This window comes from Ranitomeya variabilis, chromosome 5 (assembly GCF_051348905.1).
Source record: "Ranitomeya variabilis isolate aRanVar5 chromosome 5, aRanVar5.hap1, whole genome shotgun sequence".
Classification (NCBI taxonomy): domain Eukaryota; kingdom Metazoa; phylum Chordata; class Amphibia; order Anura; family Dendrobatidae; genus Ranitomeya; species Ranitomeya variabilis.
Window position 1 is genome coordinate 180,957,970 of NC_135236.1, and position 72,089 is coordinate 181,030,058.

Here is a 72,089-nt window from a genome sequence, read left to right on the forward strand (position 1 = left end):
TACGTCTCGAGAAAGATGAAGGGTTTTTATAGTATCCACCTTTCTTCTTTTGATCCGACGTCTCCCAGTCACGATTATATCTCTGCTGGTCTGACTGGAATTTTCTGAAGGGCATGCGTCTCCGGAAGGCATTCCTAAAAGTGGGATTAAATATTGTAGGAAATCCCTTCTTTCTGTCTTCTGCCTTTGCAAGGATGTCATCCAGCACTGGGCCGAACAGGTACTCACCCCTACACGGAATGGAGCATAATTTGGCTTTTGCCTGAGCATCACCCTTCCAGGTCTTTAGCCAAAGCGCCCGTCGGGCTGCATTTGAGAGACCCGCCGATCTTGCAGCCAATTTCAGGGAATCAATCGACGCATCCGCTAGATAAGCTGCTCCTTCTCTTACCTGAGACAGGGAGTTTAACAATTTATCTCTGGGTACTTTAGCCTTAAGCTGTTCTTCCAGCTGAGTTACCCAGACCATGACCGATCTCGCCATACAGGTGCCTGCTATTGCAGGTTTAAGGGCTCCAGATGACGCTTCCCATACTTTTTTAAGAAGCATGTCAGCCTTCCTGTCTGAAGGATCCTTAAGCAGTCCCACATTTTCCAATGGTAGCGAGGCTGTTTTCGAGGTAGAGGCCACTGCCGCATCTACCTTTGGGATTTTCATCCACTGGGATAAGGTGTCATCCTCAAAGGGGTACCTTCTTTTTGCGGCCGAAGGTAAAAACCCTTTATCCAGCTTGTCCCACTCCCGTCTGACCAGATCCTTAACAGTATCTACCACTGGGAAAGCTTTGCGACTTCTCTGGCTCAGCCCTGCGAACATGATTTCCTGGGTTGTTTTCGGCTCTTTACTTTCTGCCATACCCATCGTTGTACGGACAGCCTTAATTAAAGTCTCCATATTTTCGGTGGAAAAGCAAGGCCTTCCCTCCTCATCTGAGGAGGATGGTGATGGGCTCTCCGAGCACTCGCCCTCTTGCAACGAAGGGCTGGAATCAGATACTATCTCCACACTATCTTTCTCATGCCGTCTAGATTTAAAGGATGATTTAATTTCTTCCCTAATTACTTCCCTCAAATCCGATACGCGGAGGGGGGCCTCTTCCTCTAGCGTCTGGCATATACACGTCTGACATAACTTCTTTACATAGGTGTCAGGTAGTGGCTCCGTGCATAACGCACACTGCTTATGCTTTGTTTTTGAGACCTTCTTTCCCTACAACAAAACATAGTATAGAAGACAGTAGTATCAGCCAATGGCTTCAGAGATTAACTCACCACCGCTGATGAACTTTAGAGTACCGGTTTCTGAGGGGGTGAGGTGTGACGTGACGTGCCAGGGTCCTGCTGCCCGCGTGTCACTTCTCCACCACGAGATCTGCTGCTGCTCCTTTCTCCCGTCTGTCGGTGTTCGGCGTCTCCTGTGGAAGACATGTTGCCGCACCACTCACCAAGCGCTGTCTGCTTTTTAAAAGTCCCGCGCTCCTCCTCCCGGCCTCCTCAAACCACTTCCGGGTTATAAGCGCCGACCTGCTCCTGCAGCGTCGCGCGCGCATGGACGACCCGGGGCGGCATGCCTTCCTCCAGGAACGCCACCTCGACCATCCGGTCATGCCATCCTTGTCAGACGAGGGGGGAAGCTGAACACAGAACTTCCCCCGACGCTGCTTCCGGGCCCCCGACTCTGCCGTTCTCCCTGGACACCGCACAGAGGCTTGGCGGACCCGGGTAAGACGATCGAACCTGTAGGCTCCCGCCGTCCGGATAGGAACCCAAACTGGAGGGCGAGGGGGACCGCCCCTTTTTAACCTGTAGGTTCCTGTCCGGAAGGTGGGCGGATCCCCTCTCTCGTTGTGGGTGCTGTCGTGGCGATAGGAAAAACATTAATCTGACTAATTGCAGATTGCCTTAAGCACCTAATACTCCCATAATCAATTTGCACAAGAATACCAAGTGCAATACGGCAAATGCAAACATAATATCTATAGAGCCTTTTATATACTGATTGACATACAATTAAAGATTGCAACAGCAATTAAGATGTTTGCTAGTAAAATTGGCTCTCAACCAATTCAGAACAAATTCGGCTACGTAACACCCTTTTGTTCAATGATTTCTTATACTGATACTTATGTAGCATCAATATATTCTAATGTTGTTAGGGTTGGCAGAACGCACCTAATAAAATATAATAGTAAGGTGCGTTCGCAACCCGTGGTCCACCGTGCTGAGATGGAACCTGCTGCTATGCAATGGCAGACACAAATTGGCGGTAAAGCACTGAAGACACACGGGTTAAATGTTACTCGGTGTGAATAGCAGCGAACTCTGTTGCACCACAGAGCCGCAGCAAACACTGCAATAGAATGCTGTTCCCTGTTAAGCATCACAGGGCACAGCAGAAATGGTGCTAGTGAGGTCCCTAAGCTCAGCCCCTGGAACGCTGGGGTAAGAGTCTGATCGGACCCACACTGCACATGGTGTCGTGCAAGCGACGCCGCTACTTGGCGCTGGCTCTATCTCCCATCTCCCCTGAACACATGCACAACCAAAGATAGGGGATATATTAGGAACTTTCACCAGAGACAATCATTCATGCATACAGATCACATTTAATGGTCTATACTAGCGCACGGTCGTGTGGCTATTGAGATCCTTTTATAGATCCCATTCTGCCAGGACCTTGCTAGCGAACCAATCCAGGCTCGCTTGAGGACCTGATCAGCTGACCACCGACCACCAATGAGAGGTTGCCACCTCACACGCATGCTCAGTAGGGCAAAACCCAGTCTTAGTCTCAGGAACAACTGCTCGCTGCTGTTTACTGTTGATTGCTATAGCTGAACCTGGAGAGGCAGCAGCAATCAATCGCACAGCACAGGTCTGAGCAATACACTGAGACCGACGTCTCTGCTGAGCAGGATCCGCTAAGACTGAATGCGAGACCGCAGGAGAAGACATGGCTTGGGATTCCTCCTGTGCAGAGGGAAAATCCCAACGCCTAACAAATGTGCTGTTCTTTTCCTGACCCAAATATTGTTTACAGTCTGAAATCCCTCAGTCACATACTGTAGGCCCCAATTCATCTTTGTCTTTATGCTTTGTTCCTTGAGTAAAAATGGTTCTAATAATGACCTTTTTTATTTTTGCCTTATTCATTAGTTAATTTGCACATTTTTTAAGTGAACTATACTTGTTTTTGCCTGTTTTATTACTTGTTTGACAATGTGTACATGGTTTTCCTCATCTAGAAAATGTAGCCTAATTGATAATTTGCGACTTTTTGAAATGTTGCAAAACATTTGCACAATCGTACTCCGGATGCCAGGAAAGTATAAACTCTATCTCATTTTATTTTTGAGCAGCTGAAGACTTACGTGCTACATTTTAAAAGGTCATATGACTTTTTGCAGTAAGTGTAAGGATATGGACATGATACCTATGTTTCCCTCTTGAAGAAACAAGTTTGTTTCTGTAAAATGTAATGTGATACAATGTGAACTGTTGTGTATAGTGTGACTTGTAATGTGTGTTAATGGTGTTAGCAATACTGGTAGTGTGTGTAGTTTGACATAGGTACAGTAAGAGTTAATGGTTGGGACTAGCCTAGAGTGGGAGGGGCTGAGTTTCAGTGAAAGTGACCATGTCACTTCTGTCAGATAGAACCTGGTGTTCACAGTGAAATGACCTGAGGTCCCTGGTGCTCAGTGCCACATTTTCTGGTGCCTGAGACTGAGAAGGAAAGAGATTGTGAGATCTGGACCAAAAGTGACTAAGCGACAGAGTGACCTGCCGTAAACAGGTCCTAAGAGAGGACCACTAGTAATGAGGTCCAGAGGTCATAGCTCACAAGGTAACAGGTCTGGCAGGACTAAGTATGAGAGTTGCATAGATTGATAAGGGCGGAAGTTAAAGAACGTCAGGGGGCTGGAAGCTAAATTTTGCCATACTGACACCCTAAGGGGAAAGAAGAAGCGGACGCAAGGGGCGAGTAAAGGACTCTGTTATGATTCGGTGACCCTGGAGCCGCATGAGACTATCTCTGGAGTAGGTGGTACCTGTACTGACCACAATCCTAATACTGACACCGCAACTAGAAGTAGCCGTGGGATGTACCTAACCAGGCCTAGACACCTCGACACACAGCCGGAGGACTAAATACCCCTTAAGATGGAAATGGGAAATCCTATCTTGCCTCAGAGCAGAGCCCCAAAGGATAGGCAGCCCCCCACAAATATTGACTGTGAGTTTAAGAGGAAATACGTACACAGGCAGAAAAAACAGAGTTTAGCAAAAGAGGCCCTTCTAGCTAGATAGAAAGGATAGGACAGAGTTCTAAGCGGTCAGTATTAAAACACTAGAAAATTCCACAGCAGAAAATACTATATACTACATCTAACTAAAGACATAGGATGTATATCTGCATCTCCAGAGAAACCAGCATGACAGAAAAATCCAAACAAGTCAAGCTGGACAAAAACACAATAGATTGCACTGCACATAAAAGCACACTGCATGCATGCTACAGAGAACCAAAACAAGGCACTTATCTAAGCTGAAATGACAGCAGGGCAGTGGAGCCAGACAGAGATGCAATCCCTCCAAGATACAATGGACAACTGGCAGGGATTGATGGATCCTACAAACCTAAATACCTAATAGAGCTGCAATAAGCAGAAACACCTGCCCTGGCCTATAATCCAGAGACCACTGCACTACCACTAACAACCACCGGAGGGAGCCCAAGAGCAGAATTCACAACAGTACCCCCCCTTGAAGAGGGGTCACCAAACCCTCACCAGAGCCCCCAGGCCGATCAGGACGAGCCAGATGAAAGGCCCAAACCAAATCAGCAGCATGGACATCAGAGGCAAAAACCCAAGAATTATCCTCCTGGCCGTAACCTTTCCATTTGACAAGGTACTGAAGCTTCCGTCTCGAAAAACGAGAATCCAAAATCTTCTCAACCACATACTCCAACTCCCCATCAACCAACACAGGAGCCAGAGGATCAACAGAGGGAAGAACGGGCACCACATATTTCCGCAATAAAGATCTATGGAAAACATTATGGATAGCAAAAGATGCCGGAAGGGCCAAACGAAAAGACACTGGATTGATAATCTCAGAAATCCTATAAGGACCAATAAACCAAGCCTTAAACTTAGGGGAAGAAACCTTCATAGGAACATGACGGGAAGACAACCAGACCAAATCCCCAACCCGAAGCCGGGAACCAACACACCGACAACGATTAGCAAAACATTGCGCCTCCTCCTGAGACAACACCAAATTGTCCACCACATGAGCCCAAATTTGCTGCAACCTGTCCACCACAGAATCCACACCAGGACAATCAGAAGGCTCAACCTGCCCTGAAGAAAAACGAGGATGAAAACCAAAATTACAAAAAAAAGGCGAAACCAAGGTAGCCGAACTAGCCCGATTATTAAGGGCAAACTCGGCCAATGGCAAGAAAGTCACCCAATCATCCTGATCAGCAGACACGAAGCATCTCAAATAAGTTTCCAAAGTCTGGTTGGTTCGCTCAGTTTGGCCATTTGTCTGAGGATGAAATGCGGAAGAAAAATACAAATCAATGCCCAGCCTAGCACAAAAGGCTCTCCAAAACCTAGAAACAAACTGGGAACCTCTGTCGGACACAATATTCTCCGGAATACCATGCAAACGAACCACATGCTGAAAAAACAATGGAACCAAATCAGAAGAGGAAGGCAACTTAGGCAAAGGCACCAAATGAACCATCTTAGAAAACCGGTCACAAACCACCCAGATAACTGACATCCTCTGGGAAACCGGAAGGTCTGAAATAAAATCCATAGAAATATGCGTCCAAGGCCTCTCAGGGACCGGCAAAGGCAAAAGCAACCCACTAGCGCGGGAACAACAAGGCTTAGCCCGCGCACAAGTCCCACAGGACTGCACAAAAGAACGCACATCCCGTGACAAAGAAGGCCACCAAAAAGACCTACCAACCAAATCTCTGGTACCAAAAATACCAGGATGACCTGCCAACACAGAACAATGAACCTCCGAAATCACCCTACTAGTCCATTTATCAGGAACGAACAGTTTCCCCACTGGACAGCGGTCAGGTTTGTCAGCCTGAAATTCCTGAAGGACCCGTCGTAGATCAGGGGAGATGGCAGAAAGAACCACCCCTTCCTTTAGAATGCCGACCGGTTCAAGGACCTCCGGAGAATCAGGCAAAAAGCTCCTAGAGAGGGAATCAGCTTTAATATTCTTAGAACCCGGAAGATACGAGACCACGAAATCAAAACGGGAGAAAAACAAAGACCATCGAGCCTGTCTAGGATTCAGCCGCTTGGCAGACTCGAGGTAAATCAGATTTTTATGATCGGTCAAAACCACAATGCGATGCTTGGCTCCCTCAAGCCAATGTCGCCATTCCTCAAACGCCCACTTCATAGCCAACAATTCCCGATTGCCGACATCATAATTACGTTCAGCAGGCGAAAACTTTCGGGAAAAGAAGGCACATGGTTTCATCAAGGAACCATCAGAATTCCTCTGAGACAAAACGGCCCCTGCCCCAATCTCAGAAGCGTCAACCTCAACCTGAAACGGAAGAGAAACATCTGGCTGACGCAACACCGGAGCAAAAGTAAATCGGCGTTTAAGCTCCTGAAAGGCAGAGACAGCCACAGAGGACCAATTTGTCACATCAGCGCCCTTTTTCGTCAAATCGGTCAGGGGTTTAACCACACTGGAGAAGTTAGCAATGAAACGGCGATAAAAATTAGCAAAGCCCAAAAATTTCTGAAGACTCTTCACGGACGTGGGCTGAATCCAATCATGAATGGCCTGAACCTTAACCGGATCCATCTCTATAGATGAGGGAGAAAAAATAAAGCCCAAAAAAGAAACCTTCTGCACTCCAAAAAGACACTTAGACCCCTTCACAAACAAAGCATTGTCACGAAGGATCTGATAAACCATCCTGACCTGTTTCACATGAGACTCCCAATCATCGGAAAAAATCAAAATGTCATCCAAATATACAATCATGAATTTATCAAGATAATTCCGGAAGATATCATGCATGAAGGACTGAAAAACAGATGGAGCATTAGAGAGCCCGAAGGGCATCACAAGGTATTCAAAATGGCCCTCGAGCATATTAAATGCAGTTTTCCATTCGTCACCCTGCTTAATACGAATAAGATTATATGCCTCTCGAAGGTCAATCTTAGTAAACCAACTAGCCCCCTCAATCCTAGCAAACAAATCAGAAATCAAAGTCAAAGGGTATTGAAATTTGACCGTGATCTTATTCAAAAGGCGATAATCAATACAGGGTCTCAAGGAGCCATCCTTCTTGGCAACAAAAAAAAATCCCGCTCCCAATGGTGAAGAAGATGGCCGAATATGTCCTTTCTCCAAAGACTCCTTAATATAACTCCGCATAGCGGTATGTTCAGGCACCGACAGGTTGAAAAGTCGGCCCTTAGGAAACTTACAACCTGGAATCAAGTCAATAGCACAATCACAGTCCCTATGCGGTGGAAGGGAACTGGACTTGGGCTCATTGAACACATCCTGAAAATCAGACAAGAACTCTGGAATTTCAGAAGGGGGGGAAGAGGAGATTGACATCAAAGGAACGTCACCATGAACTCCCTGACAACCCCAACTAGTCACAGACATAGATTTCCAATCCAACACCGGATTATGTACCTGCAACCATGGAAAACCCAGCACAATAGTAGCATCATGCAAATTATGCAACACCAAAAAGCGACAATCCTTCCGATGGGCTGGCGCCATGCACATGGTCACCTGTGTCCAAAACTGGGGTTTATTTTTAGCCAAAGGTGTAGCATCAATGCCCCTTAAAGGAATAGGGTTCTCCAAAGACTGCAAGGGGAAACCACAACGTCTAGCGAATTCAAAGTCCATTAAATTCAAAGCGGCGCCAGAATCTACAAACGCCATGACAGAAAATGACGACAATGAGCAGATCAATGTCACGGATAACAGAAATTTAGGTTGTACGGTACCAATGGTAACTGAACTAGCGATTCTCTTAATACGCTTAGGGCAGACCGAAATGACATGAGAAGCATCACCACAGTAAAAACACAACCCATTCTGACGTCTGAATCCCCGTCGTTCAGCTCCAGACAGAATCCTATCGCACTGCATAGGCTCAGGTATCTGCACTGAGGACAACGCCACAGCGCGCACAACTCTGCGCTCACGCAGGCGCCGATCAATCTGAATGGCCAGAGACATAGAATCGCTCAGACCAATAGGCGTGGGAAACCCCACCATAACATCTTTAACAGATTCAGAAAGACCCTTTCTGAAAATTGCCGCCAAAGCATCCTCATTCCATTTAGTCAGCACAGACCATTTTCTAAATTTCTGACAATACAATTCTGCCACTTCTTGACCCTGAAACAGGGTCAACAAGGTCTTCTCAGCATGATCCACAGAATTTGGTTCATCATATAATAACCCTAGAGCCTGAAAGAAGGCTTCTACATTAAGCAAAGCAGGATTCCCAGATTCCAGGGAAAATGCCCAATCCTGAGGATCGCCACGCAGCAGGGAGATGACTATTTTAACCTGCTGAATGGAATCACCAGAAGAACGAGGTTTCAGAGCAAAAAACAGTTTACAGTTATTTTTAAAACTCAAAAATTTAGACCTGTCCCCAAAAAATAACTCAGGAGTAGGAATCTTAGGCTCTAAAACCGGAGTCTGAACAATATAATCGGAAATACCCTGTACCCTAGCAGCTAGTTGGTCTACACAAGAAGCTAATCCCTGAACATCCATGCTAGCACACAGCTCCTCAGTCACCCAGAGGAAAAGAGGGAAGGAAAGACAAAACAGACTGCAGAAAAAAAAATGGCTCAGGACTTTTCTTCCCTTCTTCTGAGATGCATTTAACTCATTGTTGGCCAGTTGTACTGTTATGATCCGGTGACCCTGGAGCCGCATGAGACTATCTCTGGAGTAGGTGGTACCTGTACTGACCGCAATCCTAATGCTGACACCGCAACTAGAAGTAGCCGTGGGATGTACCTAACCAGGCCTAGACACCTCGACACAGCCAGAGGACTAAATACCCCTAAAGACGGAAATGGGAAATCCTATCTTGCCTCAGAGTAGAGCCCCAAAGGATAGGCAGCCCCCCACAAATATTGACTGTGAGTTTAAGAGGAAATACGTACACAGGCAGAAAAAACAGTTTAGCAAAAGAGGCCCTTCTAGCTAGATAGAAAGGATAGGACAGAGTTCTAAGCGGTCAGTATTAAAAGACTAGAAAATTCCACAGCAGAAAATACTATATACCACATCTAACTAAAGACATAGGATGTATATCTGCATCTCCAGAGAAACCAGCATGACAGAAAAATCCAAACAAGTCAAGCTGGACAAAAACACAATAGATTGCACTGCACATAAAAGCACACTGCATGCGTGCTACAGAGAACCAAAAGAAGGCACTTATCTTAGCTGAAATGACAGCAGGGCAGTGGAGCCAGACAGAGATGCAATCCCTCCAAGATACAATGGACAACTGGCAGGGATTGATGGATCCTACAAACCTAAATACCTAATAGAGCTGCAATAAGCAGAAACACCTGCCCTGGCCTATAATCCAGAGACCACTGCACTACCACTAACAACCACCGGAGGGAGCCCAAGAGCAGAATTCACAACAGGACTCTTGCTAAGAAGGACTGTAAAGTTAAAGCTGGGTTGTGGTGAAGCAATGAAAAATAGTGGAAACAGAGGACAAGTAAAAAGAGTAAAGGAAGGAAACTGTGGAAAAGGCTTTGAGTTGTAAAGGAAACGTTCATAAAACTGTATCCGCTATCTCTTGTATTTATTTCCTACTAAGTTACCATTCAGTAAAAAGTTTATTTTCAAATGTTGGTCTCCCTCAGTGAACTGTAAAACATCTGGTCCTGGCAAACCAACAACATTGGTTACATGTGTGACGCCCTCACAGCACACAGCACAGTACAAGTCCAGCTAGTACCCTCCCTTTCATGTAACGTGCTGGGGCACCACAGAAGACTACCTCATCCATGGCTACCACCCCATGCCATGCTACATAAGAAGGTGCAAAAAAGGCGAGAATAAAGAGCTAACTTGATTTTGCCCCAAGTTCATCAATATGCTTGCACTAGTTTAAAAAATTTGGTGCGAAACAGTTACAGCGAATACCCACAGGCAAAAATGAAAAGCTACTTTAAAAAATGTAATGTAGGGCCCTAAGGTGGGATCCGCATCTCTTGTACAATTATGGCATATCCTGTGGATGGGAATAATCCTTTATGTAATTCATGTTCTGCATAAATCTAATCTCTCAGAAATTAATATAGAAAGCTTAGAAAATATACACAAAACAACAGTGCCTATAGCTCAGCGATGTATATGTAGTGAGGGGTTAACCTGTCGCATAGCCTGTTTGGTTTTGTTTGTGGGATTTCATTAAGGGAAAATCTGTCCTGACGCAGATTCAGCATCCAATTATAGACATTTCACTTGTCTGTTTGTTTGCAACAAGGCATAGCCTGAAGGAGGAGGGGGTGGCATTACTTTTGTACAGATGCTCAAAAACAAGCGTTCATTTTCTGCAGGATCGGGTATAATAATACATCAACTGCTCTCATTATAGAACAGATACAAAAGTTATAGAAAAAAATTGCAAACAAGTGTATTGTGTGTTGGCGAGTTAAGAAGCTCTAGAAAAACGGTGTGGAAATTAACATTTCTTAAAGTCCAAAAATAGTGACTTTGACCTTATTGCGACTCATGCAAACAAACATCTTTGCAGATGAAGACTTGGTCTAATTTGTGTCAATAAAAGTAGACTCTTCCCTTATAAAGGTAAAATCTGTCTTCAGCCTCTAGTTACCAATCCAATTAATCATAAAAAAAAACACAAACCCAGTTCTTTACAAAGCAAATACTTGGGTTCATTAGATAGAACATAAGTGGTCGGCCTCAGGGGGAAGCACTGAGAAATATAATATCTTGCCAATTGGAAATATGGTTAAGTGATTTCTTATCTGTTGATTGATGTATGTGTTAGGTTGTAGAGTTTATTTTATATCTATTTTGGATGTTCACTGAACCTGGATTATGTTTAGAGCAGAATAATTTAATCACATAAACAGTTTTTTCACCCTACGTGAACTATAGATGGAGCAAACATCAAGGCTATGGACGGCATATATTACATTTCTTTAAACAATTTATCTTAACAGCAATATGTGGCCAGGCAATGATGCAGATTCCCCTAGAAATGACTGATGTGCTGTCCATGAAGCCATTTCTTAGGAAAACGTGTGAATCATTGAGAAAACACAATAAATTATTCTATTCTGAAGAACCTTTTTTGTTATTAATTATCATTATGAATTCCATCAAGTTCATACAATATGGCTGTCTGGTGATTCTAATATTGCCCCATATTCTCTGATATTGACCGATTGCCATTTATCTATATTAACAAATTCGTAAGCCTTGTATTTTTCATTCTTATCAATGAGCTTAATGTGGGTGTCATACTTTTTAACACCAGACCAGAGCCACTGACTGTTTGATTATGTATGATAAATGTTTTTGCATATGTTTATTAAATAAAATCTGTTATTTTTTATGGTTGATTTCTCCAATTTTTTGGTAATGTGACTCATGTTTAGGAGTGTTCATATACTGTGAATACGGAGGCCCTGATACTGATAGGCACTGGGCTTTTTGCCATTGTGGTATTGTTATGTACACTGTTCTTTGGATATTGTTTCAATGTTTGGGGTTGTTGCACTATCCTCTCTCATGGCTTACTGGGTAATCCCAGGTTTGTTAGGCAGCATGCAGTATCTTTTGACTACAGGCTGTGGTTGAATGGCTAGGATTCTCCAGGCCTCCAAGCGCTGTGGCATATTACAAATATCTCATTTAAATTTTATTTTATTATTTTATATATTTTTATTTTCGTCAATTTACATTTTTAGATTTACAATCTAATTTTAAGATTGTTAGGTTTTATCACTGTAAAGTAGAATGGGTTGCACACCAAATGATTAATTTTCGGTATGCATTAGTTTCATTGAATGCCATACTTTGGACGATTCATTGTACTATATCAGGTATTTTCGTTATAAAACTCTATTTCATTCAGTACACTTTCAGAAGGCTGTATGCGATCTTTTTTAACAGCTCTGGTCCATACCAGTATTGAGTAGGTCTAGATTATAAATTAATAAATAATACAGGACCAGGCTGTAGAGACTCTGTCTGGCGTGCCAGTTATATTTTATGTAGGATTTGCATTATCCGGAGGTGGAGCACACATTTGTCCTGTGTCCTGTTTTTACTGCAACATCCAGTTGCCAACTGGTTGACTTTTGGTTCTTCACATCAGTTTAGCCAGCACCAAACTGGTTGTGGCTACAAGGGTCTGAATTCAAGCCAATTGAACAGCTGAATTTACAGTTAGGAAAAAATATTAGTTAAATAGGTAAAAGTGCCTTTTCGAAAAATAGGTCTTAATTGGGGCATAAATAGAAATGATTTGTCACTATGAAATTTAGACAAACATTTAGCATCCGTTGAGGGAAACAAGGACTGTACAGGTTGTTTCACATTAGTTTTTACTCTTAGTATAAATTATCCCTTCTGCTTGGCTGCTTGGCAGCTATTAATTTTTATCCCCAAAATAAACAAAATTTCCATTTTGATTAAATTAACAGTGACTCTAATCTCTAACTTAAAATGTGAAATTAGCCATAAATTCAATGAGTAAAACAGAAATCAATGCAGTTGGAAAAGTTTGGCAGTTATTTTTGTTTTACTTACAAAGTTATAGGGCACTTTGTTTTTTGCCTTTGAATTAGCTTCCTTGAATAAAATTATAATTATAATTTTATCAATAGCAAAATGACAGGTTTACCAATTATCACAGAATATATGCACGCTTCTCCATATCAAAATAAAAATGCAGTTTTGGCTAAACGAAGCATCCATGATTGTAGAGTCGGCTAAAAGAGCAACTGGACAGTAGATATTTTATGTGTTTCAAACAATATTAGCCTAAATATGTGTGTAGAGACATTCCCCAAAGCAAATTCATAAACCGGATGTTGGTCTGTAGCTGAATAAACACATTCATGCAACAAACCAGATCGGCAGGACTCCTAAACCAAACTAACTGCCTCACAAGCATTGGAAGAAACAGCACATATGCCTGTTCAGCTTCACTGGGACCTGTGGGGGTAGAGATCCCAGTCATACTCCATGCATATGAGCCATTGTTCACACGTCTCTCCCATGTAGATATGTAGATTCTTCTTCTCTGAATGTCAGATGAAAGGCTTCCTGCATATCACTTTGCTTAATAGATGCTTTCATATATAGCTAATTATTTTTTTTTATGTATTGCGGCCTGTTCTAGGATTCAAACTCAGGACCTCTACTATGGCAGGCAGGAGCTTTAGCAGTAAGCCACAGGACCTCAAAATCAGGACCTCTACTATGGCAGGCAGGAGCTTTAACAGTAAGCCACAGGCTGCACTGCAAGGTACAGGGAGATTTTCTCCTCCACAGTCTGAATTAAATAATTTTTCTATGCAGGCATACTGCACTATTCAGAAGAAATGGAGAATCTAGTCCAATCATGATATCATGATTATGGGTGCTTGGTCACCAGAAACGCGTTGATATTGCATTTTATTCACTGTTTACGCTGATATTTTTGTCCTCTATTGAGCACATTTCTAGTGAATAAAGAAAAGGTTTCTTCACTACCTCATTGAGCTGGATTCTCCATTTATTCTAATTACTACACGCCCTGACAAAGCAGTTCCGTGCTCCGAGTTCCTCAGGATGTCGACTATGGTTAGCTGGACTTTGCTCTTTTTCATATTGCACTATTACATGGAGATACATCTATATATATATAATTGTCTAAGGGGTACTTCTGTCTTTCTGTCGGCAACTTCCATCACGGATATTCATTCGCTGATTGGTCTCGCCAGCTGCCTGTCATGGCTGCCGTGACCAATCAGCGATGGGCACAGTCCGATTAGTCCCTCCCTACTCCCCTGCAGTCACTGCCCGGCGCCCGCTCCATACATACTCCCCACAGTCATGGCTCACACAGGGTTAATGCCAGCGGTAACGGACCGCGTTATGCCGCGGGTAACTCACTCCGTTACCGCCGCTATTAACCCTGTGTGACCAAGTTTTTACTATTGAGGCTGCCTATGCAGCCTCAATAGTAAAAACATCTAATGTTAAAAATAATTTAAAAAAAATAACAAATCATTATATACTCACCTTCCGCCGCCTTTCAGACGCTCCGGTGACCGGTCCATGCAAGCAGCAGGTTCCGGTGCTAAGGTTGGTGTGCGACAAGGACCTGCCATGACGTCACGATCATGTGACCGCGACGTCATCACAGGCCCTGCGCGCCTGCGCGAGAAGGACATACTGTGACGTCACAGTCATGTGACCGCGACATCATCGCAGGCCCTGGGCGCCTGCGCGAGAAGGACCTGCCGAGACGTCACGGTCATGTGACCGTGACGTCATCACACCCTCGGACCGGAAGCTGCCGCCTGAACCGAACACAGGCGACAGAACTACAAGGGGCCCCACGGAAGGTGAGTATATGTTTATTTTTTATTTTTTAACCTGTGACATACGTGGCTGGGCAATATACTACGTGGCTCTGTGCTCTATACTACGTCGCTGTGCAATATACTACGTCACTGGGCAATATACTACGTAACTGGGCAATATACTACGTGGCTCTGTGCTGTATACTACGTCACTGGGCAATATACTACGTCACTGGGCAATATACTACGTAACTGGGCAATATACTACGTGGCTCTGTGCTGTATACTACGTCACTGGGCAATATACTACATCACTGGGCAATATACTACGTAACTGGGAAATATACTACGTGGCTGGGCAATATACTACATCACTGGGCAATATACTACGTAACTGGGCAATAAACTACGTAACTGGGCAATATATTACGTAACTGGGCAATATACTATGTGGCTGTGTACTACGTCGCTGTGCAATATACTACGTGGCTCTGTGCTGTATACTACGTAACTGGGCAATATACTATGTGGCTCTGTGCTGTATACTACGTAACTGGGCAATATACTACGTCACTGGACAATATACTACATAACTGGGCAATATACTACGTCACTGGGCAATATACTACGTAACTGGGCAATATACTACGTAACTGGGCAATATACTACGTCACTGGGCAATATACTACGTAACTGGGCAATATACTACGTCACTGGGCAATATACTACATAACTGGGCAATATACTACGTCACTGGGCAATATACTACGTAACTGGGCAATATACTACGTCACTGGGCAATATACTACGTGGACATGCATATTCTAGAATACCAGATGCGTTAGAATCGGGCCACCATCTAGTCTCTATATAATAGTATATCTCAAAATACATGTATACTAAAGGTAAAATAAAAATCTGAATTTTTTATTCTTGAAATATTGCTAACAATTAATTAAAATAATCACATTCTTTTTACACAATTTAGAAATAACTGTCACAAACCAGTAACTAACATGGACATATCTGGTATCTATATATTCATAATAATCTATACAATACAGTAAACAGATTATTTATATTGATTGGTAAATTGAGTAAGCACAGTTGAATTTAAAAAAAAGTATCCCATTCACTGGACCATATTAACGCCCTGTAGCATCAAAATAAGCATTTGTAAATCTAGGCTTATTTACATCTGCACATTTAGATCATTGCCTCTGGTTTTTATAGTTTTTAATAGCTTTCACAGAAACTTTCTTTCAGGTTGTTTTTGTGTAGCATCCACTTATTTTACACAATTTCTTTATTATTGTATCTGAGCTAGCATTACATTAATTTCAGACTTAAAATGTTTCATGAAGAAAAAACATCTTCACAAAACTGTTCAGTATTCACTTCCTCCTTCATTAATGAGTCTGCCACATGCCTGACAATGTCCGCTGGGTAAAAGAGTGGGAAGTGAAAAGAAGAAACCAGAGGGATGAAAATGTAAGCAGTGTCAGCATTTTGGTCAGAGACATGAAGCAATTTGTATATCCACTACATACATATCCACTACATAATGAACACCATATTATGGATACCTCCAATCTTTGCAGATAAGGGAAGCAGCCTGACTGTCCAGGAAGGTTGGCAGAATGTCATAACTTCAACTGTTTCTGTATCTAAAAGACACAGATGCAATTGGACACAATGGTGGATCTGGTAGCCTTGCTCCACCATTCAGCAGGCATGATGACTACATTGCGCCTCCTGTGCTAAACCACACTTATAAGTGGAGGATCTCATCATTGCAACTGAGTTTGGTTAGTATTTTTTTTATTTTGCCAGAATACTACTAAGATGGAGTGGAGGGGCACCATACTGAGATGGGGGAACCATGGGGACATCATAGTGTGTGGAGGGCAATTTGGAAGCAACATAATGTGTGGCGCACTCTGGGGGCTGCACAGTGTGTGTGGATCGGCAGGTGCACTGCGGAGGCATTATACTTTGTGTAAGGCACCATACCGTATGAGAAGGATCTTATGTTGCTCCCACTGTGGGGTCATCATAATATGTGGGGGGCACTCTGGAGGCATTATGATGTATAGGGTGCATCAGTATGTGGGTTCAGCTCTGTGTGGGCACCCGTGTTTCAGAAGGCGCCATGGGTGCATCATACTGTAGTGGGGCACTGTGGGGGATATCATAGCGTGTGGGGGTCATCAAGGTGGCACTATACTATGTGGAGGCTATGGAACAGGTAACCTACTGTGTGAGATCACTAAGATGCTTTACTTTGGTGTACTATTTCTGTATAGGTGCACTTTAGCCTGTAAGTTTGGATACCCTGACTTGTGCCCTATAATTGTCCATTTTGATGTTGCAATAATATACCACTCTCTGTATGTATTTATTACCTTGTTTTCACTTTTTTATCCACCTCTTTTTATCTAATAATTTTTTTCATTTTAATAACGTAATTTATTGTATAACTTCAACAATTTAATTTCTTTGTTGTTTGCATGTTAGGCTACTTTCACACTAGCGTCGTGCACTGCACGTCGCTATGCGTCGTTTTGTAGAAAAAACGCATTCTGCAAAAGTGCTTGCAGGATGCATTTCTTCTCCATAGACTTGCATTAGCGACGCAGTGCGACGCATTGCCACACGTCGCAACCATCGTGCGACGGTTGCGTCGTGTTGCGTCGGTCCGTCGCCACCAAAAAACATTGCATGTAACGTTTTTTGGTGCGTCGAGACTGTCTTTTCCGACCACGCATGCGCGGCCGGAACTCCGCCCCCGCCTCCCTGCACATCACAATGGGGCAGTGGTTGCGTTGAAAAACAGCATCCGCTGCCCCCGTTGTGCGGCGCTTTCACTGCTTGCGTTGGTACGTCGCAACGACGCAATTCGTCGTGCATCGTATGATGCTAGTGTGAAAGTAGCCTTAGGCATCCCTTGTTAGTTGTGCCACCACTTCACCATGAATCTATAATAAGGGTGTTTTAATACATAACTTCTTGCTTCACTTATCCTTCATTTATATTTCTTCCTTTGACCTTTATTCTGTAATTTCTTTGTTGGGTTTACTTTTATTCAGAATGGTCTGCCATTCCTCCATGTGCACATATACATCACTATTTACAATTCCACACTAATATAATTTGGTTGATGTACGAGTATATGCATTACTTTGGTTCAGTATTTTGTTCTATAATTATTTTGATGCAAGGTGTACAATGGATTTTAAAACTCTACTGCTCTCTACATCGGATAATAATGTTAATAACATAAGAAAAACATCTCAGCACAGTATTTTTTAGTAATAAGTTTAACCCTTGAGTTGAACAGAGTTGGGACTTCTATACGTAAACACTGTGTATTATGTGTTTTTTATGTAATGACGTTTTTATCTATGAAGAGAGTATTACACTATTGAAATGTATTGTATACGTTACACTAAAATGAAGACCAACTTGATCTTCAGTTTCTTCTGTTCTTGTCTTCTTGGAAGTTCACAAGCCAATGACAACCTCTGGTATTCACTTATACCTACCTACATATTCCATAATGTCCTATATTTCCTCTCCAACGATGCTCTTGTCAAATTCAAATTAGTTTCTTTGTGACTACTGCACAAAAAGCTGGTACCAGTAGTGGTGTTGATGGTGTTGCTGCTTTTTGCAGCTCCCACTCTTATTCACAGATTTGACGGTATGGAATTTCCAAAAATTACTTAACAAGAAATGCTAGGTAGGCATCCGTAAAGCTAAAAGCGGCAACAAGCTGCAGTATTAGTGTGGAATGTACGAATGTCAACTTTGTCTTCTAATACAGGTGTGCAGGAAAAAAAGTATTTTTTGACATGCACACTTCATGAGTTTGACAATTGTATTTAAATGTCTGGATTTTGATAAATTTTCTTTTATATTTTTTGCAGTGCATTTGAATTTAAAATGTGAAAAGAAAGAGAGGAGATCGCTCCTTGTGCAGATCAGTGGGGAAATCTCATGTGGCAATCCATATTTGAATTTATAAATTATTCAGATTCGCTGAGTCTAGAAAGTTTCCTAAAATTCAACATGAGTTCGGTTCCAATCAAATCAATTTGCTCATCTCTACGGGGCACACATAATGTGTCCTTTTTCTTATCTTTCAAAGTTTTGAGATGTGGTGAAAGTTCATGCAAATATATCTGTAGGAGTCATCCCACAGAGAATTTCATAATCATAGTAACCCACAGCAATTCTTCAGCAATAATACGTTTCATTGCGCTAAAGGTTCCTGGACCATGATATCAGATCTATCTTAGGGTTACACACCTGTGACATGCAACTATGGCACTAGGGCCCAGCAGCGACTGCACCCTTTATGGCTATATCATTAACAGCATAGGTTGCATTATTTCAATATTCTCAGTGGTATCAATAGCAAAGATGAGCAAATAAATTTGAGTGGAATTTATTTCTATTTGAATTTTGCAAATATTCTCACTCGTCAAAATGCTTTTTTCTGTAATTTGCTTCTGCGCAGATTCAGTAAAATTTTCTAAACCGTGTGCCATCAAACAGTTAAATAAATTGTTATACTCACCTGACCACACACCTCTCTGGCCCCTTCACTACTCACTGCTACCTGCCTGGTCCTTGCAACACATTCTGATTCCCCCACTGTTAAGGTTGGAATCTTGGTCCTCTTGCATTCTGCTGTACTTCTAGGAGTCATGGCACCCAAGAGGGTTCCATGCTGGAGGTCAAGGCTTTATGACATTATGATATGCAGCATTATCCTTTATAAGTCTGAACAGAATCCCTTCAAGTGCCATGACATGAATTCTGGCACAACCCCAGAGGACCAAAAACTCCAACACGAGCAGGGAGGTTACCAGAAGGTGGGTGTAATGATTTTATCTTCAATTTTTACATATTATGTTTATTATGCTCTGGGGTCTGATGAGATCCCAGAGCCCAATAAGGGACATTATATACACTTGCAATAACTTCTCCACAAACCAACCTTCCCAGGAAAAAAATGCACAAATGAGTGGATTGGAATTTTGCCTGATTTCCTCATCATTAATCAATACCTATAAAATACAAGTAGAGATAAATTTAGTGTAAAATAATGTGATTCTGTTAAGTATTTCTAAAATCCTTGTAAAGTATTTTTTAAACAGTCAATTGATTAGGAAGCAGAAAAAAACATGTACAATAAACTTTAGTATTCCTTTTTAAAAGTGAAACAATCCTGATTAAAGAAGAGCTATCCTCTCATCGAATTTAGATACAAATTTAGCAATAGTCATGCCATCAGACATCTAGTAACATTAGACTTGTAACAATGAGATCACTCATAGACAAGTATCTGTGCTTAAAGGGCCACTGTCACGCCCCTCCAGCCGTTATAAACTAAAAGAGCCACCTTGTGCAGCAGTAATGCTGCATTCTAACAAGGTGGCTCTTTTAGTTTTTGGTTCAAGTATTCCCAAAATAAAGGGTTTTGAAACTTATCCAAAATACCTGTCTTTAGACAGGGAGGCGGGTCCTCACTCCCCAGCTTGAACCGCTACTCTGCCGTCACTCCAATCTTCAGGGGCTTTCGGCGCCGCCCCCTCATTGCTGTTTACGCTTCAAAACCGGCGCCTGCGCTGTGTACTACTGTGCTGCGCAGGCGCAGTAAGCTCTGGCCGTCTGACGTCCCAGCCAGGCTTGCAGACTGCGCCTGTGCGGGCAGTGCGGCCACCCACCTTTGGAATCCCAGCCCCGCAGTGTGTTATGCATTATGCACAGTGCGTGGCTGGGATTCCAAAGGTGGGTGGCCGCACTGCCCGCACAGGCGCAGTCTGCAAGCCTGGCTGGGACGTCAGACGGCCAGAGCTCACTGCGCCTGCGCAGCACAGTAGTACATAGCGCAGGCGCCGGTTTTGAAGCATAATCAGCGCTGAGGGGGCGCTGCCGAAAGCCCCTGAAGATTGGAGTGACGGAAGAGTAGCGGTTCAAGCTGGGGAGTGAGGACCCGCCTCCCTGTCTAAAGACAGGTATTTTGGATAAGTTTCAAAACCCTTTATTTTGGGAATACTTGAACCAAAAACTAAAAGAGCCACCTTGTTAGAATGCAGCATTACTGCTGCACAAGGTGGCTCTTTTAGTTTATAACGGCTGGAGGGGGGTGACAGTGGCCCTTTAACACTGCAGGGTTTGGAAAAAATATTTGATTTTGCAGAAATATTAGAGTTAGATGTATCATGTATAATAAAATATTGTATATACTGTTAAGTAATATAATAATGATATGTAATAATAGTTTGATATACAAAAGACAGAGATGTGCGTGTCATAAGATTTTAAAAATTACAGTGAAACAATGATATTGGCCTCCAAAGTCATTTTTACTATCACAAATTGTATAACACTTACTCACTTTTTCTATATAGGATGGGGAAAAAAGTATTTAGTCAGCCACCAATTGTGCAAGTTCTCCCACTTAAAAAGATGAGAGAGGCCTGTAATTGACATCATAGGTAGACCACAACTGTGAGAGTCAAAATGAGAAAACAAACCCAGAAAATCACCTTGTCTGATTTGGCAAGATTTATTTTGCAAATTATAGTGGAATATAAGTGTTTGGTCACCTAAAAACATGCAAGATTTATGGCTCTCACAGACCTGTAACTTCTTCGTTAAGAGGCTCCTCTGTCCTCCACTCATTACCTGTAGTAATGGAACCTTGTGACGGATCGCACAGGGGAAGGGGTGTGTCGACTACACTAACCTCTGGGGAGGGGAGAGAAGGGCCCAGCAGGGGTCGTCTCTCTGGCGCCACCACTTGCCCCTGGTCAGTCAGGGAACTGCACCGAGGGCAAATAGTCACTGGAAAGGCTTCCCTTATAGGTACGACTTACTGAGGCGCTCACAGTGATGGAGGATATATATCACCAGACCAGGCTGGTCACTGTCAGAGTTCCTCACTAACACAGTACACTATGTTGCCACGAGTTCCTCGTTCAATATACAAGCCCCATCTGACAACAGGCTTAGATCAGGTCAGAAACCAACCTTGAGGATAGCATATCATATAACCAACTGAGCGTGCGGATGTGGGGATTCGTGAATTGAGATAAATGAGCAGCCCAATATTAATTTTATATTTAATCACCAAAAAGGCATACTAGAAAACACAGGTATATACTGTATACAGGAACAAATATACAAGTATACAGTCAGGAGTGTAGTACAAGGGTAGGGTAAATATAGATTGCAATTACCTTGTTATGTAGCATGGATCACAGGGCTAAATCTTAGTTATGTGATTCCCTGGCCGCATCAGGTAACAGGCCTCCTGCCAGTAGAAATACTGGGTCCAAAATCAGGAGCTGCCTAATATCCCCTAGGCTGCTCCCTCCCACATGCTGTGCCCACCCCTGGGCTGGCCCGCCTCCCTCCTCCCATGTCTGAGAGTATAGTTTTCCAGGCAGAATCGTGGACGTCCCATAACTTTCTGCCCGAAGGTCCAAATAATACGGCATCAGCGCCGCTGGGTTCTGCTGCATCTTATCTGTGCAGAGAGACCAAATACGGCTACTGTATTTAATTCCTGGTAGCTATTCTTTGTAACTCAACAACACAGAGTGCTAGGGGTGTCTGGATGTTATGGGCTCGTGGGGGAAGGAATGCAGATTCTGATTATGTCCTTGGCTAGGCTCGGAGATATAGAATTCTGTTATTATAGATCATTTTCCAGATTCAATATCTCAGAGCCTTGCTGTGATCTGTGGTGCCATGATATCTCCATGTGCTTGAGTCAGATACAGGAATCCAGATTGACTGGTCCCGCAGGAGAGTTCACACCCCTGTGATAATTCCCAGGGACACAGGGTCTATACCTATTGCTCCCCCCTGGAGTGAGCTTCAAAGGGCTTGTTCCTGGAGTTAAATAAGGGAACACATTGGACTGCTCTGTCCAAGGAAGTGCCTTCATGGGATAATGAGGTCCCATTGACTGAGGTGCATTTCATTCCCCTTTTATGGCCTGGGGAAATGCAAGGGTGGGGGGCTGAGTTTGGAGCAAGTATTTTGGGCCAAACTGTATCTTGTAGAGAAGTCCTTCAGATAGAAAAATGATATCAAGTAGATATCATTTACCCATATCTCCCACACCTGTTTGAACTTGTTATCAGTAAAAGACACCAGTCTACAGCCTCAAACAGTCACACTCCAAACTCCACTATGGTGAAGACCAAAGAGCTGTCGAAGAACACCAGAAACAAAATTGTAGCCCTGCACCAGGCTGAGAAGATTGAATCTGCAATAGGCAAGCACCTTGGTGTGAAATCAACTGTGGGAGCAATAAGGAATAATGGAAGACATACAAGCCAATGATAATCTCCCTCGATGCAAGATCTCACCTCGGGGGGTCAAAATGATCACAAGATCGGTAAGCAAAAATCCCAGAACCACATGGGGGGACCTAGTGAACGACCTGCATAACGCTGAAACCACTGTAACAAGGGCTACCATCAGTAACACACTACGCCGCCAGGGACTCAGCTCCTGCAGTGCCAGATGTGTCCCCCTGCTTAAGCCAGTACATGTCCTGGCCAGTCTGAAGTTTGCTAGAGAGCATTTGGTTTATCCAGAAGAGTATTGGGATAACTAATATCTTTATCAATGATTTAGATGAAGGAATTTGCTGATGGCACAAAGCTAGGAGGGATAGCTAATACTAAAGAAGAGAGAGGATTCAAAAAGATATCAATTAACTGAAGCAGTGAGCAGCAACTAACAGAATGGGTTTTCATAGGGAAAAATGCAAAGCACTACATCTGGGCAATAAAAATGAAAAAATATATACAGCATAGGAGGAATAGGGCTAAGCAACAGCACATGTGAAAAAGACTTGGGTATACTAATAGATCACAGACTGAACATAAGTCAACAGTGTGATTCAGAAGCCAAAAAGGCAAATGCAATTCTGGGATGTATAAACAGAAGCATACAGTCTAGATCACTTGAAGTCATTATCCCCCTCTACTCGTCTTTAGTCAGACCTCATCTGGAATATTGTGTCCAGTTTTGAGCACCACATTTTAAAAAACACATCAACAAATGAGCAAGTTCAGAGAAGAGCGACCAGAATGGTGACTGGTCTTCAAACCATGTCTTATGAGGAATGGTTACAGCATTTGGGATTGTTTAGCTTGCAAAAAAGAAGACTGAGAGGAGACTTAATAGTTGTCTACAAATATCTCAAGGGCTGTCACGTTGTGGAAGGATCATCTTTATTCTCATTTGCACAAGGAAAGACTAGAAGCAATGGGATGAAACTGAATGGGAGGAGACACAGATTAGATATTAGAAAAAACTTTTTGACAGTTAGGGTAATCAATGAGTGGAACAGGCTGCCATGAGAGGTGGTGAGTTCTCCTTCAATGGAAGTCTTCAAACAGAGACTGGACAGACATCTGTTTGGGATGATTTAGTGAATCCTGCCTTGAGCAGGGGGATTGAACAGATGACCCAGGAGGTCCCTTTCAACTCTACCATTCTATGATGCTATGGATGTAATATGGTCTGATGAAAACAAAGTAGAACTGTTTGGTAGAAGCAAAACTCATCGTGTTTGGAGGAGACAGAATGCTGAGTTGCATCCAAATAACACCATAACTACTGTGAAGCATGGGGGTGGCAACATCATACTTTGGGGCTTTTTCTCTGCAAAGGGACCAGGAGGTCTGATCCGTGTACATGAAAGAATGAATGGGGCCATGTATCATGAGATTTTGAGTGCACACCTCCTTCCATCAGCAAGGGCATTGAAGATGAAACGTGGATGGGTCTTTCAGCATGATAGTGATCCCTTCTAGGAATTTAGGACCTGAGGGATGACATCACGGCTTCTGATTGGTCGCGTGGCGGTCACATGAGCGGCACGCGACCAATCAGAAGCCGTGACGTCATGGAAGGTACTGAATGCGCTCATTTTAAGCAAAGAAGGCTGCCGGTTCACAGCGGTAAGGTCCAGGCTGCGTCGGAGAGGTGAGTATATCAATATTTTTTATTTTAATTCTTTATTTTACACAGTAATATGGATCCCAGGGCCTGAAGGAGAGTTTCCTCTCCTTCAGACCCTGGGAACCATCAGGGATACCTTCCGATACTTGAGTACCATTGACTTGTATTGTTATCGGGTATCGGTATCGGCGAGATCCGATACTTTGCCGGTATCGGCCGATACTTTCCGATACCGATACTTTCAAGTATCGGACGGTATCGCTCAACACTATTAATGACCCAATACTTATTTTACACTATAATATGCAAAATACAGTAAATCTTGCCAAATCAGACAAGGTGATTTTCTGGATTTGTTTTCTCATTTTGACTCTCATAGTTTTGGTCTACCTATGATGTCAATTACAGGCCTCTCTCATCTTTTTAAGTGGGAGAACTTGCACAATTGGCGGCTGACTAAATACTTTTTTCCCCACTGTAATTGGCAGCATTGAAACAGTAAGGCCTCCTCCATACGTCACTGTTTTCGGTACGCGTCATTTTTCACACGTGGCTTAGACATGTACACACACACCTGTTATAATTTATGGGGCTGCACACATGTCCATGTGACCCACACATAGACATGTTTTTTTTTCTAGGAGCACGGATGACAATGTGTACCCCACATGCGCACATAGATGACATAAGGTGTGACATCCGTGTACCATCATTGTGATATGTACAGGAATAGAATGCAGAATAGAAATGACAGATTTTTCTGTGTTAAAATGTGCAAAGATATAGGTAGATAGTTAGATATTAGGTAAATAGAAAATAGATAGATAGATAGATAGATAGATAGATAGATAGATAGATACGAGGTAAATTCGTGATAAATCGATAGCTAAATAATATATTATCAGAGCCACCAGCTCACACTGCGCTCCGCGAGACCAGGCAACTGTGAAGAGCAGTGATGTCAGTAACGTTACTGCTCTTCACAGTCACCAGGTATCACTGAGCCAGACTCAGGGATTGTGGGGGAAGCGCTGGACTGCATCGTACTTCATGGGAACTTTTTCTTTTAATTGATGAACGAGGGACAGTGTCTTGTTTTTATTTCTCTTTTTTTGTTTTTCAGGTTTCCATTTGTGGACTACGTTGGATTCCCTGGACTAGGTTGGACCTGCGTGGGATTTTTTTTTTTTTTTTAGAAATTGGTGAACAAGGGAAAATGTGAGGGAGCATTTATTTAAATAAAGTATTTTTGTGTATGTATGTAGTGGGAAGTTTGAAGTATCCACAATCAATGTTGCTTTTGGGAGCCATGTCATCTGCTGGTGTAGGTCCACTGTGTTTTATCAAGACCAAAGTCAGCACAGCCGTCTACCAGGAAATTTTAGAGCACTTCATGCTTCCCTCTGCTGACAAGCTTTTTTGAAATTTTATTCTCCAGCAGGACTTGGCACCTGTCCACACTGCCAAAAGTGCCAATTCTTGATTTAAAAACAACAGTATCACTGTGCTTGATTGGCCAGCAAACTCGTTTTACCGTAACCCCACAGAGAATCTATGGGGTATTGTAAAGAGGAAGATGAGAGACGCAAGACCCAACAATGCAGATGAGCTGAAGGCTGCTATCAAAGCAACCTGGGCTTCCATAACACCTCAGCAGTGCCACAGACTGATCTCCATGCCATGCCGCATTGATGCAGTAATTGATGCAAAAGGAGCCCTGGCCAAGTATTGAGTGCATTTACTGAACATACATTTCAGTAGACCAACATTTCAGATTTTAAAATAATTTTTCAAGCTGATGTTATAAAGTATTCTAATTAGTGTTGAGCCACCTCCCTAGTGTTCGAGTTCGGTTCGGTTCGTCGAATTGGGGCGTGTTGGACGAATGTTCGTCGAACGTTCGACGAACACTGTCGAACCCCATTGAAACCAATGGCAGGCAAACACAAACACATACAAACACATAGAAAACACATAGAAAACACCTTAAAAGGTGTCCAAAAGCTGAGAAACTGCTCAGAAGACACAACAAACACATGGAAAAGTCACAAGTACATATAGTCATGCGAAAAGAAAAGAGGTGGAGGAGTAAAAGGAGGAGGAGACACAGATATAGGCATGTCATGCCCTTCTAAAATCAAGAAAGGCTGGAGTAAAAATCTAAAATCAGCCTACCAACACCCAGACGTCGTGACAAAAAAATTTAAAAAAGAAATATCTTTAGGTAGAATGGCGGGTCCATTCAGAACACTTTCCTTAGAAGACGTAATGGTATCCCCGTTGGGAGTCATGCCAAAAAAGGAACCCAATACATTCAGACTAATCCACCATTTGTCATATCCAAGGGGCAGGTTAGTAAACGAGAACATCGAACCAAGTACAGTACTATATACTGTACCTCCTTTCACGAGGCAATCAGGAAGGTCAAGAAGTTGGGAAGGGGCACCCTAATGGCCAAAACCGGCATTGAGGGGGCATTCTGGTTACTACCTGTGCCTCCAAATAGTGTCTGCTGTTATGATCTGGTGACCTTGGAGCCACATGAAACTTTCTCTGGAGTCGGTGGAACCTGTACTGACCGCAAATCCTGAACTAACACCGCAACTAGAAGTAGCCGTGGGGTGTGCCTAACATACCCTAGACACCTCGACACAGCCGGAGGACTAAATACCCCTATAGATGGAAATAGGAATGCTACCTTGCCTCAGAGCAGACCCCCAAAGGATAGGCAGCCCCCCACGAATAATGACTGTGAGTAGGAGAAGAATAGACACGCGCAGGTAGAAAACAGGATTTAGCAAAAGAGGCCACCCTAGCTAAATAGGAAAGGATAGGACAGATTACTAGGTGGTCAGTATTAAAACCCTTCCAAAAATATCCACAGCAGATAATACAAAAAGTTCCACAATCTAACTAAAGACATGGAATGTATATCTGCCACTCCAGAGAATCCAACAAGACTGAAAAAATACTGACACAATCTAAGCTGGACAAGAAAACACAAAGAATAGCACTGAATTGTGAAGCACACAACATGTGTGCCACAGGAAAAAAAACCCAGACACTTATCTTTGCAGATATGGCAGAAAGGCAGGAGGAACCAGGCAGAGGTCCTACACCTCCCAACAACAATTGACAACTGGCAAGGACTAATGAATCCTGCACGCCTAAATACCCCAGTCAGAACTGCAATCAGCAGATACACCTGACCAGGACTGCAACTCAGGGGCAACTGCATTACCACCTACAACCACCGGAGGGAGCCCAAAAGCAGAATTCACAACAGTCTGCCTATTGGGCTGCTTCTGTGAAGGAGCATACTACATAGATCGCTGTTTGCCCATGGGGTGCTCCATATCCTGCTCACTAGTTGAGGCATTTAGTTGCTTCCTTGAATGGGTCGTCATGGACATTTCTAAGGGGGCACATATTATCCATTACCTCGACGACTTCTTATGCCTGGGTGTTGTGAATTTGCTTTTTGCTCCCTCTAGTGGTTACTAGTTTTTTGACTCTGGTTTTTCTGTCATTCCTTTTATCCGCACCTGGGTCGTTAGTTAGGGGTGTTGCTATATAAGCTCCCTAGACCTTCAGTTCAATGCCTGGCAACGTAGTTATCAGAGCTAGTCTGCTGTGCTCTTGTCTACTGATCCTGGTTCCAGTTATATCAGCTAAGTCTGCCTTTTGCTTTTTGCTATTTGTTTTGGTTTTGTATTTTTGTCCAGCTTGTTCCAAATCTATATCCTGACCTTTGCTGGAAGCTCTAGGGGGCTGGTGTTCTCCCCCCGGACCGTTAGACGGTTCGGGGGTTCTTGAATTTCCAGTGTGGATTTTGATAGGGTTTTTGTTGACCATATAAGTTACCTTTCTTTATTCTGCTATCAGTAAGCGGGCCTCTCTGTGCTAAACCTGGTTCATTTCTGTGTTTGTCATTTCCTCTTACCTCACCGTCATTATTTGTGGGGGGCTTCTATCCAGCTTTGGGGTCCCCTTCTCTGGAGGCAAGAAAGGTCTTTTGTTTTCCTCTACTAGGGGTAGCTAGATTCTCCGGCTGGAGCGTGTCATCTAGAATCAACGTAGGAATGATCCCCGGCTACTTCTAGTGTTGGCGTTAGGAGTAGATATATGGTCAACCCAGTTACCACTGCCCTATGAGCTGGATTTTTGTATTCTGCAGACTTCCACGTACCTCTGAGACCCTCGCCATTGGGGTCATAACAGTTTGCCAGGCCAGTATTAAATGTTTAATGCGTTGCAGAAGAGGGATTATAAGAAAGAAGATTCTGAGTTTTTTTTTTTTTTTTTTTTTCTTTCTTCTTCCCCTTTACCTCAGAGTGGCTATGCTTGCTGCAGACATGAATGTCCAGACCTTGATTACAAGTGTGGACCAGCTGGCTACTCGTGTGCAGGACATATTCGTCCGTCTTCTTCCCCCCTTGGTGCGGAATTCTTTTTTGTGGCAAAAAAGGACGGATCTTTGAGACCTTGTATTGATTATCGGCTTTTAAATAAGATCACTGTCAAATTTCAGTATCCTTTACCGCTGTTGTCTGACTTGTTTGCCCGGATTAAAGGTGCCAAGTGGTTCACCAAGATAGACCTTCGTGGTGCGTACAACCTTGTGCGCATTAAGCAAGGTGATGAATGGAAAACCGCATTCCATATGCCCGAAGGTCATTTTGAGTACTTGGTGATGCCTTTTGGGCTCTCCAATGCGCCTTCAGTTTTTCAGTCCTTTATGCATGACATTTTCCGGAAGTATCTGGATAAATTTTTGATTGTTTATCTGGATGATATTTTGGTTTTTTCTGATGATTGGGATTCGCATGTGGAGCAGGTCAGGTTGGTCTTTAAAATTTTGCGTGAAAATTCTTTGTTTGTCAAGGGCTCAAAGTGTCTCTTTGGTGTACAGAAGGTTCCCTTTTTGGGGTTCATTTTTTCCCCTTCTGCTGTGGAGATGGACCCAGTCAAGGTCCGAGCTATTCTTGATTGGACTCAGCCCTCGTCGGTTAAGAGTCTTCAGAAGTTCTTGGGTTTCGCTAACTTCTACCGTCGTTTTATCGCTAATTTTTCTAGCATTGTGAAACCGTTGACGGATATGACCAAGAAGGGCTCCGATGTAGCTAACTGGGCTCCTGCTGCCGTGGAGGCTTTCCAGGAGTTGAAGCGCCGGTTTACTTCGGCGCCTGTTTTGTGCCAGCCCGATGTCTCACTTCCCTTTCAGGTTGAGGTGGATGCTTCAGAGATTGGAGCAGGGGCCGTTTTGTCGCAGAGAGGCCCTGGTTGCTCTGTTATGAAACCTTGTGCCTTTTTCTCCAGGAAGTTTTCGCCTGCCGAGCGAAATTATGATGTGGGCAATCGGGAGTTGTTGGCCATGAAATGGGCATTTGAGGAGTGGCGTCATTGGCTCGAGGGTGCTAAGCATCGTGTGGTGGTCTTGACTGATCACAAAAATCTGATGTATCTCGAGTCTGCTAAACGCCTTAATCCGAGACAGGCCCGCTGGTCATTGTTTTTCTCCCGCTTTGATTTTGTTGTCTCGTATTTACCAGGTTCAAAGAATGTGAAGGCCGATGCTCTTTCTAGGAGCTTTGTGCCTGATGCTCCTGGAGTCGCTGATCCTGTTGGTATTCTTAAAGATGGAGTTATCTTGTCAGCTATTTCTCCGGATCTGCGACGTGTGTTGCAGAGATTTCAGGCTGATAGGCCTGAGTCTTGTCCACCTGACAGACTGTTTGTCCCGGATAAATGGACCAGCAGAGTCATTTCCGAGGTTCATTCCTCGGTGTTGGCAGGTCACCCGGGAATTTTTGGCACCAGAGATCTGGTGGCCAGGTCCTTTTGGTGGCCTTCCTTGTCAAGGGATGTGCGGTCATTTGTGCAGTCCTGTGGGACTTGTGCTCGAGCTAAGCCTTGCTGTTCTCGTGCCAGCGGTTTGCTCTTGCCCTTGCCTGTCCCGAAGAGACCTTGGACACATATCTCCATGGATTTCATTTCTGATCTTCCGCTATCTCAGGGCATGTCCGTTATCTGGGTGATATGTGATCGCTTCTCCAAGATGGTCCATTTGGTTCCTTTGCCTAAGCTGCCTTCCTCTTCCGATCTGGTTCCTGTGTTTTTCCAGAACGTGGTTCGTTTGCACGGCATCCCTGAGAATATTGTGTCAGACAGAGGATCCCAGTTCGTTTCTAGGTTCTGGCGATCCTTTTGTAGTAGGATGGGCATTGATTTGTCGTTTTCGTCTGCTTTCCATCCTCAGACTAATGGACAGACGGAGCGAACCAATCAGACTTTGGAGGCTTATTTGAGGTGTTTTGTCTCTGCTGATCAGGACGATTGGGTGACATTCTTGCCGTTGGCTGAGTTTGCCCTTAATAATCGGGCTAGTTCCGCCACCTTGGTTTCGCCTTTTTTCTGCAACTCTGGTTTCCATCCTCGCTTTTCTTCGGGTCATGTGGAGCCTTCTGACTGTCCTGGGGTGGATTCTGTGGTAGATAGGTTGCAGCGGATCTGGAATCATGTGGTGGACAACTTGAAGTTGTCACAGGAGAGGGCTCAGCGCTTTGCCAACCGCCGCCGCGGTGTGGGTCCCCGACTACGCGTTGGGGATTTGGTATGGCTTTCTTCCCGCTTTGTTCCTATGAAGGTCTCCTCTCCCAAATTTAAACCTCGTTTTATTGGGCCTTACAAGATATTGGAAATCCTTAATCCTGTATCTTTTCGTCTGGATCTTCCTGTGTCGTTTGCTATTCATTCACAATGTATTTCATAGGTCCTTGTTGCGGCGGTACATTGTGCCTGTAGTTCCTTCTGCTGAGCCTCCTGCTCCGGTGTTGGTTGAGGGCGAGTTGGAGTACGTGGTGGAGAAGATCTTGGATTCTCGCCTCTCCAGGCGGAGGCTTCAGTACCTGGTCAAGTGGAAGGGCTATGGTCAGGAGGATAATTCCTGGGTGGTCGCCTCTGATGTTCATGCGGCCGATTTAGTTCGTGCCTTTCATGCCGCTCATCCTGATCGCCCTGGTGGTCGTGGTGAGGGTTCGGTGACCCCTCACTAAGGGGGGGGTACTGTTGTGAATTTGCTTTTTGCTCCCTCTAGTGGTTACTAGTTTTTTGACTCTGGTTTTTCTGTCATTCCTTTTATCCGCACCTGGGTCGTTAGTTAGGGGTGTTGCTATATAAGCTCCCTAGACCTTCAGTTCAATGCCTGGCAACGTAGTTATCAGAGCTAGTCTGCTGTGCTCTTGTCTACTGATCCTGGTTCCAGTTATATCAGCTAAGTCTGCCTTTTGCTTTTTGCTATTTGTTTTGGTTTTGTATTTTTGTCCAGCTTGTTCCAAATCTATATCCTGACCTTTGCTGGAAGCTCTAGGGGGCTGGTGTTCTCCCCCCGGACCGTTAGACGGTTCGGGGGTTCTTGAATTTCCAGTGTGGATTTTGATAGGGTTTTTGTTGACCATATAAGTTACCTTTCTTTATTCTGCTATCAGTAAGCGGGCCTCTCTGTGCTAAACCTGGTTCATTTCTGTGTTTGTCATTTCCTCTTACCTCACCGTTATTATTTGTGGGGGGCTTCTATCCAGCTTTGGGGTCCCCTTCTCTGGAGGCAAGAAAGGTCTTTTGTTTTCCTCTACTAGGGGTAGCTAGATTCTCCGGCTGGAGCGTGTCATCTAGAATCAACGTAGGAATGATCCCCGGCTACTTCTAGTGTTGGCGTTAGGAGTAGATATATGGTCAACCCAGTTACCACTGCCCTATGAGCTGGATTTTTGTATTCTGCAGACTTCCACGTACCTCTGAGACCCTCGCCATTGGGGTCATAACACCTGGGCCTGTTGTGAATTCCACTCTTGGGCTCCCTCCGGTGGTTGTAAGTGGCATTTTTGTGAGTTCTGCTCTTGGGCTCCCTCCGGTGGTTTTAAGTGGTACTGCTGCTGCTTGGATTTAGTAGTCAGCAGCTGCTTCCACTGATTGTCTTTCTGGCTCGACTATTTAGCCTGGTTCTATCCTTCAGCCTGTGCCAGTTGTCAATGGTTCCTGGTTGGATTCACATCTCTGCTTGGATTTCCCTGATATTCTGACCAGTTCAGCAAAGATAAGTCCTTGCTTTGTTCTTTTGCAGTCCACTTGTTGTGGACTTAATCTTTCTGCACTTTCTATGTTTTTTCTAGTCCAGCTTGTCAGTATGGATTTATTCAGTTAAGCTGGAAGCTCTGGGAAGCAGATTTACCCTCCACACCTTTAGTCAGGTGTGGAGATTTTTGTAAACTCTGTGGTGGATTTTTCTAGTTTTTAATACTGACCGCACAGTATTCTTTCCTGTTCTATTTATCTAGTTAGACTGGCCTCCTTTGCTACATCCTGGTTTCATTCTGCGTATGTCATTTCCCTCTCCACTCACAGTCAATATTTGTGGGGGGCTGTCCTATCCTTTGGGGATTTTCTCTGAGGCAAGATAGTTTTCCTGTTTCTATCTTTAGGGGTAGTATGTCCTCCGGCTGTGACGAGGTGTCTAGGGAGTGACAGGAACATCCCACGGCTACTTCTAGTGTTGTGTTAAGCTCAGGAACTGCAGTCAGTACAGGTACCACCTCCTCCAGAGCACGTCCCATGTTGCTCCTAAACCACCAGTTCATAACAGTACAACTGGCCAAAAATGAATTAAATGCATCTCAAAAGAAGGAAAAGGAAGTTCTGAGCCATTTTTTTTTTCTGCAGTCTGTTTTGTCTTTTTTTTCCTCTTAATCTCTGGGTGGTTCAGGATTTTGGCGCTGGCATGGATGTTCAGGGTTTGTTTTCTCGTGTGGATCAACTTGCTGCAAGAGTACAGAGTATCCAAGATTATGTTGTCCAGACTCCGGCTTTAGAGCCTAGAATTCCAACCCCTGATTTGTTTTTTGGGGACAGATCCAAGTTTTTGAACTTTAAAAATAACTGCAAATTGTTTTTTGCCTTGAAACCCCTTTCCTCTGGTGATTCCATTCAGCAGGTTAAAATTGTCATCTCTCTGCTGCGTGGTGACCCTCAGGACTGTGCATTCTCCCTTGAATCAGGGGATCCGGCATTGCTTAATGTAGACGCATTTTTTCAAGCGCTCGGATTATTGTATGACGAACCTAATTCTGTGGATCATGCAGAAAAGACCTTGTTGGCCCTGTGTCAGGGTCAGGAAGCGGCAGAAGTATACTGCCAGAAATTTAGAAAATGGTCTGTGCTAACTAAATGGAATGAGGAGGCTCTGGCAGCAATTTTCAGAAAGGGTCTTTCTGAAGCCCTTAAAGATGTTATGGTGGGGTTCCCCACGCCTGCTGGTTTGAGCGAATCTATGTCTCTACCATTCAGATTGATCGGCGCCTGCGCGAGCGCAAAGTTGGCACCATATGGCAGTGTCCTCTGAGCAGAGTCCTGAGCCTATGCAATGTGATAGGATTTTGACTAGAGCAGAACGGCAGGGATTCAGACGCCAGTATAGGCTGTGTTTTTACTGTGGTGATTCTGCTCATGTTATTTCTGATTGCCCTAAGCGTACTAAGAGGGTCGCTAGGTCTGTTACCATCAGTACTGTACAGCTTAAATTTCTCTTATCTGTGACCTTGATTTGCTCATTATCGTCCTTTTCTGTCATGGCATTTGTGGATTCAGGCGCTGCCCTGAACTTGATGGACTTGGAATTCGCCAGGCGCTGTGGTTTTTCCTTGCAGCCTTTGCAGAGCCCTATTCCTTTGAGGGGCATTGATGCTACGCCGTTGGCCAAGGATAAACCTCAGTATTGGACTCAGCTGACCATGTGCATGGCTCCAGCACATCAGGAAGATTGCCGTTTTCTGGTGTTGCATAATTTGCATGATGTTGTTGTACTGGGTTTTCAATGGTTACAGGGACATAATCCTGTGCTGGATTGGAAATCTATGTCTGTGACTAATTGGGGTTGTCAAGGGGTACATAGTGACGTTCCTTTGATGTCAATTTCCTCTTCCCCCTCTTCTGAAGTTCCTGAGTTTTTGTCGGATTTCCAGGATGTATTTGATGAGCCCAAGTCCAGTTCCTTTCCTCCACATAGGGACTGTGATTGTGCTATTAACTTGATTCCTGGCTGTAAGTTCCCTAAGGGCCGACTTTTCAATCTGTCTGTGCCAGAGCATGCCGCTATGCGGAGTTATGTTAAGGAGTCTTTAGAGAAGGGGCATATTCGGCCGTCTTCGTCACCATTGGGAGCGGAATTCTTTTTTGTTGCCAAGAAGGATGGCTCCTTGAGACCCTGTATTGATTATCGCCTTCTTAATAAGATCACGGTCAAATTCCAATACCCTTTACCTTTGCTTTCTGATTTGTTTGCTCGGATCAAGGAGGCTAGTTGGTTTACTAAGATTGACCTTCGAGGGGCATATAATTTTGTTCGTATTAAACAGGGTGACGAATGGAAAACTGCATTTAATACTCCCGAAGGCCATTTTGAATACCTTGTGATGCCTTTCGGGCTCTCTAATGCTCCTTCTGTATTTCAGTCCTTCATGCATGGTATTTTCCGCAATTATCTTGATAAATTCATGATTGTGTATTTGGATGATATTTTGATTTTTTCCGATGATTGGGAGTCTCATGTGAAGCAGGTCAGGATGGTATTCCAGATCCTTCGTGATAATGCTTTATTTGTGAAGGGGTCTAAGTGCCTATTTGGAGTTCAGAAGGTCTCTTTTTTGGGTTTTATTTTTTCTCCCTCGTCTATAGAAATGGATCCTGTTAAGGTCCAAGCCATTCATGACTGGATTCAACCCACATCTGTGAAGAGTCTTCAGAAATTTTTGGGCTTTGCTAATTTTTATCGCCGTTTCATTGCCAACTTTTCCAGTGTGGTTAAGCCCCTGACCGATTTGACGAAGAAAGGCACTGATGTGACGAATTGGTCCTCTGCGGCTGTTGAGGCCTTTCAGGAGCTTAAATGCCGATTTACTTCTGCCCCTGTGTTGCGTCAGCCGGATGTTTCTCTTCCTTTTCAGGTTGAGGTTGACGCTTCTGAGATTGGGGCAGGGGCCGTTTTGTCTCAGAGGAGTTCTGATGGTTCTTTGATGAAACCGTGTGCCTTTTTTTCCAGAAAGTTTTCGTCTGCAGGGCGCAATTATGATGTCAGCAATCGGGAGTTGTTGGCCATGAAGTGGGCATTTGAGGAGTGGCGACATTGGCTTGAGGGAGCCAAGCACCGCGTTGTGGTCTTGACCGATCATAAGAATCTGATTTACCTCGAGTCGGCCAAGCGGCTGAACCCTAGACAGGCTCGAAGGTCCCTGTTTTTCTCCCGTTTTGATTTTGTGGTCTCGTATCTTCCGGGATCTAAGAATGTTAAGGCTGATGCCCTCTCTAGGAGTTTTTTGCCTGATTCTCCTGGAGTCCTTGAGCCGGTTGGCATTCTTAAGGAAGGGGTGATTCTTTCTGCCATCTCCCCTGATGTACGGCGGGTGCTTCAGGAATTTCAGGCTGATAAACCTGACCGCTGTCCTGTGGGGAAGCTGTTTGTTCCTGATAGATGGACAAGTAAGGTAATTTCTGAGGTTCATTGTTCGGTGTTGGCTGGTCATCCTGGGATTTTTGGTACCAGAGATTTGGTTGGTAGGTCCTTTTGGTGGCCTTCCTTTTCGCGGGATATGCGTTCTTTTGTGCAGTCCTGTGGGACTTGTGCCCGGGCCAAGCCTTGCTGTTCCCGCGCTAGTGGGTTGCTTTTGCCTTTGCCGGTCCCTGAGAGGCCCTGGACGCATATTTCCATGGATTTTATTTCGGATCTTCCTGTTTCCCAGAAGATGTCTGTTATCTGGGTGGTTTGTGACCGGTTCTCTAAAATGGTCCATTTGGTACCTTTGCCTAAATTGCCTTCCTCCTCTGACTTGGTTCCATTGTTTTTTCAGCATGTGGTTCGTTTGCATGGCATTCCGGAGAATATTGTGTCTGACAGAGGTTCCCAGTTTGTTTCTAGGTTTTGGCGGGCCTTTTGTGCTAGGATGGGCATTGATTTGTCTTTTTCTTCGGCATTTCATCCTCAGACAAATGGCCAAACTGAGCGAACTAATCAGACCTTGGAAACCTATTTGAGATGCTTTGTGTCTGCTGACCAGGATGATTGGGTGGCTTTCTTGCCGTTGGCCGAGTTTGCCCTTAATAATCGGGCTAGTTCGGCTACTTTGGTTTCGCCTTTCTTTTGTAATTTTGGTTTTCATCCTCGTTTTTCTTCGGGGCAAGTTGAGCCGTCTGACTGTCCTGGTGTGGATTCTGTAATGGACAGGTTACAGCAGATTTGGACTCATGTGGTAGACAATTTGACATTGTCTCAGGAAAAGGCTCAACGTTTTGCTAACCGCCGTCGGTGTGTTGGTCCCCGGCTTCGGGTTGGGGATTTAGTCTGATTATCTTCTCGTCATGTTCCTATGAAGGTTTCTTCCCCTAAGTTCAAGCCTCGGTTTATTGGTCCTTATAAGATTTCTGAGATTATCAATCCGGTATCTTTTCGTTTGGCCCTTCCAGCCTCTTTTGCCATCCATAATGTTTTCCATAGATCTTTGTTGCGGAGATATGTGGTGCCCGTTGTTCCCTCTGTTGATCCTCCTGCCCCGGTGTTGGTTGATGGGGAGTTGGAATATGTGGTGGAGAAAATTTTGGATTCTCGTTTTTCGAGGCGGAGGCTTCAGTATCTTGTCAAGTGGAAGGGTTATGGCCAGGAGGATAATTCTTGGGTTGTTGCCTCCGATGTCCATGCCGCCGATTTGGTTCGTGCTTTTCACTTGGCTCGTCCTGATCGGCCTGGGGGCTCTGGTGGTACTGTTGTGAATTCCGCTCTTGGGCTCCCTCCGGTGGTTGTAAGTGGCATTTTTGCGAGTTCTGCTCTTGGGCTCCCTCCGGTGGTTTTAAGTGGTACTGCTGCTCCTTGGATTTAGTAGTCAGCAGCTTCTTCCACTGATTGTCTTTCTGGCTCGACTATTTAGCCTGGTTCTATCCTTCAGCCTGTGCCAGTTGTCAATGGTTCCTGGTTGGATTCACATCTCTGCTTGGATTTCCCTGATATTCTGACCAGTTCAGCAAAGATAAGTCCTTGCTTTGTTCTTTTGCAGTCCACTTGTTGTGGACTTAATCTTTCTGCACTTTCTATGTTTTTTCTAGTCCAGCTTGTCAGTATGGATTTATTCAGTTAAGCTGGAAGCTCTGGGAAGCAGATTTACCCTCCACACCTTTAGTCAGGTGTGGAGATTTTTGTAAACTCTGTGGTGGATTTTTCTAGTTTTTAATACTGACCGCACAGTATTCTTTCCTGTTCTATTTATCTAGTTAGACTGGCCTCCTTTGCTACATCCTGGTTTCATTCTGCGTATGTCATTTCCCTCTCCACTCACAGTCAATATTTGTGGGGGGCTGTCCTATCCTTTGGGGATTTTCTCTGAGGCAAGATAGCTTTCCTGTTTCTATCTTTAGGGGTAGTAAGTCCTCCGGCTGTGATGAGGTGTCTAGGGAGTGACAGGAACATCCCACGGCTACTTCTAGTGTTGTGTTAAGCTCAGGAACTGCGGTCAGTACAGGTACCACCTCCTCCAGAGCACGTCCCATGTTGCTCCTAAACCACCAGTTCATAACATGGGCCCAAAAGATTCACCACAGTGTGAATACACGAGGTAGTCCACCTGTGAGAAGGAGAGAGCTGGAGGGAGAGCGGACACCCCAGAGCCGAGGTGTTAGATTGAGAAAGGAAGAAGGCTGTGAAGCTTGCTTCATGGGTGGGGTACTCTTTTCAGTAGCAGAAACTGCTACTAGGCCCAAAAGAATTTCCTGGGCTAGATGCAGTTAAAAATTAGTAATTAGATCTACAGGCGATGTAGCTTGCTTCATAGGTAGGGTACTCTGCTGAGTAGCAGACACTGCTTCTAGGCACAAAAGGATTTCCTGGGCTAGATGCAGTTAAAAATTAGTAATTAGATCTACAGGCGGTGTAGCTTGCTTCATAGGTAGGGTACTCTGCTGAGTAGCAGACACTGCTACTAGGCCCAAAGTATTGCCTGGGCTAGATGCAGTTAAAAATTAGTAATTAGATAAACAGGCGGTGTAGCTTTCTTCATGGGTGGGGTACTCTGCTGAGTAGCAGACACTGCTACTAGGCGCAAAGTATTGCCTGGGCTAGATGCAGTTAAAAATTAGTAATTAGATAAACAGGCGGTGTAGCTTGCTTCATGGGTGGGCTACTCTGCTGACTAGCAGACACTGAAGCTTTGGAGCAGACCTCTGAATCCCAGGCCATAGTATGAGTAACCAGCTCTGCAGACTCAACCACCTGTGTTACCCCAAGCCATAGTGTATGTTGTTTCTAAAGGTTAAAAGAGGGGGAGAGCGACCCCACCCACCTGGAATTGGAGATGCCAACGTCATGTAAAACACAGCAAGGGGACTCCAAAAAGAGTCTCCATTTTTTCCAAAAATTGGGCCACAGACACCACTTAAGTGGCATCAATTTCCCCAGAGTTTCTTAAAATGGTTGGTGAGGTGATTTTCAAAAATCATCAAGCTTTTAGTCTCCCCAGGATGACACAGGGGTAGAGAAGTCCTTGCGGATCCAGGATTTGTTCATCTTGATGAACATTAGTCTGTCTACATTCTCACTGGACAGCCGCGTGTGCTTATCTGTCAGCACACCACCAGCAACGCTGAACACACGTTCAGAGAGAACGCTGGCTGCGGGGCACGACAAGATCTCCAAGGTGTGAGTGGTGAGCTCAGGCCATTTTTCCAGATTGGAAGACCAAAATGACCAAGGGTCCAGTTCCACAGTCATGGCATCGATGTTAACTTGGAGATACTCCTGTACCATCCTCTCTAGGCATTGGCTATGCATCAGACTTCTTGTCCCCTGTGGCCTTGCAAAGGATGGTCTAAAAAATTGTTGAAACGATTGGAAAAAATTGCTGTTACCACCAGATATGATGTTACTGTTACGGTTAGAGTGATGACTCGACAGTCCCACGGTTTGCAAGTTAGAACTCAGAGATTCACTACGTGCACCACTGATGTTTTGTGGAAAAGCGATGTAAGATTCTGTAACAGTCTCTGCTGATACTCCTGCATGCATGAATCCCTTTCTATGGCAGGAATTATTTCGCCAAATTTACTTTTGTACTGGGGATCTAAGAGTGTGGCAACCCAGTAGTCGGCATTACTTCGGATTCTGACAATCCGAGGGTCATGTTGCAGGTAGTGCCGCAAGAAGGCACTCATGTGTCTTGCACATCCAGGAGGACCAAGTCCTTGTTGTCTTGGTGGCGGCAAGGTGAGAATCATGCTTCCTTCCTCTGCCCTCTCCCCCCAACCTCGCACAACAGAAATTTAATCAAGGTTTCCCTCATCTGATGAGTCTACCATGCCCAGCGCCAGCTTGTCCTCCACTTCTTCCTTGGCTCCTGCACCTTCCTCAACAGTTTGGCTGCTACCATGCGCCCTTGGTAATCCCTCTCCCCCACCCTCCAATGCCAGCCGCCTTGCTGCTGCCGACCTTCTGGACCTTGGAGATATTATCCTTTCTGCATACGACTCCTCCTGTTCCTCCTCCTCCTCTTGTCCCATCACCTGACTCCGAATACTGTTTAAGGTGTGCTCCAGCATGTAAATGACCGGAATAGTCATGCTGATAATGGCATCGTCAGCACTAAACATCTTCGTCACTATTTCAAAATTGTGCAGAAGGGTGCATAGGTCCCTGATCTGAGACCACTAGTGCAGCGTGATTTGCCCTACCTCTGGATCTTGTTGGCCCAGGCTATACGTCATAACGTATTGCACCAGGGCCAACATCTGAAGAAATAAAGAACATAAAATTAGAGACAAAAAACATAAAACATTAAAAAACCAACTACTAAAAACAACAAACAGCTCAGCAAAGGGACATATAAAAATATAACAAACAGAAAAATATAATAAAATACAATGCTAGTCAAAACAATTAGTATGACGGAGGAAAGAGGATGAAATTCGTAATACAGAAATATTACATATGGGCCTACCATATGGGTAGGTTCAATTATATAGGATTTTCTTTGTCTGCTATTGGGTGCAGTGTAGCACTAGCTAATAATGAATAAAGTGTGCCATTCTTGTCTTTTTACATGATATTTAGCATTCACTGCCTGAGATATATATATATATATATACATATACACTTGTATTTGGATTTTATGTCCTTATTTTTCCAGGTTTGTCCATCTGTTTTTCTGTGCATATGTGAGCCTCACCTGTTATCTATGTGGAATTTTTATGACTATGTTTGGTCTTGTTTTATTTTATGTTACAATGAATATATATTTTTTATTATTATTTGCTCTGGTGTGGAGCCTTATTCTATTTATAGGTGTATTTATATCTTTTGGCTACCATATAGGATATATGTATAGGTGTTTTGACAAATCTTACAGACAACATGAGTTGGGTCATCCTTTGCGATCTCAAAAAATGCCCAGGCTATGCAAGGCTTAGAGACCATGCGACCTGAAGAGCCACCACGACTTGTGCTCAGAGACACAGTTGTGGTTGAGGATGCAGTTGTTGACGTGCTTCCACTACTCAGTCTCTGTCCAGGAAGGCACAACCTAACCTCGTCATCACTAGCGTCCTCCTCCACCTCCTCTGCTGACCTCATGGACTGGCAGACTGTGGGTTGATCGTAAGTGGGGTCTCCAACCTCGTCATCATCACCCTGTTCTCACACCCGTTGTCCTCAGAGCCAACCTCTTCCTGCCCTGACCGAAAAGTCAAGTTTTCGTTCCAATCAGGTATCTGTCTCATTATCATCTTCCTCATTGTCTCCACCAACAGGAGTTACAGTTTGGGAACGAGGGTCTACATTATGCTCAGAACCTTCTTCATCTGGGCCTTGATCCGACTCACAAAGATTCTGGGCATCAGTGCAGATCATTTCCTCATCTGGATTCACAGAAGCTCTGGAGCAGACCTCTGATTCCCAGGCTATAGTATGAGTTAACAGCTCTGCAGACTCAACCATTTGTGTTACCCCATACTCAGACGGGCAGCTGGAGACTTGGGAATTGTGAGGAAGCAAGTGCGATTGGGGTGACACCACTGAGGACTGGAGTATTTGTGATGTTGAAGTTGAGGTGGAGGAGAATCTACTTGAAGGAGCACTAGATATCCGTTCAAGCACCTGCTCTTTTTGTGCCTCATCTGGAATTTGTAGCAATGCTCGTAGTGATGGTCGTAAGAAAGGGATCATATCAGATTGTCCACGAAAAAAAGTAGACATCTTACTTTGGCTGTAAGATGGTCTTTCTTCTTCAGATGTTACTGTTGCTTTACCACCTACCCCACGGACACAACTTTTTTTTCCCTTTCCAACACGCCTATTCCCCTTCTACCAGCAGCAGGCCATTTGCCACTCATTTTGGTGCTTAACTAATTGGCAACTCTGTAGTTGTTGGCACAAAAAACGATGGATAGAAACCGAGCAGAGCTGAGTGGCCAAACTGTGGTACTAGCCCAAAACGATTTACTGGGTTAGATGCAGTAAAAAATTATTAGAAACACAGGCGGTGTAGCTAGTGTGATGCAGTGACCCCTGTAACAGGTAGGGGGTGCTGCATGGTCTCCCCAGTATACGCACGGAGGCATATTGAGGCCATAGGTATGCATGGATGTGATAGAGAGACAGTATCCGGCATTGTGGTTAATGGGAGGTATGTGTCACAGGGATGGATGCTCCATGCGATGCAACCCAGAGTATCTTGTCTTTAGAGCACGTAAGCACTGAAGATGTCATTTAGTGCACCTGGGTCTGGGTTGCGGGTAGCTATGAGAGATGGGAGGGTCTGGCTACCCACATACCTCACCACTGGGTGAGGTCACTCACTGTACCTTTTTCCCTGCAGGAGTATGAGGACCTGCAGTGATGTCATGATCACGTGATCAGCCCATGTGATATACCTCACCTATGGGGTGTGGTTACAAGGTACATAATGTGACCAGGGTGTGGGTCACATGGTCCCTGTGTATGTTGCTGTGTTGGAAGACCTGGGAGTAGGCTTCCTGGAAAGCACATGCTGGTGTTGGGAGGTCCTGGGAGTAGGACCGGATCCCTGAGCAGCGTGGGAGGTCCTGGGAGTAGGACCGGATCCCTGAGCAGCGCACAGTGAAACTTGGGGAAGCTACCGTCCTCCGGTGGGTCTGGACTGACTAATGTGTGCCACCCAGGCAAGTTGGTGATCCCCGTGGGCAGCTTTCCCAGTGGACTGACAAGGAGTCAGGTGGAGCAGGAGCTCCCGTAAGGTACCTCCACAGACTGTTGGTACTTGTGATATGAACTGTGTGGTAACCCACGGCAACTGGTCAAGGGAGGACCAGCGTGTTTAGTTGCCACAGACTAAGGATCTGAAACTTGATGTGATGTCCTGGTTCAGTGTGTAAATGGACTGCTCATGATATGGTTTATGAGGCTTAATAAACCGTATGGACTGCTTTGTTTGAAAAAAACGTGCCCGTGTGCTGAATATCGTGGCCAAGCGAGTGTCCCCCAATACACTCAGTAAGAGCAATCTTACACTAGCTTCACAGGCGGGCTACTCTGCTGACGTACAGACACTGCTACTAAGCCCAAAACAATTTACTAGGATAGATGCAGTAAAAAATTATTAGATACACAGGCAGTGTAGCTAGCTTCCCAGGCGGGCTACTCTGCTGACGTGCAGACACTGCTACTAGGCCCAAAAAGATTTACTGGGTTAGATGCAGTAAAAAATTATTAGATACACAGGCGGTGTAGCTAGCTTCACAGGCGGGCTACTCAGATGACTACCAGACAATGCTACTAGCCCAAAAGGATTGGCTGAGCTAGATTACACCAAATGCTGTTACAAACACTTGCACAGCACTGGCACAGACCTGCATGGCAAAAAGTGCTATGAACTGCTGTAACCTACCCCGAAAAGGGCTGATATTACAACTAGTCCCGACTCCCTAAACGCTCGCAATTCACACTCTTATACTGTATAGCGCCCACAGCAGCAGCGGTGCCATCTAACACTAAGCTGCAGCAGTGAGGAAATGGTGGCGACGGGGAAAATGGCTGGTTCTTATAGGGCAAGGACATGTGACATACACAGCCAATGACACATGCCCTTGGTTGTGTGCATCACATGCACTTTGCTGTGTGTGTGCACTGCTGATAGACTGAGAGACTGCACCGCCCCACTGTAAATGCGGGAAAGAAAAAAAAAATGAAGATCGGCATTATTTCAGCTCAGATCTATCCCCCGCACACTATACACTGAAACAGTCTATTAACAATGATAAACAGTTTTAATGTGAAAATCAAGTAATGCTTTTGGTGAACGAACAGTTATCGAAAAGAAACTCGAACAGCCGAATTTTAAGCAAATTGTTCGAGTTCGTAGAATGACTCGAACACCACCCAAAACAGCTCGAATTTGAAATTGGTGAACAGTTCGTCTCGAACACCGCTCATCTCTAATTCTAATTTACTGAGATAATGACTTTTGGGTTTTCATTGGCTGTAAGCCATAATCATCAACATTAACAGAAATAAACACTTGAAATAGATCACTCTATTTGTAATGACTATCTAACAAATGAGTTTCACTTTTTGTATTGGAGAACTAAAATAAATTAAGTTTTTGATGATATTCTAATTTTGTGAGATGCACCTGTAGATGGAAAACAAGCAGGGGAGGTGTATTTAAATGTCTGGCCCGCCATGAAGCATGGAGCGCTTGCACTTGGTTTGTACAGTCATTCTGTGTGGACAGAGTCCCTTTAAAAGCAGCGATGAGAGCTGGCTACATTCACTGCTGTTACAGGCAGATGCTGGCTGTGTAACCCAGATGGCATCTTCCTGGTATAGCATGAGCTCAGCTCCTGAGCTGACTCCATAGTCTCAAGCATGACATGCACTGTACATTTTTGGTGGATATCGAAAAGGGATTGAAAGGATTGTCTTATGAAGATGACTGCTTTCCATAGTGGTCACTTTTCACTTTATCTTATTTGGCAAAACAAGAGACATTAAAGGGGTTTTCTGGGTGCAAACTAAAAAACAATTGGGCCACTTCAATGAGTCCCCAAATCCCCAAGTCACATGTCACATTTATTTTTTTTTCTACCTTGCACTCAGCCATCATCATGGTCTGCTCTTATGTACATTCTGGCATGAATGATCCAACCACCCAACAGACAAGCATTATGTTCATTTGTCGAGTAATGGCTGGCAGTTTTACAAGAGCCTATAATTGGAGAATGAGTTTTCATCTGAATGTTCGTACCCAATTATCAACTCATCTAAATGAACCTCTGGTATAAACAAAAAAGCCTAAAACTAAACTGTAGAAATCAGCAATCGCCGGCCTGTTACATGTGTGGCAGCTATTTGTTAGTGTGAAGAATGGATTTTTTAATATATAAATATATGGCAACATATTACATATTACAACATATACGGTACATTAAAAAATATCAACAATTGAAATACGTTTACAATAAAAACAATCTGTTTAAAATGATATTACATTTTTCTGAAGATACAGTCCCTTAAGATATTCTCCCATAATTTCAGGTTTTCATTTATCAGTGAGGTCAACTGACTCTGAACCTGGTGAATCTCAAGTGAACTGAACATAGTTGAAGAATGGAAGCAATATAAGGTGCCTGTCTGTCTGCATCCTCCGTCTTTCTCTACTAGTGGGAGTCTTAAGGTACCTTCACACGAAGCGACGCTGCAGCGATAGCGACAACGATGCCGATCGCTGCAGCGTCGCTGTTTGATCGCTGGAGAGCTGTCACACAGACCGCTCTCCAGCGACCAACGATGCCGAGGTCCCCGGATAACCAGGGTAAACATCGGGTTACCAAGCGCAGGGCCGCGCTTAGTAACCCAATGTTTACCCTGGTTACCAGCGTAAAAGTAAAAAAAAAAAACAGTACATGCTCACCTGCGCGTCCCCCAGCGTCTGCTTCCTGACACTGACTGAGCTCCGGCCCTAACAGCACAGTGGTGACGTCACCGCTGTGCTTTCACTTTCACTTTAGGGCCGGCGCTCAGTAAGTGTCAGGAAGCAGACGCTGGGGGACGCGCAGGTGAGCATGTACTGTTTGTTTTTTTTACTTTTACGCTGGTAACCAGGGTAAACATCGGGTTACTAAGCGCGGCCCTGCGCTTGGTAACCCGATGTTTACCCTGGTTACCAGTGTAAAACATCGCTGGTATCGTTGCTTTTGTTTTCAAACACAACGATACACAGCAATCGGACGACCAAATAAAGTTCTGGACTTTATTCAGCGACCAGCGACATCACAGCAGGATCCTGATCGCTGCTGCGTGTCAAACGAAACGATATCGCTAGCCAGGACGCTGCAACGTCACGGATCGCTAGCGATGTCGTTTTGTGTGAAGGTACCTTTAGACAGATGACATGTGCTTGCAGTTCCTCGAATTGCTAATGCTTGGAACCAGCTGAAGGCAGATAGCAGAATAAACTTTGATAAGTAAACTGTCAATGATTACAACAAAACAGCAAAGCTCATATATCTGTGTCATCGTAGCCTGTGTGTGACATGTGCGGTTTCATTTAATTATGTGAAATAATGGACATACTGAAAGATTAGACACTTTGATACATTGCCAGGCTGGATATTGTTTGTAGACCTGTCTAAGATCTCATTAAAATGTGTTAATTAGATGCAGGCAAACACTACAGGGAATATATGCTTTTTCAAATATACTGCTTTGGTTATATTAAGTGTCAATATGGTCATTTTAAGTCAAAGAAAATAATTTTATTTTTTTGGTAAATATATACTTTTGCTCTTAAAGGTTATCTTCACTTGTTTTGATTTAATGACATGTGACTGGGCATGAAATTACCTGCAGATTGTTGGGGGTCCTAAGATCCCCATCTATCATTCAAAACATTTGTCCAAGATCCCAAACACTGCTGTTTGTGCAGCTCCTGCAAGAGCATAGTTCTCCTGCTTCCTGAGCAGAGCACATGTGATCCTGAGCAAAGTTCTCCTACTTCCTGAGCAGAGCACATGTGATCCTGAACAGAGTTCTCCTGTTTCCTGAGCAGACCACATGTGATCCTGAGCAGAGCACGTGATCCTGAGCAGAGTTTTCCTGGTTCCTGAGTGGAGCACATGTGATCCTGAGCAGAGTTCTCCTACTTCCTGAGCAGAGCACATGGGATCCTGAGCAGAGTTCTCCTGTTTCCTGAGCAGACCACATGTGATCCTGAGCAGAGCACATGTGATCCTGAGCAGGGCACGTGATTCTGAGCAGAGATCTCCTGCTTCCTGATCAGAGCACATGTGATCCTGAGCAGAGTTCTCTTCTCCTGCTTCCTGAGCAGAGCACAAGTGATCCTGAGAAGTTATCCTTCTTCCTGAGCAGAACACATGTGATCCTGAACAGAACACATGTGATCCTGAGCAGAGTACATGTGATCCTGAGCAGAGTTCTCCTGCTTCCTAAGCAGAGTTCTCCTGCTTCCTGAGCAGAGCACATGCGATAAGTGTTTTGAGGAATCGGTTGAAATTTCAGATCAGCAGGGCAATTTCAAGCCTGTTACATGCTACAAAATAGAGAAAAAAACCGAGTTGGTGTATCTTTAACCATTTCAATCTCTGTTTTTAACTTCTAAGCGGCAAATTGTACAAGTAATGGATACATTTAGCCAGTGGTGTAACTACAAAGCTATGGGCCCCGGTGCGAACTTCCAAATGGGGCCCCCCCCGCCATAAAATTCAATGTAACCCCCATAGAATACAATGCAGCCCCCCTCATAGTATAATGCAGCCCCTCCATACAGGGGCAGTGAGAAAGACACGAGCAAATGGTGACGAGGGGGCAGGGGAGAGGGCACAAGGGGGCAAGGAAGACAGGCACAAGGGGACACATGGGGGCTAGGAGGCAGGGGAGAAGGTTACAAGGGGACTAGTGGGCAAGGGAGCCTGACACAAGGGGACAATGGAGACTGACACAAGGGGCACACGGGGACAAGTGGGCAAGGGAGGCTGACACAAAGGGCACACGGGGACTAGTGGACAAGGGAGACTGGCACACGGGGACACAGGGACTAGTGGGCAAGGGAGACTGACACACGGGGAATAGTGGGCAAGGGAGACTGATACAAGGGGACTAGTGGGCAATGGAGACTGACACAAGGGGACACACGGGGACAAGGGACAAGCACAAGGGGACACACAGGGACTAGTGGGCAAGAGACTGACACAAGGGGACAAGGGATACAAGCACAAGGGGACACACAGGGACAAGTGGGAAAGGGAGACTGACACACAGGGACTAGTGGGCAAAGGAGACTGACACAAGCACAAGGGGACATAGGAGACAGGCACATGGGGACACACAGGGACTAATGGGCAAGGGAGACTGGCACATGGGGACACAAGCATAAGGGAGACAGGCTCAAGGGGACACGCGGCCCCCTGACCTGCCAGAGCCGCTTGCAGCTGCGACCGTGGTAGTTACGCCGCTGCCTCACACACACACATACTACAGATATCACACACACACTATAGATATCACACACACATCATACTACAGATATCACACACACACTACAGATATCACACACACTACAGATATCACACACACACACATACTACAGATATCACACACACACACATCATACTACAGATATCACACACACACACACATCATACTACAGATATCACACAGACACACATCAGTTATCACACACACACTACAGATATCACACACACACACATACTACAGATATCACACACACACTACAGATATCACACACACACATCAGTTATCACACACACTACAGATATCACACACATACACACACACATCATACTACAGATATCACACACACACATCAGTTATCACACACACACTACAGATATCACACACACACACACTACAGATATCACACACACACACATCATATTACAGATATCACACACATACTACAGTTATCACACACACTACAGATATCACACACACACATACTACAGATATCACACACACACTACAGATATCACACACACACACACATCATACTACACATATCACACACACATACTACAGTTATCACACACACACTACAGATATCACACACACACACATACTACAGATATCACACACACACCAGAGATACCAGCTCATATACACAACTCACAATCTCCTCTCTGGTACAGGGGTGGCTGATGTAAACCGGCTGCAGCTCCTCAGCTTGTCCTGACTAAAGCGGCTCTGTCCCGCACCTCCCCCCTGCTCTCACCTTCTGTCCCGGGGTTATTTTGGCTTTCTCTTAAATACGATCTCATTCAGATGTACATGAGATGTATGAGGGGGGAAAAATACAGACTGAGAAGCTGTCTCATCGTGATGACTGGAGCTGCTTCCTGTCTCTCACGTGCCCCGGCTGCCCCCTTCCCCTAGATACGCCTCGGACTGTTGCTGTGCAGGAGGAATCTCCAGCACTGCAACATGGTGTTGGGTGCCAGCACAGCCTGCACAGTGGTCTATCCAGCACAGCCCGCACAGTGGTCTATCCAGCACAGCCCGTACAGTGGTCTATCCAGCACAGCCCGCACAGTGGTCTATCCAGCACAGCCCGCACAGTGGTCTATCCAGCACAGCCCGCACAGTGGTCTATCCAGCACAGCCCGCACAGTGGTCTATCCAGCACAGCCCGCACAGTGGTCTATCCAGCACAGCCCGCACAGTGGTATATACAGCACAGCCCGCATCTCTGCCCCCCCCCCCTCCGAGAATACCCCCACAGTCCAGTAAAAAAAAAAAAAACACTCTCCTTACCTCTCCTCTTGCCAGTGTTGCTTCCTGCTCCGGTCTCAGGCTCGGCTGCAGTCTGCCCGGGACACAGCAGGTGCGCGATGATATGACGTCATCGCGCACCCCCAGTGTCAGAGGCAAAGCGGGGAATGATGGGAGAGGGAGCGTCTGTAGACGCTCTCTCCTCCGTCATTGCATTCAACTGTACCGGCGTCATAGACCCCGGTATAGTTGAATGCGACGGCAGGGGGGGTGAGTCGGCGGCGGCGGGGGGAGGCGGATCGAGCGGCCCATGACTGGCACCGGCTCTTCTGGCATTTGCCAGAAGTGCCCGATGGCCAGTCCGGCCCTGCTCTGACCTGCCGGCCCCGGGCCCCTGACCTGCCGGGCCTGGTCGCAATGGCGACTGCTGCAACCGCGGTAGTTACGCCCCTGTCCATACTGTACAATGGCCACACATAGTGCTCCATACTGTACAATGGCCACACATGATGCTCCATACTGTACAATGGCCACACATAGTGCTCCATACTGTACAATGGCCACACATGATGCTCCATACTGTACAATGGCCACACATAGTGCTCCATACTGTACAATGGCCACACATGTTGCTCTATACTGTACAATGGCCACACATGTTGCTCTATACTGTACAATGGCCACACATGATATTGCCTACAGTATAATGGCCACACATAGTTACTCCTACACACGCGGCTGAGCTCCGTACACATTGCACATGCGGCTCCGCTCCGTACACCTCGTACACACCTGGCTCCGCTCCGTACACCTCGTACACACGCGGCTCCGCTCCGTACACCTCGTACACACGCGGCTCCGCTCCGTACACCTCATACACACGCGGCTCCGCTCCGTACACCTCATACACACGCGGCTCCGCTCCGTACACCTCATACACACGCGGCTCCGCTCCGTACACCTCGTACACACCCGGCTCCGCTCCGTACACCTCGTACACACCCGGCTCCGCTCCGTACACCTCGTACACACACAGCTCCGCTCCGTACACCTCGTACACACACGGCTCCGCTCCGTACACCTCGTACACACCCGGCTCCGCTCCGTACACCTCGTACACACACGGCTCCGCTCCGTACACCTCGTACACACACGGCTCCGCTCCGTACACCTCGTACACACCCGGCTCCGCTCCGTACACCTCGTACACACCCAGCTCCGCTCCGTACACCTCGTACACACACGGCTCCGCTCCGTACACCTCGTACACACACGGCTCCGCTCCGTACACCTCGTACACACCCGGCTCCGCTCCGTACACCTCATACACACCCGGCTCCGCTCCGTACACCTCGTACACACCCGGCTCCGCTCCGTACACCTCGTACACACACGGCTCCGCTCCGTACACCTCATACACACACGGCTCCGCTCCGTACACCTCGTACACACCCAGCTCCGCTCCGTACACCTCGTACACACACAGCTCCGCTCCGTGCACCTCGTACACACCCGGCTCCGCTCCGTGCACCTCGTACACACCCGGCTCCGCTCTGTGCACCTCGTACACACCCGGCTCCGCTCCGTACACCTCGTACACACCCGGCTCCGCTCCGTACACCTCGTACACACACAGCTCCGCTCCGTACACTTCGTACACACCCGGCTCCGCTCCGTGCACCTCGTACACACCCGGCTCCGCTCCGTGCACCTCGTACACACCCGGCTCCGCTCCGTGCACCTCGTACACACCCGGCTCCGCTCCGTACACCTCGTACACACCCGGCTCCGCTCCGTACACCTCGTACACACACAGCTCCGCTCCGTACACCTCGTACACACACAGCTCCGCTCCGTACACTTCGTACACACCCGGCTCCGCTCCGTACACCTCGTACACACACGGCTCCGCTCCGTACACCTCGTACACACCCGGCTCCGCTCTGTGCACCTCGTACACACCCGGCTCCGCTCTGTGCACCTCGTACACACCCGGCTCCGCTCTGTGCACCTCGTACACACCCAGCTCCGCTCCGTACACTTCGTACACACCCGGCTCCGCTCCGTACACCTCATACACACCCGGCTCCGCTCCGTACACCTCGTACACACCCGGCTCCGCCTTGTACACCTCGTACACACCCGGCTCCGCTCCGTACACCTCGTACACACGCGGCTCCGCTCCGTACACCTCATACACACGCGGCTCCGCTCCGTACACCTCATACACACGCGGCTCCGCCTTGTACACCTCGTACACACCCGGCTCCGCTCCGTACACCTCGTACACACCCGGCTCCGCTCCGTACACCTCGTACACACGCGGCTCCGCTCCGTACACCTCATACACACGCGGCTCCGCCTTGTACACCTCGTACACACCCGGCTCCGCTCCGTACACCTCGTACACACCCGGCTCCGCTCCGTACACCTCGTACACACGCGGCTCCGCTCCGTACACCTCATACACACGCGGCTCCGCTCCGTACACCTCATACACACGCGGCTCCGCTCCGTACACCTCATACACACGCGGCTCCGCTCCGTACACCTCATACACACCCGGCTCCGCTCCGTACACCTCGTACACACCCGGCTCCGCTCCGTACACCTCGTACACACACGGCTCCGCTCCGTACACCTCGTACACACCCAGCTCCGCTCCGTACACCTCGTACACACACGGCTCCGCTCCGTACACCTCGTACACACCCGGCTCCGCTCCGTACACCTCGTACACACCCGGCTCCGCTCCGTACACCTCGTACACACCCGGCTCCGCTCCGTACACCTCGTACACACCCGGCTCCGCTCCGTACACCTCGTACACACACGGCTCCGCTCCGTACACCTCGTACACACCCGGCTCCGCTCCGTACACCTCATACACACCCGGCTCCGCTCCGTACACCTCGTACACACCCGGCTCCGCTCCGTACACCTCGTACACACACAGCTCCGCTCCGTACACCTCGTACACACACGGCTCCGCTCCGTACACCTCGTACACACCCAGCTCCGCTCCGTACACCTCGTACACACACAGCTCCGCTCCGTACACCTCGTACACACCCGGCTCCGCTCCGTGCACCTCGTACACACCCGGCTCCGCTCTGTGCACCTCGTACACACCCGGCTCCGCTCCGTACACCTCGTACACACACAGCTCCGCTCCGTACACTTCGTACACACCCGGCTCCGCTCCGTACACCTCGTACACACACATCTCCGCTCCGTACACCTCGTACACACCCGGCTCCGCTCCGTGCACCTCGTACACACCCGGCTCCGCTCTGTGCACCTCGTACACACCCGGCTCCGCTCTGTGCACCTCGTACACACCCGGCTCCGCTCTGTGCACCTCGTACACACCCGGCTCCGCTCTGTACACCTCGTTCACACCCGGCTCCGCTCTGTGCACCTCGTACACACCCGGCTCCGCTCCGTACACCTCGTACACACCCAGCTCCGCTCCGTACACCTCGTACACACACAGCTCCGCTCCGTACACCTCGTACACACCCGGCTCCGCTCCGTGCACCTCGTACACACCCGGCTCCGCTCTGTGCACCTCGTACACACCCGGCTCCGCTCCGTACACCTCGTACACACACAGCTCCGCTCCGTACACTTCGTACACACCCGGCTCCGCTCCGTACACCTCGTACACACACATCTCCGCTCCGTACACCTCGTACACACCCGGCTCCGCTCCGTGCACCTCGTACACACCCGGCTCCGCCTTGTACACCTCATACACACACTGCTCTGCTACATCCACACAAACCCCTCCTGACCTCACACAAAAGCTTACCCTGCGGCACCATGACGACCAGCACTGCACTACTGTCCTGCACTACACGGAAGCCCTTGATCATGTGACTCCGACTCCTCCCCTCCTGTGACCTCATCACAGGTCCTGTGCGCACAGAGCAGCTGCAGCCATAGTTGTGGTGTGCGGCTCTCAGCGGTGGAGGGGCTCTGCTGCGGGACAAGTGCAGTCCCACCCGTGATCGCGCATGCACTGAAGAGAGTGCAGGCGCACCAGGGCCTGTAAAGAAGATTTATTTTGTAGCTCAGAGTTCTTAGGGGCCCCTAAGCACTGCGGGCCCCGTCGCAATTGCGACCCCTGCGACCGCGGTAGTTACGCCCCTGCATTTAGCTATGTACATACATTGCAGCTAATGAAAAGCAGGAATGTATTATAAAACTTACTATAAAAAATACTTAACCCCTTAATGACAGCCAATACGTCTTTTAACTGACCTGAGATATAAGAGAATAGCCTTCCCATACAGGTGACAATCCAGCAGCTGTTGACTGTACACTATAGCTGACAACTTGCTGTATCAGCCACGATCAGTGTTTGCACCATCCAAATCTGTTTAACCCCTTAGATGCTGCTGTCAATAGTGACTACATCATTATAAATGGTTAACAGAGTGTGGGGTCTTCCTCTTTATTCCAATTGGCACCATGAGATCATAATTTTGTGGTCCTAATGTTTGCCATGGCAATTCATGACCAAATTCTGGCTTTAGAGTCTGACAGCTATAGTAATCTGCTCAGAAGTTAGCGGCATTTAGGTGGTAAAAATACACATTTTCATTTCTATCATGCCACTTTGCACTAATTCCTGAAAAGTACCTGAAGGGTTAATAAACTACCTGACTGCAGTTTTCAATATGTCATGGGGTGCTGTTTTTAAAATGGTATCACTTTTGGGGGTTTTACAATATATAGGACCCCTAAAGTCACTTCAAACACGGATAAGTCCCTAAAATAATAGATTTTGTAAGTTTCCTTGAAAAAAATGAAAAATTACTGCTACATTTTTAAACCTCCTAAAATGCTAACAAAATAAAAGAACATTTTACAAATGATGCTGATGTAAAGCAGACATGTGTGAAATGTTATTTATTAATGTTTTGCTGTGGTATGACTATCTGGATTAAAGGGATACTCATTCAAAGTTTGAAAATTGCTAATTTTTTTACATTTGTCTCACATTTCTGATATTTTTTATAAATAAACACAAAACATATCGACCTAAATTTACCATTATCATAAAGTATAATGTGTCATGAAAAAACAGTCTCAAAATCACTGGGATTTGTTGAAGCGTTCCAGAGTTATTACCACATAAAGTGACACTGGTCAGATTTTTAAAAATTGGCTCCGTCACTAAGGGGTTAAAATACCTACGGCTGGATTCACATTTTGATTTTTCTGTAGAAATATCTGTGACTGTTCCTTTCATCTCGATAGAACTTGCAGAAAAGCATGCACTTGCTATTAGACAATCCATTCAGATGATTGGAAAAATTATGGGTTTTTCAATAAGCACCAACCGAAGCTGCATAAAAATAATAAGCTAACTGCAGTAAAGAAGTGTAATTAAAGTATTAGAAATCTTAACTAATGAGATGCTGGAAGGGATAGGGACAATAGTACCAGAAAAAATGTAAGGCAATATGTCAGGACATATGATACATGATGTAGTTATGCTTGGTTATGGTTATATGATTGTTTTTCTCTTATTCTTTTGTACAAGAGTTAAATGTTTATTGCTAAAGGGAACCTGTCACCCCCTTCAGGCATTTGTAACTAAAAGAGCCACCTTGTGCAGCACAAATGCTGCATTCTGACAAGGTGGCTCTTTTAGTTATGCCTGCACACGCTGAAATAGACGTTAATAAAATGTGCCCCCTCATACCCTGAAACCTTCCGGGGGCGGGACTCTCGTTCCTAATCAGGTGAAGCACAGCTGTCACTCCGGGCCTGTGCGCGCCGGGCGCCACCTCCTCTTGCAGCATTATCGTCCCCGGCGCCTGCGCATTAAGTTTTTTTTTTCGGGCATGCGCAGTTGCGCTGCCCTTTGTACTTACAGCGCAGGCGCCGGGGACGATAATGCAGCAAGAGGAGGCGGCGCCCGGTGCGCACAGGCCCAGAGTGATGGCTGTGCTGCGTCTGATTAGGAAAGAGAGTCCCCCCTGGGTTGGTTTCAGAGTATGAGGGGGGGTTGGTTTCAGAGTATGAGGGGGCACATTTTATAAATGTTTATTTCAGCATGTGCAGGCATTATAACTAAAAGAGCCACCTTGTCAGAATGCAGCATTTGTGATAGACCCTATCACAGTGTTCAAAATAGAAAAATAGTAAATCAAAACCCCCTTTATCACACCCTTAGTTAAGTAAAAATAATACAATAAAACAATGTATTTATTTCCATTTCACCATCAGGGTTAGAGTTAGGGCTAGGGTTAGGGTTGGGGTTAGAGCTAGGGTTAAGGTTGGGGCTAGTTTTAGGGTTTGGGATGGGGCTAGGGTTAGGGTTAGGGTTGGGGCTAGGGTTAGGGTTGGGGCTAGGGTTAGGGTTGAGGTTACGGTTGTGGTGTTGGGGTTGCGATTGTGGGGAGAGGGTTACGGTTGTGGTGTTGGGGTTAGGGTTGTGTTGGGGTTAGGGTTGTGTTGGGGATACAGTTGGGGTGTTGGGGTTAGGGTTGTGTTGGAGTTGGGGTAAGGATTGTGGTTAGGGTTGGGATTAGGGTCAGGGGTAGGGCTGTGTTAGGGTTGAAGTTAGAATTGGGGGGTTTCCACTACTTAGGTACATCAGGGGTTCTCCAAACGAGACATGGCACCAACCATTGATTCCAGACAATTTTGGGTTCTAAAAGTCAAACGGTGCTCCCTCCCTTCTGAGCCCTGCCATGCACCCAAACAGTGGCTTTCCCCCACATGCAGGGTATTGGCATACTCAGGAGAAATTGCACAACAAATTTTGTGGTCCATTTTCTCTTGCTACCCTTGTGAAAATAAAAAGTTTGGGTCTAAAATAAATTTTTTGTGAAAAAAGTAAAATGTTAATTTTTTCCTTCCACATTGCTTTAGTTCTCATGAAGCATCTGAAGGGTTAATAAACTTCTTGAATGTGGTTTTGAGCACCTTGAGGGGGGACGTTTTTAGAATGGTGTCACTTTTGGGTATTTTCTGTCAAATTGACTCCCCAAACTCACTTCAAATGTGAGGTGGTCGCTAAAAAAATGGTTTTGTAAATTTTGTTGGAAAAATGAGAAATCGCTGGTCAAATTTTAACCCTTATAACGTCCTAACAAAAAAAATTATGTTTCCAAAATTGTGCTTATGTAAAGTAGACATGTGGGAAATGTTATTTATTAACTATTTTATGTTAAATAGTTAATGTTTTCCAAATTTCCATTTTTTTCATAAATTAAGTCATATCGAAGAAATGTTACCACTAACATGACGTACCATGAAAAAACTATCTCAGAATCAGTGAGATCCGTTGAAGCATTCCAGAGCTATAACCTGATAAATTTACAGTGGTCAGAATTGTAAAAATTGGCTTGGTCATTAAGTACAAAATTTGCTCTGTCACTAAGGGGTTAATCCAGATAGTCATATCACACAAAAACATAAATAAATAAGATTTTGCTCATGTCTGCTTTACATCAGTACCATTTGTGAAATGAGGTTTTACTTTGCTAGAATTTTAAGTTTAAAAATGTAACAGTAAGTTTTCATTTTTTTCAAGGAAATTTACTTACCGTATTTTTCGGATTATAAGATGCACTTTTTTTTCCCCCAAGGCTCTCCATACATGTGTCGTGCCTTTCACACAGCTCCGACACATGCAGCTGCAGCGGCCAGCGCAATCCAGGAAGCCGGGTTCTCTCTGCTGCTTACTCAGCAAGCATTACATCTTGCCGAATAAGAGGGAACCCAAGCAAATTTGCTCATCTCTAGTCCTTAGGAATATACCCATGGGGTGTATACATGAGTGTTTTCCTAAGGATGACAGAGGTAGTAGTCATATTTTGTCTACCACGCCCCTCATCCCTTAAGAATCCACCCATGTACTGTATACATGGGTATATTCTGAAACATGAGGGAGGTGGTAGTCACATTTACAATAAACACTATTATGGACACTTATGGTATACTCCCTGGAGTGATTATACTAAATATGACTACAATCCCCATCATCCTTCAAAATACACCCATTGGTATTCTATATTCTGAAGGATGATGGGGGTTATAGTTACCCCCCTTCAGTGTCTCCGCTCACCTTTACAAAGCCGTACATTTTAATTGAAGCTCTCAGGACCTTTCATACAAGGGTCACTTTTTTATCACTGACAGATCACTGGTGGAAGTAGCTCGGCAGCAGCTCTGTCCATCAATTAGTATCTAGCCCTCCAGAGGGGGAGGAGAATCGCTCTCTTTTACACTCAATGGAGGATTCAGTGGCCCTGTGCCTGCCCGTCGCCATGATTCACAGCCAGCAGCTCTTGCCGCCTTTATAACACTGCCCACAGCGCCCACTGGCTGCTCCACAGCCCGCCGCCTGCTTAACAGCTCGCCGCTCCTGCCGTCATGATAACGCTTCACATCCCGCCTTCCACTTAACAGCCCACTGGCTGCTTCACATCACTGCCTGCTGCACAGACTTCCCATTGCTAGCTTCCCCCTGGGCCGCGGTGAGTGATAGTGCAGTTTGTGCTTTCATGTAAATCTGTCTGTTTGCTTTATAAGATGCACTGATCTTTTCCCCTCACTTTGAGGGGGAAAAAGTGTGTCTTATAAAGCTAAAAATGATGTATTGCTCACGCATAGGGTATTACATGTTCTTGGGTACATTTCGTTGCTATATAAGCCTCAAAAAACTTGTTAAAAAATTCATGTGTTGACTGAACCATGAGGATTTACGGCGTTCAATACACCATAAGAGAAATTGACATGCTGCTATCTGAAGAGACGCGCTTCATGTCAGTCTGATGATCTGCGGGCGTCTGTGGATGCATAGTGGACATGGCATTTCTTGAAATCCCATCCACTATGCTCAGAGGCATACCTAGGGTTTTGGTTCAGGGGGGGGAAAGCTTCTGAGTGGGCCCCTAACCAGGTAACCTTGATTACAACTGGGTGACGCACCCTAATAGTGGAGGAGAACCTCAGCAGATGACCGCGCTATTACTGAAGATAATCTCTATATAAAGACCAACATGGATATTACCGCCATATGGTCAGTGGTAGATACCAGTGTTACAGAACATATAAGAGATCACAGCACAGTTACAGATAATGACTTACCGCTGACGTCCTTTCTGATGGAATTGTTCACTTTTCCCATCTTTTCCATCTGGCCCAGACCGACATGACTACTTCTCCCAGCAACGACTCACCTGCAGAGATTACAACAAAGACACGTTTCACTTCTCACATTCCAACCCAATCACCATCTATTCCCAACCTGCACAAACTCCTCATCCTGCTGATACCCCAATACTGAGCCGTTGCTGCCGTATGTGTCCTTATTACTGCACCTGATACCCCAATACTGAGCAGCTGCTGCCGTATGTCCCTATTACTGCACCTGATACCCCAATACTGAGCTACTGCTGCTGTATGTGTCCCTATTACTGCATCTGCTGTGTGATTCTCTGTGCCCTCTAAATTCTAAAGCACCTCTCTATAATATAGTAATGCCGGGTGCAAGTGCCCTAGAAAACAGAGCCCACATTTTGCCCCCTAGAAAGTAATATTGCCCTTTAATAGTCACAGTAACCTGAGTTCCCCTATAAGAATAAGTGCCCACTTTACATTTAATAATGTCCCTAGTCTCTAGTCTCCCCCTTGTACAGCTCCCCTATACACAGTATGATGCTCTCTTATACACAGTATAATGCCCCCTCACTGTATAGTACCACCCACACAGTATACTGACCCATTAGTAGCCTCCAAACTGTTTGATGGCTCCAACACTGTATGATGGCCCCTTCATTCTAATCCCCACACTGGACAATGGCCCCCTCACTGTAATCCCCACACTGTATGATGGCCTCCATATAGTATAATGCACCAGATAGTCCTCAATATAGTGTAATGCACTCCTCATAGGTAGACTCTATAGTACAAGGCAGCACCCATAGGCAGACTCTGTAGTATAAGGCTGCACCCCATAGGCAGACCCTGTAGTATAAGGCAGCGCCCCATAGGCAGACCCTTTATTATAAGGCAGCACCCCATAGGCAGACCCTGTAGTATAAGGCAGCACCCCATAGGCAGACCCTGTAGTATAAGGCAGCACCCCATAGGCAGACCTTGTAGTAAAAGGCAGCACCCCATAGGCAGACCCTGTAGCATAAGGCAGCGCCCCATAGGCAGACCCTGTAGTATAAGGCAGCGCCCCATAGGCAGACCCTGTAGTATAAGGCAGCACCCCCATAGGTAGATCCTGTAGTATAAGGCAGCACCCCCATAGGCAGATCCTGTAGTATAAGGCAGCACCCCCATAGGCAGATCCTGTAATGTAAGGCAGCACCACATAGGCAGACCCTGTAGTATAAGACAGTACCCCTATAGGCACACCCTGCAATTATAAGACAGTACCCCCATAGGCAGACCCTGTAGTATAAGACAGTACCCCCATAGGCAGACCCTGTAGTATAAGACTGTGCCCTCATAAGTAGTGTTGAGCGATACCTTCCGATATCGGAAAGTATCGGTATCGGAAAGTATCGGCCGATACCGTCAAAGTATCGGATCTAATCCGATACCGATACCCGATCCCAATGCAAGTCAATGGGACGAAAATATCGGAATTAAAATAAACCCTTTATACACTTGTAGGTTCATTCTACATGAAGGAAAACAACTAAGAATAATGTAGGATGTATTGGGGGACGTGGCGGAGATATTAAAGGCACAGAGGTTTAGCCCAATGTAATAGAATAGCAGGATTTTGCGTTTTTTTTTATGACGTTCGGCGTTAGAAAGAATTTGACTATGTTAATTTTTTTTTTAATGTCAGATATTGATGTTTCACTGCTTCCACGCCCTTCACCTTTTTTTTTACTTCTCCCACGCTTTCTTCTTAATTATCCTCATCATCAGCTTCTTTGACATCAACTTCTTCACCTTATTCATCTTCTTCTTCATCTTCTACCTATTATTTTTTGGGTTACATTGTTCATATTGTTTTTAGTTTACTATTATCTTCATCATATTCTACTTCTTCATCATATTCTTATTTGTGACAGGCATTCCCGTAGTTGTTATCTATAAAAGTTTGAAGATTACACCTTCCGTTCTGCCTGTCACAAAACAGTTACATTTGTCCGCGTTCAGTTTGGCCTGCAGCATCAGGCTTTATCCAGGGGCACCACGAGGAGGAACGGACTCACCCCCATACACTGCTTAGTCTTCTTCTGCTTATAATTTACATAATATTTTTTGCTCTGATATTTTGTGTTATGCTTAATGTCCTTCTGCTCTTTGTTCTGCAGCCTCTTGTTCTTCTGCTTCTCGGTCTTCCAGGTCGTCGTCGTCTCCAGGGTCGTCGTCTCCGGGGTCGTCGTCATCGGGGTGGTCTCCGGGGTCGTCGTCATCGGGGTGGTCTTCAGGGTCATCGTCTCCAGGGTCGTCGTCATCACGGTGGTTGTCGTCTCTGGTGTCGTCGTCATCTTAGGGGTGGTCTTCCGGGTCATCGTGTTTAGTCTCTTGAACTTGGAAATGTAGCAGAAGGTACAAGAAGGCTGAGAAAATGCCGAGAACCAGCTGATGGAACTGGAACTCGGATGGCTACCCGAAGGTCCAAGAGCCAATGGAACGACCGAGGACCAGCTGACGTTACTGGAACCCGGTTACTAAGCAGGAGGTACCTGTGCTGAAAGCACTACCAAGGACCACCTGACGTTGGTGGAACTCAGATACCCAGAGGGAGGCACCTAAGCCAAAGGCTCTGCCCGGAACCAGCTGACGGTACTGGAACCAGGATGGGGAGCAGAAGGTACAAGAGCAAAAGACACTGCCGAGAACCAGCTGACGGTGCTGGAACCCGGATGGGTAGCCGAAGGTCCAAGAGCCAATGGAACTACCGAGGACCAGCTGACGTTACTGGAACCCGGTTACTAAGCAGGAGGTACCCGTGCCTGAAAGCACTACCAAGGACCACCTGACGTTGGTGGAACTCGGATACCAAAGGGAGGCACCTAAGCCAAAGGCTCTGCCCGGAACCAGCTGATGGTACTGGAACCAGGATGGGGAGCAGAAGGTCCAAGAGCAAGTGTCTGCGTGGCTTTTGCAGGACACGTTGCCGGCTGCACAGCAGGGGAACAGCTGGCGGTGCTGGACCCCACTGACACATTGGCGAGGTGTTTGGCTCTGTGCAGCCAGCACTTCCGGACAGCAACTAGCGGTGTTGGAGCCCGGGCTCTGCAGGGGGAGCAGAGTGTAGGCCGAAGCCTACTTGAACCAATTTCAAAGGTAACCTTTAACCCCCCCTCAGGGGTTAGAAAGTAGAAGAGCCACAGCTTATGCAGCAGTAGTGCTGCACAAGTCAAAGGTTGCTCTTTTAATTTCGCTCCTTGCACACGCTGAATGAAACACGTATAACATTTAGCCCTTTATACAGTCAAACTGTGTTGGAGGCGCGAGTTCCCTTTGTAATGAGACGCAGCACAGATGTCAAGAATCCCACCTTGGTGCTGGGTGCAGCCTCCTGAGCGTTGTTATTTGCTGTACAGGAGTCTGCGCTGTCGTGTTATCCCCTGGCCTAGCGCTGTTAGCGCTGCCCATCTTCTGACCTCATTTAATGTTGGCTGGTGCGGTTCGCGATGCCCATGAATCACAGCCCCGCAGTGTATTGACATAGTTAAAACACTGCGGGGCTGGGATTCATGGCCTGGCGCAGTACATATGTTCGCCTCTCGCTTGGGTTCTTACACCTGCTTCAGACTATGTGGCGTCAGCTGATCCCTTATCGCATGCCACGGCCATGAAGCCGCACAGTCTGAAGAAGGCGGAAGGAGATGAGGGACAGGCGAACTGATGCACTGCTCATGCCCATCAAACACACCCTCGCAGTCCCAATAAATAAGACACCGAGGGGCGTTGTGTGGGTCAGGGCGGCCGCAGAGGCGCAGGCAGCCAAACAATGATGCCAGAAGACGGGCAGCGCTACCAAGGGGGTTGCAGCGTGTCATTACAAAGGAAAGTCACACCACCGGGACGGTTAAATGGTCACACAGAGGACACATTGCAGACGTGTTTTCAGTTCCACATGTGCGAGGAGAATACGTTTCTGAGCCACCTTGCACACATGCAGCATTACCGCTGTACAAGGTGGCTGGATAACGTAAAAACGCCTGGGGGAGGGGGGACAGGTTCCCTTCAATTTCAGTTCTTGTGTCTGCGTGGCTTTTGCAGGACACGTTGCCGGCTGCACAGCAGGGGAACAGCTGGCGGTGCTGGACCCCACTGACACATTGGCTGGTGTTTTTCTCTGTGCAGCTAGCACATCTGGGCCCCAACTGGCGGTTTGTTAGAGCCCAGGGTCAGCAGGAGGAGCAGGAGCAGGGGGAGGGGAGTGTAGGCCGAAGCCTGCACTGGCGGCAGCTTTGGGTCTGTTGTGTCTGCGTGGCGGTCGCAGGACACGATGCCGGCTGCACAGCAGGGGAACAGCTGGCGGTGCTGAACCCCACTGACACATTGGCGAGGTGTTTTTCTCTGTGCAGCTAGCAGTACCGGGCCCCAACTGGCGGTGTTGGAGCCCAGGGCTCTGCAGGGGGAGCAGAGTGTAGGCCGAAGCCTAATTGAACCAATTTCAAAGGTAACCTTTAACCCCCCCTCAGGGGTTACAAAGTAGAAGAGCCACAGCTTATGCAGCAGTAGTGCTGCACAAGTCAAAGGTTGCTCTTTTAATTTCGCTCCTTGCACACGCTGAATGAAACACGTATAACATTTAGCCCTTTAAACAGTCAAACTGTGTTGGAGGCGCGAGTTCCCTTTGTAATGAGACGCAGCACAGATGTCAAGAATCCCACCTTGGTGCTGGGTGCAGCCTCCTGAGCGTTGTTATTTGCTGTACAGGAGTCTGCGCTGTCGTGTTATCCCCTGGCCTAGCGCTGTTAGCGCTGCCCATCTTCTGACCTCATTTAATGTTGGCTGGTGCGGTTCGCGATGCCCATGAATCACAGCCCCGCAGTGTATTGACATAGTTAAAACACTGCGGGGCTGGGATTCATGGCCTGGCGCGGTACATATGTTCGCCTCTCGCTTGGGTTCTTACACCTGCTTCAGACTATGTGGCGTCAGCTGATCCCTTATCGCATGCCACGGCCATGAAGCCGCACAGTCTGAAGAAGGCGGAAGGAGATGAGGGACAGGCGAACTGATGCACTGCTCATGCCCATCAAACACACCCTCGCAGTCCCAATAAATAAGACACCGAGGGGCGTTGTGTGGGTCAGGGCGGCCGCAGAGGCGCAGGCAGCCAAACAATGATGCCAGAAGACGGGCAGCGCTACCAAGGGGGTTGCAGCGTGTCATTACAAAGGAAAGTCACACCACCGGGACGGTTAAATGGTCACACAGAGGACACATTGCAGACGTGTTTTCAGTTCCACATGTGCGAGGAGAATACGTTTCTGAGCCACCTTGCACACATGCAGCATTACCGCTGTACAAGGTGGCTGGATAACGTAAAAACGCCTGGGGGAGGGGGGACAGGTTCCCTTCAATTTCAGTTCTTGTGTCTGCGTGGCTTTTGCAGGACACGTTGCCGGCTGCACAGCAGGGGAACAGCTGGCGGTGCTGGACCCCACTGACACATTGGCTGGTGTTTTTCTCTGTGCAGCTAGCACATCTGGGCCCCAACTGGCGGTTTGTTAGAGCCCAGGGTCAGCAGGAGGAGGAGGAGCAGGAGCAGGGGGAGGGGAGTGTAGGCCGAAGCCTGCACTGGCGGCAGCTTTGGGTCTGTTGTGTCTGCGTGGCGGTCGCAGGACACGATGCCGGCTGCACAGCAGGGGAACAGCTGGCGGTGCTGAACCCCACTGACACATTGGCGAGGTGTTTTTCTCTGTGCAGCTAGCAGTACCGGGCCCCAACTGGCGGTGTTGGAGCCCAGGGCTCTGCAGGGGGAGCAGAGTGTAGGCCGAAGCCTAATTGAACCAATTTCAAAGGTAACCTTTAACCCCCCCTCAGGGGTTACAAAGTAGAAGAGCCACAGCTTATGCAGCAGTAGTGCTGCACAAGTCAAAGGTTGCTCTTTTAATTTCGCTCCTTGCACACGCTGAATGAAACACGTATAACATTTAGCCCTTTAAACAGTCAAACTGTGTTGGAGGCGCGAGTTCCCTTTGTAATGAGACGCAGCACAGATGTCAAGAATCCCACCTTGGTGCTGGGTGCAGCCTCCTGAGCGTTGTTATTTGCTGTACAGGAGTCTGCGCTGTCGTGTTATCCCCTGGCCTAGCGCTGTTAGCGCTGCCCATCTTCTGACCTCATTTAATGTTGGCTGGTGCGGTTCGCGATGCCCATGAATCACAGCCCCGCAGTGTATTGACATAGTTAAAACACTGCGGGGCTGGGATTCATGGCCTGGCGCAGTACATATGTTCGCCTCTCGCTTGGGTTCTTACACCTGCTTCAGACTATGTGGCGTCAGCTGATCCCTTATCGCATGCCACAGCCATGAAGCCGCACAGTCTGAAGAAGGCGGAAGGAGATGAGGGACAGGCGAACTGATGCACTGCTCATGCCCATCAAACACACCCTCGCAGTCCCAATAAATAAGACACCGAGGGGCGTTGTGTGGGTCAGGGCGGCCGCAGAGGCGCAGGCAGCCAAACAATGATGCCAGAAGACGGGCAGCGCTACCAAGGGGGTTGCAGCGTGTCATTACAAAGGAAAGTCACACCACCGGGACGGTTAAATGGTCACACAGAGGACACATTGCAGACGTGTTTTCAGTTCCACATGTGCGAGGAGAATACGTTTCTGAGCCACCTTGCACACATGCAGCATTACCGCTGTACAAGGTGGCTGGATAACGTAAAAACGCCTGGGGGAGGGGGGACAGGTTCCCTTCAATTTCAGTTCTTGTGTCTGCGTGGCTTTTGCAGGACACGTTGCCGGCTGCACAGCAGGGGAACAGCTGGCGGTGCTGGACCCCACTGACACATTGGCTGGTGTTTTTCTCTGTGCAGCTAGCACATCTGGGCCCCAACTGGCGGTTTGTTAGAGCCCAGGGTCAGCAGGAGGAGGAGGAGCAGGAGCAGGGGGAGGGGAGTGTAGGCCGAAGCCTGCACTGGCGGCAGCTTTGGGTCTGTTGTGTCTGCGTGGCGGTCGCAGGACACGATGCCGGCTGCACAGCAGGGGAACAGCTGGCGGTGCTGAACCCCACTGACACATTGGCTGGTGTTTTTCTCTGTGCAGCTAGCAGTACCGGGCCCCAACTGGCGATGTTAGAGCCCAGGGTCAGCAGGAGGAGCAGGGGGAGCGGAGTGTAGGCCGAAGCCTGCACTCGAGCAAGTTGAAAGGAAACCTTTAACCCCCCCCCCCCAGGCGTTTGTAGCTGAAAGAGCCATTGTGTACAGCACTAATGCTGGAAAAGGTAAACTTAGCTCTTTTAATTATGGTCCTTGCACATGCGGAACCTAACAGTTATGAAATGTGTCCCCTCACAGCGTTAAACCGTCCGGTAGGTGGACTGTGCGGTGTCACGGCCGTGGCATGCTATTAGGGACCAGCTGACATCGCACAGTCTGAAGAAGCCGTAGGGAGGGGAGTGAGAGGCGAGGATATGCACTGCGCACGGGCACGGATCACAGGCCCGCGGTGGGATTACATTAGACGACACTGCGAGGCGGGATCTCGGCCAGCGCACCCGCACAGGCGCAGCCAGCCTGACACCAAATGATGTCAGAAGACGGGCAGCGCAAAATGTGTGCATGGCCAAGGGCTAACCTAACAGCGCAGGCTCCGGGACAGATTCAAACAACGCTGAGGAGGCGGCGCACAGCGCCAAGGGGGTAAAAATGATGGCTGTGCTGCGTCACACGACAAAGGAAAGTTCCACCTACCGGACGGTTTAACGCTGTGATGGGACACATTTCATAACTGTTAGGTTCCGCATGTGCAAGGAGCACCACGAAAAGAGGCACTTTTTCCCTTTGCATCATTACTGCTGCACAAGGTGGCTCCTTCAGTAACAAACGCCTGGGGGGGGGGGGGGACAGGTTCCCTTAAAGTAAACTTGTTGTGACTGCGTGGCGGTCGCAGTACACGTTGCCGTATACACAGCAGGGGAACAGCTGGCGGTGCTGAACCCCACTAACACATTGGCGAGGTGTTTGGCTCTGTGCGTACAGCACTTCTGGACGGCAACTGGCGGTGTTGGAGCCCAGGGACAGGTGGAGGAGGAGGAGGTTGGAGGAGGTTGGAGGAGGTAGGAGGGATTGCCACACACACAGCAGGGGAACAGCTGACGTTACTGAACCCCAATAACAGAGGAGGGACTGTTGACTGTGCGTACAGCACTTCTGGACGGCAACTGGCGGTGTTGGAGCCCAGGGACAGGTGGAGGAGGAGGAGGTTGGAGGAGGTAGGAGGGATTGCCACACACACAGCAGGGGAACAGCTGACGTTACTGAACCCCAATAACAGAGGAGGGACTGTTGACTGTGCGTACAGCACTTCTGGACGGCAACTGGCGGTGTTGGAGCCCAGGGACAGGTGGAGGAGGAGGAGGAGGTTGGAGGAGGTTGGAGGAGGTAGGAGGGATTGCCACACACACAGCAGGGGAACAGCTGACGTTACTGAACCCCAATAACAGAGGAGGGACTGTTGACTGTGCGTACAGCACTTCTGGACGGCAACTGGCGGTGTTGGAGCCCAGGGACAGGTGGAGGAGGAGGAGGAGGTTGGAGGAGGTTGGAGGGATTGCCACACACACAGCAGGGGAACAGCTGACGTTACTGAACCCCAATAACAGAGGAGGGACTGTTGACTGTGCGTACAGCACTTCTGGACGGCAACTGGCGGTGTTGGAGCCCAGGGACAGGTGGAGGAGGAGGAGGAGGTTGGAGGAGGTTGGAGGAGGTAGGAGGGATTGCCACACACACAGCAGGGGAACAGCTGACGTTACTGAACCCCAATAACAGAGGAGGGACTGTTGACTGTGCGTACAGCACTTCTGGACGGCAACTGGCGGTGTTGGAGCCCAGGGACAGGTGGAGGAGGAGGAGGTTGGAGGAGGTAGGAGGGATTGCCACACACACAGCAGGGGAACAGCTGACGTTACTGAACCCCAATAACAGAGGAGGGACTGTTGACTGTGCGTACAGCACTTCTGGACGGCAACTGGCGGTGTTGGAGCCCAGGGACAGGTGGAGGAGGAGGAGGAGGTTGGAGGAGGTTGGAGGAGGTAGGAGGGATTGCCACACACACAGCAGGGGAACAGCTGACGTTACTGAACCCCAATAACAGAGGAGGGACTGTTGACTGTGCGTACAGCACTTCTGGACGGCAACTGGCGGTGTTGGAGCCCAGGGACAGGTGGAGGAGGAGGAGGTTGGAGGAGGTAGGAGGGATTGCCACACACACAGCAGGGGAACAGCTGACGTTACTGAACCCCAATAACAGAGGAGGGACTGTTGACTGTGCGTACAGCACTTCTGGACGGCAACTGGCGGTGTTGGAGCCCAGGGACAGGTGGAGGAGGAGGAGGAGGTTGGAGGAGGTTGGAGGAGGTAGGAGGGATTGCCACACACACAGCAGGGGAACAGCTGACGTTACTGAACCCCAATAACAGAGGAGGGACTGTTGACTGTGCGTACAGCACTTCTGGACGGCAACTGGCGGTGTTGGAGCCCAGGGACAGGTGGAGGAGGAGGAGGAGGTTGGAGGAGGTTGGAGGAGGTAGGAGGGATTGCCACACACACAGCAGGGGAACAGCTGACGTTACTGAACCCCAATAACAGAGGAGGGACTGTTGACTGTGCGTACAGCACTTCTGGACGGCAACTGGCGGTGTTGGAGCCCAGGGACAGGTGGAGGAGGAGGAGGTTGGAGGAGGTAGGAGGGATTGCCACACACACAGCAGGGGAACAGCTGACGTTACTGAACCCCAATAACAGAGGAGGGACTGTTGACTGTGCGTACAGCACTTCTGGACGGCAACTGGTGGTGTTGGAGCCCAGGGACAGGTGGAGGAGGAGGAGGAGGTTGGAGGAGGTTGGAGGAGGTAGGAGGGATTGCCACACACACAGCAGGGGAACAGCTGACGTTACTGAACCCCAATAACAGAGGAGGGACTGTTGACTGTGCGTACAGCACTTCTGGACGGCAACTGGCGGTGTTGGAGCCCAGGGACAGGTGGAGGAGGAGGAGGAGGTTGGAGGAGGTAGGAGGGATTGCCACACACACAGCAGGGGAACAGCTGACGTTACTGAACCCCAATAACAGAGGAGGGACTGTTGACTGTGCGTACAGCACTTCTGGACGGCAACTGGCGGTGTTGGAGCCCAGGGACAGGTGGAGGAGGAGGAGGAGGTTGGAGGAGGTAGGAGGGATTGCCACACACACAGCAAGGGAACAGCTGACGTTACTGAACCCCAATAACAGAGGAGGGACTGTTGACTGTGCGTACAGCACTTCTGGACGGCAACTGGCGGTGTTGGAGCCCAGGGACAGGTGGAGGAGGAGGAGGAGGTTGGAGGAGGTTGGAGGAGGTAGGAGGGATTGCCACACACACAGCAGGGGAACAGCTGACGTTACTGAACCCCAATAACAGAGGAGGGACTGTTGACTGTGCGTACAGCACTTCTGGACGGCAACTGGCGGTGTTGGAGCCCAGGGACAGGTGGAGGAGGAGGAGGTTGGAGGAGGTAGGAGGGATTGCCACACACACAGCAGGGGAACAGCTGACGTTACTGAACCCCAATAACAGAGGAGGGACTGTTCACTGTGCGTACAGCACTTCTGGACGGCAACTGGCGGTGTTGGAGCCCAGGGACAGGTGGAGGAGGAGGAGGTTGGAGGAGGTAGGAGGGATTGCCACACACACAGCAGGGGAACAGCTGACGTTACTGAACCCCAATAACAGAGGAGGGACTGTTGACTGTGCGTACAGCACTTCTGGACGGCAACTGGCGGTGTTGGAGCCCAGGGACAGGTGGAGGAGGAGGAGGAGGTTGGAGGAGGTAGGAGGGATTGCCACACACACAGCAGGGGAACAGCTGACGTTACTGAACCCCAATAACAGAGGAGGGACTGTTGACTGTGCGTACAGCACTTCTGGACGGCAACTGGCGGTGTTGGAGCCCAGGGACAGGTGGAGGAGGAGGAGGAGGTTGGAGGAGGTAGGAGGGATTGCCACACACACAGCAGGGGAACAGCTGACGTTACTGAACCCCAATAACAGAGGAGGGACTGTTGACTGTGCGTACAGCACTTCTGGACGGCAACTGGCGGTGTTGGAGCCCAGGGACAGGTGGAAAAGCAGAGGAACACAATGTAGGCCGAAGCCTGAGAAAGTCGAAAGGGAACCTTTAACCCCCCCCCCAAGGCGTTTGTAGCTGAAAGAGCCAGCTTGTGCAGCACAAAAGATGCAAAAGGAAAAGGTGGCTCTTTTCATCATGCTCCTTGCACACGCAGAACTAAACACTTATAAAATGTGTCCCCTGAAACCGTGAAACCGTCCCGGAGGTGGGACTTTCCTTCGTAATATGACGCAGCACAACCGTCATTCCTACCCCCCCGGCGCCGCGCCCCGGCTCCTCAGCGTTGTTTGATTCCGTCCCGGAGCCTGCGCTGTTATGTTATCCCGTGGCCAGGCACACTTAGCGCTGCCCATCTTCTGACATCATTTGGTGTCAGGCTGGCTGCGCCTGTGCGGCCGCGCTGGCAGAGAGCCCGCCTCGCAGTGTCTTCTGATTTAATCCCACTGGGGGCCTGGGATCCATGGACATGCGCAGTGCATATCCTCGCCTCTCACTCCCCTCCCTACGGCTTCTTAAGACTGTGCGGTGTCACGGCCGTGGCATGCTATTAGGGACCAGCTGACACCGAACAGTCTGAAGAAGCCATAGGGAAATGAGTGAGAGGTGGAGGTTCAGATATGCACTGCGCATGTCCATGGATCCCAGGCCCCCAGTGGGATTAAATCAGAAGACACTGCGAGGCGGGCTCTCTGCCAGCGCGGCCGCACAGGCGCAGCCATCCTGACACCAAATGATGCCAGAAGACGGGCAGCGCTAAGTGTGCCTGGCCACGGGATAACATAACAGCGCAGGCTCCGGGACGGAATAAAACAACGCTGAGGAGCCGGTGCGCGGCGCCGGGGGGGTAGGAATGACGGCTGTGCTGCGTCACATTACGAAGGAAAGTCCCACCTCCGGGACGGTTTTACGGTTGCAGGGGACACATTTTATAAGTGTTAAGTTCTGCGTGTGCAAGGAGCTAAACAAAAATAGCTACCTTTTCCTTGTGCAGCATTACTGCTGCACAAGGTGGCTCTTTCAGTAACAAACGCCTTGGGGGGGGGGGACAGATTCCCTTACATTTCAGTTGTTGTGTCAGCGTGGCGGTCGCATGACACATTGCCGGCTACACAGCTGGGGATCAGCTGACGTTACTGAAACCCAATAACACTGGGTCGTATGTTTTGACTGTGCAGACGGCACTTCTGAGCCTCAACTGGCGGTGTTGGAGCCCAGGAATTAAAGTTCAGGTGGTAGAAAGATGAACACAACAGGAGACCTGGATAACGTATACAGTGACCTAATTATTTAATCAGGAGGAGGAGTGGCAAATTCCTGCGAGATCCAGGCCTTGTTCATTTTCAGGAAAGTAAGCCGGTCAACGTTATCGGAGGATAGTCGCATGCGACGGTCAGTTAGTACACCACCTGCAGCACTAAAGACACGTTCCGATAATACACTGGCCGCAGGGCAAGACAGCACCTCCAATGCATACTGGCTTAGCTCTGGCCATGTATCCAGCTTTGAGACCCAAAACTTGAAAGGGGAAGAGCCGTCTGGGAGTACAGCAAGAGGGCAAGACATGTAGTCTGTCACCATCTGACGGAACCGTTGCCTCCTGCTGACTGGAGCCGTCTGTGATGGTGTAGACTTTTGTGGGGGGCACAGAAAACTGTGCCACAGTTGGGCCATACTGGTCTTGCCTTGGGCAGAGGCACTGCTTCTGCTCCCTCTTTGTGCAGAGCCTCCACCACTGCCTGGACGCACTGAGCTGCTTTGGAATGCACTAGCAGCACTTCTCTCAGTTGGAATGGAGAAGATGATGGAATTGACCAGTGTGTCTTGGTACTCCCGCATTTTTCGCTCACGGTTCAACGGTGTGATGAGGCTTTCTACGTTGTCCCGGTAGCGAGGATTGAGGAGGGTGAACACCCAATAATCAGACATGTTGAGAATGTGGGCGATGCGGCGGTCGTTTCTCAGGCACTGCAGCATGTAATCCACCATGTGCTGCAGACTGCCAACTGCCCAAGAAACGCTGTCCCCTGCTGGAGGCGTGATCTCTGCCCGCTCGTCATCACCCCACCCTCGCTGTACACACTGAGTACTGGACAATTCGGTAACTCCCTCCTCTGGACGGACGTCTTCCTCCTCCATTGACTCCTCCTCATCCTCCTCACAAACTGTCCCCTGCCTAAGCGTTTGTGAGGAACCACGTGGCGCTGACTGTCCAGAAGATGATGGAAATGGTGAATCCTCATCCTCCACCTCTTCCACAACATCATCCCTTAGCGCTTGCAGTGATTTTTCAAGCAGGCAGATAAGGGGGACAGTCATGCTGACTAGTGCATCATCTGCACTCGCCATCCGCGTGGAATAATC